Here is a 72,089-nt window from a genome sequence, read left to right on the forward strand (position 1 = left end):
ATTGACGGATTCGGCGCTCCGAGAAGTGAAGGCATGGGAAGACAGCGAGAAGAAGACCGTCGAATGCATCTTCAAGAAGCTGGTCACCATCTTTGACTGCCAGACCATAGCGGAATTAAAGAGCCGCCTTTATGCGAGGAAACAAAGACCCGATGAATCATTGCGCGATTTTGCGCTGGCCCTACAAGAAGCTGCAAAGACTATACGGGCTCTAGATGAGCGAGAGATTGAAGGGATAGACAAAACATTAATAGACCTGTTTGTGGAAGGGGCGAGAGGAGAGACGATCCGTTCCCAAATGCGCATGGAGAGGCGACGACAACCAGAAAGCTCCTTCTCCGAATTCAAAGAAACGATGCTGCAGATCCTGGGGAGGAATCAGAGTAATAATGTAGAGAAAGACGCGTCTTTGGAGTGGAGTGAAGAGGATAACCATAGAGAAACCACACCGCTCAGGAAATCCGATGGACCAATCCAAGGAGGAACGGTCCTCCAACAAGCACAAGCCTCGCCAAGTCCAGAGTCTATAGAAACGTTCAACCAAAAGCTGGCGGAGGTGACGGCGACTCTCTCCCGAATGAACCGAAGGATGGACGAGATCGACAGGGACCAAGGGAGAAACAGGCGCCAAGAATGGCGGCAGGAACGAAGTGGGCGGAGCCGGCCTCGCTGGGATGTGGTCAAGGAATATGGCCGAAGACCCACCGATCAGTTCGACTCGCAGGGGAGCCCGATATGCAGAAGGTGTCGGCAAAGTGGCCATATCGAAAGGAACTGCCCTGCGGATGCTTTAAACGAGGAACTCCCGAGGCAGCGGACCGACCTTCGGGAGAGGAACCAGTAAGTGGGCCACTGCCCCAAGAATGGTCCAGATATGTCGGGGAGTGCCCGCACCTGAAGATCTGTATCGATGGAATCGAAATCCCAGCTCTGTTGGATACGGGGTCACAAGTCTCCACCATCCGAATCACCGAGTTCCTTCAGTGCTGGGACGAAGCCGCTATTGTATCCCCACCAACCACCTGGCTCCATCTGCTGGCAAGCAATGGACAACCCATAACGTATCAGGGTTACTGGGAAGCAGACACAAAAATTGGGAATGCGACATTACCCCGGCAAGGGTATCTTATCACCACAGCCCCTAACAACCACCTACCTCCCGTCATCCTGGGGATGAATGTCTTAAAAAACTGCCCGGATGAGCTAGTGGAAGCCCTTCGACAAGAGATGCAGATAGCCGCCCCAGTAGAGTGGAGGGCCTTGCAGCAGACGGTGCATCTGCTGGAGAAGGAGAAGAAATTCACCAACCAGCAAGGGGAGGTGGGGAAGGCCAGGATCGCCGACCAGCGGTCCACCCTCTTAAGGCCGAACGCTGAACATGTAGTCTGGTGTAGAGCAAGAATCGGTCCAGGAGGAAGAGACTATGAAGCCTTGGTGGAACCCTGTGACTCGGAGGGCCAACAACCCTTCGCGGTGGCCAGAACGCTAGCAAAGGTGAAACACGGAAGAGTGCCAGTACGCATATTGAACCCGCACCCCTATGCTATCAGACTACACAAACGCTGCCTGGTGGCGAAAATAAGCTCAATCGACTTCCAAGACATCGTAGGTCAAGAGGTAATCACAGCGGCCCAGGAGACGGCGGCCGAGGGGCCGTCAACGACGGGTCAAGAACCCCCGTGGTGGGCGGATATTCAGATCGGCAACGCTGATACCCCCAATGACCAGAAAGCGGGAGTGTTACGAGTAGTGCGGCGGAATGCAGCAGCTTTTAGCCAACACCCTTCCGACTTCGGCAGAGCCGACAAAGTGTATCACCACATCTCCACAGGGACGACTCCTCCTATTAAAGAAAGACACCGACCCCTTCCCCCAGCCTTGTACCAGCCCGTGAGGAAAATGATAGCAGAAATGAAAGACGCAGGAGTTATCAAAGAAAGTCACAGTCCATGGGCAGCTCCGCTGGTGATCGTCAAGAAGAAAGACGGCAGCCTACGCTTCTGCGTCGATTACCGCAAACTCAATGCGGTTACCCATAAGGACGCATACCCGCTCCCCCGGATTGAAGAGTCCCTGACGGCCCTGAAAACTGCTGCCTACTTTTCCACCCTCGACCTCACCAGTGGATACTGGCAGATTCAGATGGCCCCGGAAGACATAGAAAAGACAGCCTTCACAACGCCAATGGGTCTGTTTGAATTCGAAAGGATGCCTTTTGGACTCTGTAACGCGCCCGCCACTTTCCAGCGCGTCATGGAACACTGTCTTGGACAACACAACTTTGAGATGGCCTTGCTGTACCTCGACGACGTAATCATTTTCTCGAAAAGTTATGAAGACCACTTACGGCATCTAGAAGAAGTGCTCCAACAACTGGCGAAGTGTGGCCTGAAACTAAAACCCACGAAATGCCACCTACTCAAACCCAAGGTTCAGTACTTAGGCCATGTCGTCAGCGCAGAAGGCGTGATGCCCGATCCCGAGAAGGTCCGAGTGGTTCGGGACTGGCCGGTGCCAAAGACTGTGAAGGACGTCCGAAGTTACCTCGGGTTCGTGGGCTACTACAGGCGTTTTGTGGAACACTTTGCCAAGGTGGCAGCCCCATTACATGAACTGCTGAGAGGCCAGTCCGGCCGTGAGAGAAGGGGATCGTCACCAGTGCAGTGGGGCGAAGAACAACAGCAGGCCTTCCACCAGTTGAAGACTTCCTTGACTGAAGCCCCGTTATTGGCTTACCCAGATTACGAGCAGCCGTTCCAAGTCTGCACAGACGCCAGCCATCATGGATTAGGAGCCGTACTGTCTCAGGTGCAGAATGGGCGCGAGAGGGTCATTGCATATGCCAGTAGAGGGTTACGCAAGACAGAACGGAATTGCGAAAATTACAGTGCTTTCAAGCTGGAACTGCTCGCCTTAGTCTGGGCTGTCACGGAAAAATTCAAACACTATCTCGCCGCGACGCCATTTGTTGTCATGACAGACAACAACCCCTTGGCGCACCTGTCCTCGGCCCGACTCGGCGCCCTTGAACAGCGATGGGTATCGCGGCTCGCCAACTTCCAGTATACTGTGTGCTACAGGAGTGGAAAGTCCAACGGCAACGCCGACGCTCTGTCCCGGTTACCCACCACCGATGTAGCGGAAGAAGAAAGGGATGTTGCGGAAGAAATAGAAACCCCTGTCTTCAAAGCCTCGAAGAAAAGATGGACAGTCACCTCGGACCCATTAGCCGTCACAGACCAACGACGGCCGGAATTGTCTGAAGCCCCTGCTGTGGATTGGGAGTCGATCCAGCAGCAGAACCCCGTACTGAAGGAACTTACAGCCCTCCTCCGAAGTAACCACCAACTGACCCGAACACAACGCGCCGAAGCGGACCCGGAGCTGGTAAAGCTATTGCGACATCGGAAACAGTTCCACCTGAAGCAGGGCATCTTGGTACGCACCAGCATTGACCCCGGCACTCACCAGACAGTGAATCAAGTGGTTGTTCCCCGGAAACAGGCAAATTTCCTACTTACCGCCTACCACGACAAGTCGGGGCATTTCGGTACGCAAAAGACAGAAGCCATCTTACGGACCAGGTATTTCTGGATAGGTCTACATGAAGACGTAGAACGATGGTGTCGGGACTGTATTCCCTGCAACCTGAAAAGACGCCCGGATGCACACCAGAAAGACTATTTGCATCCCATCAAGAGCCATCATCCATTACAAATAGTCGCTCTCGATCATGTGAAACTAGAGCCCAGCACCAGTGGATACAACTATGCTTTAACCATGACCGACCACTATAGCAAACTCCTAGTGGCGGTCCCTGCAAAAGATCTAACTGCTAAGACTACGGCCGATCTATTCCTGAAACACTTCGCCAGACCCTATGGGTATCCCGAGTGCATACTAACTGACCAAGGGCCCGCCTTTGAGTCGCAGCTATTCTACGAACTATGTTCCTATTATGGCTGTCAGAAAGCAAGAACGACGGCATACCACCCCCAGGGAAATGGTTTGTGCGAGAGAGCTAACCAGACCCTCGTTGGAATGCTCAGAAGCCTACCAGCTGGAGACCGCGCCCGATGGCCGGCCTTGCTGCCCGAACTCGTCTATCTCTACAATAATGCGGAACATTCTTCCACCGGTTTTACACCATACTATCTTATGTTCGGTCGGCGAGGCAAATTGCCTCAAGATTTAGAGCTTGCCCCCAGGTCGACACCGCCCGCCACTCCGCAAACCGACTGGGTCCGTGAGCATCAGCGGAGAATGGAAGCAGCCAGAGGACTGGTGGAAATGCGGATGGGAACCGTCCGACGCCGCCAAGAGAAGAATTATAATGCAACTCTCCGTCCTACGCCCCTGTATGTGGGCGACCTTGTTTGGAAAAAACGGAACCACCGCACCAGTAAGTTGGACACTATGTGGGAAAACGTACCCTATGTTGTCATCAGCATTCCGGAGGGAGAACGATTCACCTATAAGATCCGCCGAGGTCAAGAGGGGCCCATCAGTGTTGTGTCCAGGGAACAACTCAAGCTCTACACCTCCGAAGTAGCACCCAGAGTAGCACACCCACCTGCGGCAGAGGGACGGGGATCCCCGGGCGACATACCCTTACTTGATCCCATGGAGCTCTTACTCTTCATGTGCGGCCCGCCCGCATTGAGCTCAGCATCCCATGACACTTTAGACCATGTGGTCAATGGACCCTTAGCAGGTCAGGGTCAACCCAGCTCAGTCACTACCCATAGTGAGCCCCAGGCCTCCGTGGTAGAAATTAGAAGGTCGGGACGTAGCACAAAGGGCGTCCCGCCCTCTAGGTACAGAGAATAGATTAATCTTCGATTCATAGATACGTTGTTCAAGAATGTATATTTATATGCCTGTACCCAATTTGATTATATTCACCTGTTATTCTCGTTCGCATTTTAAAAGACTGTGACGTTAACAATTGAGCATGTTGTCTAATGCGTGGGGACACGCAATATTCCAGAGGGGGAAAATGTGATACCTAGCCCTCTGACCCCGTCTGACTACTATAGCAGTGCTGGCCCGCAGAGTTTAATGGGCGGCCGGTTGCTAGGCAACGGAGCGAGAGCCGACAATTACCTGTAGGACTCTAGGACCCAGGGAGGAACAATATGCCGGCTGGCGGGGATTGGCGGCCCAGAGAGCGGGAAAGTGGTAGGCGGGACTGGCGCGAAAGAGAGAACGGAGGCGGGAGTGAGGAGCGTGCGCAGAGACAGAGGCGGGAGAAGACGGACGAGAGACGCGGCGGCTGACAAGACAGCGAGAGTCCTGCTGCCGGAGAGTGAGAGGGAGACGGACCAGACTGGAGGACGGGCACCTGCAAGAGCTGCTGACAGGAGAGCGGAGGACATCGCCGCCCCAGAACAGCAGCGTAGGGGAAGAACAGGCGTTGCCGCTGACCGCGTCCCTGAGAGGCGATGAGCTGTAGAGCGGAGAAAGCCACGCCGGGATACAAGGTACATTGAACCCCCACTGTCTGCCCACTCTCGCTGCATTGAAAGAGAGACACTCCACAGCGTTATAGATGCTGTCAGCCCGGTTTACTCACAGCCTTGACAAGAGAGCAAGAAAGCACAGCCACGTCCCCGCAGAGTGAGTCTCCTTAGCACGTACACTTATCATTATACCACTGCAGTGTGAGTTCTCTGAGCCACAGTAAAGACTGAATACATAAACCCAAATAAGGAACAAAGTGTCACCTACCACTCATCCCCGTGGCTTTATCAAAGAAACGGGCCGGCCCTAGGAAAACGACGCCGCCTAACAGTATCTTCCTTGTCCCAACATACTCAGGGGGATGTACTCAGTAAGACTACAGTTGTCGTTTGACTTGTGTCCCCAACAGGAGTACAGCTGTTCGTGCCCTCAAGGCATTCACCTCTGAGGATACTAGTTCCACGTGTTTTTGGTGCAAGACTTAACAATTCCTCTCAGTGGGGACTAGGGATAACTCCAGTGACATTACCGTGCTTATACCCGGCAGGATTTTCCAGGATCATATATGGACATTGGGTTGGGGACCCCGTTATCGAGTTCATAGTGCCACCTAGTGGTTTATTTAGCGTATTACTTGGGTACTCATGGGACTTGTCTTTTAAAACCCCATACAGGATGCTAACGTTTAGAAATGTAATTGTGTCATCACCTTGTGACGTTTATACTGCTGTTGTGAATGATATGTGAGTAACAGTATTGTTATTGATTTAAATGTGCTAGGTCTACGTTTTCTCAGAACCGGCTTTCCCTCGACAGGGACTAGTCTCAACCGTAATAAACACTTGTTACTGTTCCCAGGCATAATTATTTGTGTGTGTTAGAGAAAGGGGGGGGCTCTTGTCGCATTGGGGTATCTCTGTCCATCTGCCCAGGTGTCAAGCAGCCGTGGTACCCGGACTCGACCAAAGCCGTGAGAGCAAGAACTGGACAGGTGTGAGACAGCAGGTACGCTATACCATTTGTTACAGACTACTGTGTGATGTAACGTGAATAAGGGACACTACACAGTAGCATGATAAAATGTGAATAAAGTTGCACTACTGTGTGGCGTAATTTGAATTGGGGGTACTATTGTATGGCCATTCCCCTTCCCAGCAAGAACGCGCCGCTTTTGAGCTGTGTGTCGAATGTGAGCACTGTTCCTATTTAAAATATAGTGAGTAGGAGCGCCAAAATGAGCAAGGGGGGGGGGGGGCACCAGCCAAAATCTTGCCTAGGGCATCATATTGGTTAGGGCCAGCCCTGCCTGTAGCTGTTATCTATCCCGGCCTTCTGGTTGCCTCCTGATCACACTTGCTTCTGGACTCCCTACGTGGTTAGGCAGAGATGGAGACCCCTAGACAAGTCACTACACATATGGACAGTGACTAAGAATTTATTTAACGGAAGCAAGATGTCACTGCTGTTCAGGGTAGTAAAGGTTAATTTTGCCAAAATTCAAACACAGCAAGGCATATGCAAACAGTAAGTGTCACAGCAGGGCCGTAACTAGGTGTGTGTGGAGGGGGCATCGCACATAGCGCTGCAGAGTAGGGGTCGCTGTTGGGGGCACTTGTCAATTTTCTGGTTTAATTACTTTCACTTGCAGCTTTTCCCCTTTTTGAAGCTCAGCATCTCCTGACCGCCACTGTCTCCTACCCAGAACCCTTCTGTTGCTAATACCTTTACAACATTCATGAACTCAATTTGAGATTTCTTTGTTACTCAGTCACGCTGTCCTTTATTACATTTATAGTGTGGGAAGGGGCCTCATAGCTTGGGCTTTCTCTGGGATGAATCTTGTCATGCCCCTTCCCCACGAGGCATGCACCTTAGGTCCCTATTGGAAAACATGTGTGTGGGGGGATGGGGGCCCCGCAGGGCACCAAGAAGTCTAGCTAAGGCTCTTTGTCACAGAACTTTCAGTCACGTACAGTTACAGTATAATGCAATTCAGTATTAAGAAAACATCTCATCAATACCGTAATAATGGATTACTAGTAGTAGGAAGGTATTAAGCTCTGTCTCTATTTCTTTCTTATAATGTCTGTAAGTGAAGTCTCTCTTACAGCACCGTATTGTGGGGCTGATTCAGACCTGATTGCTGCTGTGTGTTTTCGCACAGCGGGCGATTAGGTCATAACTGCGCATGCATATGCACCACAAAGCGCACGCGCCTCGGACAACAACAATGGGAATCGCCGGCCAGCGATGGGATGGTGCAAAAAATCCGAACGCACGGGCGTTCACAAGGTGATTGACAGGAAGAGGCCGTTTGTGGGTGGCAACTGACCGTTTACAGGGAGTGTCTGGAAAAATGCAGGTGTGCTCAAGGGTTTTCAGGGAGGGTATCTGACATCAGCTCTGGCCATGATCAGCCTCTTTACATAGCACTGGAGGAGTAAGTCCTGGCAGAGACTGCACATGGTGGATTTTTGCAGCTCTGCGTACACATGGGATCGCACAATTTCACAGCAAATTTACACTCCCCCTGGAGGCGTCAACTATCCGAACGCAGGACAGCAAACTTTGCAGCCCAGCGATCAGGTCTGAATCAGCCCCTGTATTAGAGTCCTGGGGGTATATTTACTAAAATTTGATTTTGGAATCATCTTTACGAATCTTCAAAATTGATTGAAATTGATTCTTTTTGATTTTCTAGAATCCTTAAAAAAAATCCTCATTTACTAAAATTCGATTTTGCATTTGATTTTCAAATGGAATTCGATGTGGATTCATGATTGGAAGGAATTTTGAGTTGAATTTACTAAATCCCGTCCAAAACGAAAGCAAAATCAAACAGAACGTCTTCATTACTTCCTATTAAACAGAACTTCCTCAATGCTTCCTAATTAACACTGTTTTATACATGAAAACCTACCTGATAATTACATTTTTTTTGTTAAATACTTACAGTTCAAATAGTTGGTAATAAGCATAGCTCTAATCTGCCTTCATGGCGGCCTTTCACTTTCTGTGCACAAAAAGTCAATTGTTGTTAAAAAAAAAAAAATCTGTCTGCTCCCAGTTTATTGCATATTCTGGGGGAGTGGTTTATTCAATGCGCGATTATACAATAGATGGCAGCAAAGCACAATATCAAACACTTTTGCCAAATGATATAATAATGTCTTCCAAATTTTTTTTTAAATAAACCAAAGGCATATTCAGTCATGGGTTGGGTGGCCATATGTGGCTCTTTATACTTATGCTCAGCAAGAGTTTGTGGATTTGACAATGGAGTCAGAAGCCAGGAGCAACAGCCATAGACTAAATAACCTGTTTTGGTAGAAGGGGAACAAATTAGAACAATATAGTAGCGATTACAAAAAGCTGCTTAATTAGCACATACTGGTATCTTACACAACAACCATCCCTCTGGCATTTTTCCCACAAGAATTTTTGCAGACAGGGATGAATTGCTGAGGATGTAGGCATCATGGGATGAACCAGCATAGGCATTTCTATAATTGGTGCAGTGTGTGTGGTGCACATGAGCCCCTGGGTCCAGGGGGGCCCACACTGCACCCATATATTATACTTACCCCTCCAGAGTCCTTCCACGATGGCCCTGCTGTGCGGGCACAGAACACTCGGAAAATGGCCACTGCTGCCATTTCCGAGTGATTTGCACATGCACACTGCACAGGCACCATGTTCCAGGAGACCTGCGCATGCGCAGTAGACTCTGGCATTGTGCCAGAGTCTACTGCTGCCAGAGAGGAGGGGCCTGCAACGGAGGCTGCATGCAGGTCCCCTCCTCTCTTAAAACACTCCTGTGAATCAGGGTAGCCAGTTACAACACTCACGATTTTAAAATTCATTATAACATCCAGCCATATTTCCCAATATTGTGCTCTGGTGCTATCTATTGCATATATATATATATATATATATATATATATATAATAAGTATGATATCTATGGGTATAAATAAAAGTACTATTCAACTCATGAAGCTGTGATGGTGCTCTGATTGATCCTCCAGGTTTCTCTCAGTCAGGTGGTGATTTGCATTGTGCAGGTAGGTGCACAACATACCATAACCATAAACATCCATTATTATTACTTCAACACTGCCCTACATGCTTTTTGGGTACGTAAAAAGTAATCACTATCAATTTCCTACAATTAGAATGGTGTTTAGAAGCCAAAATCGAATGTCTAATATCATTCTAAACATTTGGGGATTTAAGGTTCGATTTTGAGTTCAATTTCAAATCGATTTGCAAATTGAATTTTAGTAAATGAGGGGATTTTATTTTGGGCTATGGGAAAACATTGATGTTTTTCTGAAATTTGATTTATATTGGGATGTGAGTTGAATTTGGCTTAGAATCGATTTGACATTCAATTTGGTCTTTAGTAAATACCTTCAATCCAAATTGAAAGAAAATCAAATGCCAAATCCCTTGAAACTCCAAAATCAAATTTTAGTACATATACCCTGGTGGGCAAAAGGCAGATAGATCCTTATAATGTACTTTTTAATTCAGCGTCACTGCAATGTCTCTGCTGTCCACAAGGTGTTGGGTTGAAGCTAGAGCAGGTTTGCTGATCCTATAACTCACAGTGATGAATAGCCTATTGTACAGTTTAATTGATGCAAAACTCCTCTCTCTGATGACTGTAAGCAGTGGTGCTGAGGGGGGGGGGGTACTAATTACACAGGTCCAGGTCTGATGGAGGGGCCCAGGTCCTCCCCCTTACCTGGCAGCAGCAGCTGTAGCTCTTATCCTCAGCCCAGCACATGCTGCTGTGTGCTGGGCTTCAGTGTGGCCAGGGTGGCACTAAAAATAAAAACATTTCTGTATTTTTTTCATAATGATGCATGGTCACACCTCCTCTTACAGGGGCGAAGGGGGCAGCAATGGCGCCGCAGCAGGATAAGGAGGAGGGGTGCCGGGCGGCCCGAAGGCGTGAACGCCGGGGGGAGGGGGGGTTGGCTGCAGGGAGGCAGGACCCCCTCCCCTTTGCATCACCTGCAGGGAGCCCTGGGCCAGTAAAAGGTGCGGCCCAGAGGCGGGGGGGGGGGGAGGAGGGAGAGGCAGATAAAGCAGCAGCCGGGGGGGAGGGAGTTAATAGCTCCATTTTCCCCACACAGGAAAGGAAGTACCTGTGTCTGTCCGGTGGCTGCTGCAATTCCAGGGATCCAGGTATGGCTTCCACAGTGACCGGAGGCAGGTCACCATCACAGCAGGGAGCAAGGGTCGGGCAGCGCTTGGCAGAGCGGCCAGAGAGGAGAAGGGAGCTTCCAGCACGATACAGAGGCCGGGAGGTCAGCATTTCTGGCCAGCAGCTGCAGGGCCCATCCGTTCGTTCCTCTTCAGAAAGGCAGCACAGGAGCAGTGAAAATGGTGCTGTGGCGCCATCTGGTGGCCGGAGGACACATAAGAAGAAACAACCAGGGGAAAAAAGAAAGAAAGCAGGAAAAGCAACTGCTAGATCTGGAAGGCAGCAGCGACCAGCAGCCCTGCGAAAGGAGCAAGGGCAAGAGGGGGGTGAGTACCAGCCGGGGCAAGAAGGCATAGGAGAAAGGGGGAATGGGGCAGCCATTTTAGGCCCAAGGGGGGAGGGGCAGAGCGGCTATGGCCTACTACAGTCCAGGGGAACCCCTATTAACGTTGCAGCACAACGGTTGCAGAATACCCCAACACAGGCTAGGAACGTAGGAGCAGCATGCCAGGAAGGGGGAGTTATTCTCACCGACACAGCTAGCGGGGCAGGGTCACCCGAAGTGAGGGGGAGATGGGTATTCCTGGCAGAGACACAGCAATATAATAGCCCGGCTAGGCAGCCAGAGGGCACTCCTAGGCAAGGGGGTAACTGGGGACAGGGCGCAGGGAGCGCACAGGACAGGGACATTACGCTAGGGTTGCGAAACCAGCTTGCCCGCTCCCCTGCGTTTATATCCCCGCCCAGGAGAATGTACCAGCAGACACCAACGCCAGTCACAGGACAGAGCAGGGGCCACGAAACGCCGCAAGCAAGCAATCGGGAGCAAGGAGCCACATCGCAAGATTTCACATCACAATCGCAAAATTTCACATCACAAGCGCAAAATTTTACATCACAAGCACAAGATTTCGCATCACAATCGCAAGATTTCACATCACAACCACAAGCGAGAATCCAAGACAATTACAGCAGTTACAGAGACAGTGCGGTCCTCGCCATGCCCAGCGGCCCGTCAGGGCAGCATCTTGCCGCTGCAAGAGCGGCGGAGAAGAATACAGCGGAGGCCGGTGCCGTGACCAGCCCGGCCAGAGAAGACGTCTCCACAGCATCACTCAGGAACGGTGAGATGAACCATGTGTTTAATATGCAGAATGTGAATGTTATGCCGTTGTTTAATAGCAATACACAAAGTGTGAGGGGTGGTACTGAAAAGGGGCAGAGGCAGGGGTTGCACCAAAACAGCGCAAATGGCAGGGGGGCCACCTTAAACGATGTAGCGAACACACAATGGGAGGGTAACAGCGCCGCAGATAATCAGGCGGGCAAGCGGGGCAATAGCAGCGCGTCCGAGTCAGACGACGACGAGTCATGCAAGGTATTGAAAGAGCAACTGCGGTTGGCCAGGGCCAATCACAAGAAGAAGAAGTTGTCAGCCCCAGGGGCAGATACAGCGTGGAGTAAGCTAGGTCAGACCGGAGCAGCTAAGCCAGTTTTCTTACAGCAGGGAGGCGCATTGGATCACGAGCTAGGCGCATTGGCAGGGCATTTGCCTAAAGAAATTAGGAAGGAAATTGTGAAGGGGGATTTCATCGATATATGCTCCCTTACAGAGGAGGGTCTCAAGGACAAGGAGAGGGGCAGCGAGAAGGGAGTAGGGCGAGGGGAATCCTACAAGACAATTGACAATTGGATGACCGGGATGTTCGCATACTCTGGTTGCTACATAGAAGCTTACCCAAATATGGCAATGAACATGATGAAATACATCAATCTTGTTTATTCAGTGTACAAGGATTATGGGGGAACTGCGTGGCGCAGATACGACGAGTCCTTTAGGTTAAGAGCGCAAGGGCAGCAACCCATCAAGTTTGGGACAAAGGATATCGAGCTGTGGCTCAAGGCGCAGGCAAGAGGGGCTAGCGATAAAGAAGCGACAGCGCAAAGGCAGGGGACAGGGAGGCCTGGCACGCATAGACAAGATATGCTCAAATGCTACGCCTTCAATGACACCCGGTGCACACGGGCGTTCTGCAAATTCAAGCACGCATGCACGCACTGCAGCGGAAGTCACCCGGCAAAAGACTGCTTTCGGAAAAAAGGCCGCCAGGGAGAGAGAGGGGAGAAGGTATCCGGAGCGCTTGTGCCTGTCAAAGGCAAGTAGCCCAGTGAGGCTGGAGGGTATGCAGGCATGGCTAGCCAGGTACCCCAAGCGTTTAGAAGCCCAGCGGTTGCAGGAGGGTTTTAGAGTAGGGTTCAAGATCCCAGTAAGACGGGAAGTCCTTCCGGGCGACCGCAATAGGAACCTTCATTCCATCAGGGAGCAGCCGCAGGTGGCGCGACAGAAAATTGGAAAAGAATTGGAGTTGGGCAGGATGGCCGGGCCATTCGCGGCCCCCCCAATTGAAAATTTGGTAGTGTCACCGCTGGGGTTAGTTCCCAAGAAAGCACCGGGAAAGTTCAGACTTATTCAACACCTATCTTTCCCGGAGGGGGCATCGGTTAATGATGCCCTGGACGTGGAACAGTGCTCGGTGCAATATCAGTCGTTTGACCATGCGATAAAAATGGTTAGGAGGCAAGGGAAAGGGGCCTTGTTGGCGAAGCTGGACATCGAGTCAGCGTTCAGGCTACTCCCCCTGCATCCGGACAGTTTTTACCTTATGGGTTTCCAGTTTGAGGGCCAATATTTCGTGGACAAATGTTTGCCTATGGGATGCGCAATATCTTGCGCGTTATTCGAAATTTTCAGCTCCTTCTTGCACTGGTGCTTGGAAGCACGGACAGGCTGTAGGGCAGTAGCGCACTACCTGGACGATTTCTTGCTGGCAGGCCCAGCTCAGTCTGGGCAGTGCGCGCAGTTGCTGCAAGAGCTCACAAAGATGCTGAACGAGTTCGGAGTCCCCATTGCGGGGGAGAAAACTGAGGGCCCAAAACAGGTTATCTCTTACCTAGGTATAGAGATCGACACAGAGAAGATGGAGTGCCGGTTGCCAACAGAAAAAATCGAAAAGTTGGAGCGAGAAATCAGTGCATGCGCCCAAGCGAAGTCAGTTACCTTGGGCCAGTTGCATTCATTGCTAGGGTCGCTGAATTTTGCTTGTCGCGTAATCCCTATGGGGCGGATTTTCAAGCGACGTATGGAAAGGGCAACAGCGGGAGTGAGGAAGAAACATCACTTCATCCGCATCAGCGGGGAATTGAAGGAAGATTTGTTAGTATGGCAGGATTTCTTGAAACAGTTTAACGGGGTACGCATGTGGCCGAGCAAGATATCGCCAAACCATGCACTGCAGCTGTTCACAGACGCAGCAGGAGCCATAGGCTCCGGAGCGTACTTGCAGGGAGAGTGGTGCGCAGAAGAATGGCCGCAAAGGTGGAAGGACAGCGGTTTGACTAAGAACTTGGCAGCTTTGGAGTTGTTTCCTATAGTGGTAGCCGTAGAGGTTTGGGGCCGCAGGCTAGAGAATAAGTTCATACAGTTTTGGTGCGACAATATGGGTGTGGTACAGGCCATAAACAGCCAATCTGCCTCGTCCGCACCGGTGATTAGGTTGCTGAGGTGGTTGGTAGCGGCATGCTTGAGGCACAACATCACATTCAGGGCAAAGCATGTGCCAGGAGTCGAGAACGTTATCGCGGACGCGCTGTCACGTCAGAAATGGGAGGTGTTTAGGGCGGCAGCGCCGTTCGCGCGGGGCCAAGGTTTAACATGCCCTTCTCATCTTTGGCAGATAGCCGAGCCTGTTTGAACGAGCTGGTGGAAAGGTCCCTGGCGCCCAAGACCTGGAAAGCGTACGTGGCAGCATGGGAGAAATGGCAGCAGTTCCAGGGGAACGTAAGCTCAGAGGGCCAGGCGCCCCTGCAGCAATTGTTGGAATTCTTAGGCAAGAGTAGGGAGGAGGGAGCATCAAGGGCAGTGGCAAACACCAGGCTGGCAGGGGTATCTTTCTTTTCAAAGTTGCTAGGGAAAGAGGACCTAACTAAGGCATTCGTAGTGCGCACAGTGATGAAGGGATGGGCCAGAGCGGAGATACGGAGACCGGACTCCCGGGAGCCAGTAACCATAGAGAGGCTTAAGAGCATTATTCACATAGTGGCGAAAGTATGTAGCGGAGAGTACGAGGAAACACTGTTTAAAGCAGCGTTTATCATGGCGTTTAGCAGAGCATTTAGGGTCGGGGAGCTGGTAGCGCAGTCAAAAACGGCCACAGGAACAGGCCTGTTGGTAAAAAACGTAGCGGCCTCGCAGGGCGCGGTCTTGTGCAAAATTCACAAGTCAAAAACGGACCAGATAGGGAAGGGAAGATGGGTCCAGTTGGGCAGGCACCAGGACACAACAGTCTGTCCAATCGAGGCGGTACAAAAAATTTTGGAGGTCAGCGGTGTTGGATCTTTGGCCATTCATACATATTCTGGGCAGCGGCACGGGCCGCAAAAAGACCATACGAGCGCCAGCTGGGGATGAGGCGAGAAGAGGCAGCAGTTTTTTGGCTGGGCAACAGGGGCATGGTATGGGAGCAGGCCAGGGAGGCCTGGCTCAAAGCCGAGCGGGCATTGGGAAAGCCCGACGTGTTGGTGTTGCACCTTGGGGGAAACGATATTGGGAAAACAAAGTCGCTAGACCTGATCAGGCAGGCCAGGGAGGACATTGCCTGGATAAAAGGGCGGTGGAGCAACGTGCGCATAGTCTGGTCAAAAATTATCCCGCGACTAGCCTGGAGGGGGGCTAGGTCAGGGCACGGAATAGACAGAGCTAGGAAGAAAGTCAATGCGGCCATCGGTAAAGTGGTCACAGCCAACGGGGGAAGCGTTATACACCACAATGACCTTGCAGGGAGATGTGAGGGTTTTTACAGGCACGATGGGGTGCACCTGTCGGACATAGGCCTTGATATCTTCAACAATGCGTTGCAGGATGCGTTGGAGGGTTTGCGGTGGTAGCGCAGGGTGGGGCTTCGGTCCGCAGGTCGCTGGGACCTCGTGTGGCGGGGAAGGAGCGGTGCACAAGGCATGGTAAGGGGGGATTGTCAGAATGCCTCGCATAAGTCACCAATTAGTAGGCCGTACGCCTGGTTCCAGCTAAATGCGGCAGGGGCCATACGGGTTGCGCGCCGTGGTAGGGTGTTATGCGCATGGTAGCTGGTCCCCCAGCGCAGGGGGCGTGGTCCGTCGGCCCGCAAGGGCGGGCCGGGTACGCCTCAGGCGGGGAGGGGGCGTGGCCGTTGCCGGTAAGGCACGCCCTAGGCGTTTCTCTAAACAGCGGGAGAGCCGTGCACCGCTTCCTCTCCTTTTTACCCTGCAATGGTGTGTTTTTGGTATTAGGTGGAAATAAAGCTGTGACCATTTATTCTTTGCACAAAATTACAAGTCTCGTCTCCAGTTATTTGATTAGAGCAAGCCGGCGGGGCACCAGAAGGTCACCCTCTCCATCCTTACAGGGGCGAAGGGGGCAGCAATGGCGCCGCAGCAGGATAAGGAGGAGGGGTGCCGGGCGGCCCGAAGGCGTGAACGCCGGGGGGAGGGGGGGTTGGCTGCAGGGAGGCAGGACCCCCTCCCCTTTGCATCACCTGCAGGGAGCCCTGGGCCAGTAAAAGGTGCGGCCCAGAGGCGGGGGGGGGGGGGGGGAGGAGGGAGAGGCAGATAAAGCAGCAGCCGGGGGGGAGGGAGTTAATAGCTCCATTTTCCCCACACAGGAAAGGAAGCCCACCCACCCGCCCTGAGTTGGCAAGGAACAGGGTTGGTAGTAGCTAGGACAGGGGTATGGGCCAAGGGAGCGCAGGACTTAGGCAGTTTTTTGTTTTTTTTTCATCACTTGCTTACAAATGACACGTTGTGAAAAGTTATTACGGTGTTTTGTTTTATCGCAATAAACATGGTTTGGTGTAAATCGTTTGTATTTTCTTGTCACAGCGGGTTGCGGGGAAGGAGCGGTGCACAAGGCATGGTAAGGGGGGATTGTCAGAATGCCTCGCATAAGTCACCAATTAGTAGGCCGTACGCCTGGTTCCAGCTAAATGCGGCAGGGGCCATACGGGTTGCGCGCCGTGGTAGGGTGTTATGCGCATGGTAGCTGGTCCCCCAGCGCAGGGGGCGTGGTCCGTCGGCCCGCAAGGGCGGGCCGGGTACGCCTCAGGCGGGGAGGGGGCGTGGCCGTTGCCGGTAAGGCACGCCCCAGGCGTTTCTCTAAACAGCGGGAGAGCCATGCACCGCTTCCTCTCCTTTTTACCCTGCAATGGTGTGTTTTTGGTATTAGGTGGAAATAAAGCTGTGACCATTTATTCTTTGCACAAAATTACAAGTCTCGTCTCCAGTTATTTGATTAGAGCAAGCCGGCGGGGCACCAGAAGGTCACCCTCTCCATCCTTATAAGGACACACACCCTGAAAAGTACCTGGGCCCAGCCAGGCTCTCTACTGCCCTGACTGTAAGCTAGCTGCAGAGGGAATTAGACACAGATTGCAGGTATTAGATACAGAGCAATCACTGGCTGCTGCTCACGTGATGAGTGAGTAGCTGTCCCGCACGGTTCCGGTATGAATGGTCGACCATGTTATGGTCGACAGTCATTAGGTCGACCACTATTGGTCGACATTGACATGGTCGACATGGACACATGGTCGACACATGAAAATGGTCGACACATGAAAGGTCGACATATGAAAAGGTCGACATGAGTTTTTTAACTTTTTTTGGTGTCGTTTTTTGCGTAAAGTGACTGGGAACCCCAATTAGTGCACCGCGTCCCCTCGCATGGCTCGCTTCGCTCGCCATGCTTCGGGCATGGTGCCTTCGCTTCGCTCGGCACACTTTACCGTTCCAATCGTAGTCCATGTGGATCGTAAAGTATGGAAGAGTTCCCCAAAAGAAAAAAAAGTTAAAAAACTCATGTCGACCTTTTCATGTGTCGACCTGTCATGTGTCGACCATTTTCATGTGTCGACCATGTGTCCATGTCGACCAATAGTGGTCGACCTAATGACTGTCGACCATAACATGGTCGACCATGTGAATATAACTGGTCCCGCACTGTCTATCTGCAGTGTTGCTCTCTAGAGCTGTAACTCCCCGATACTGGCTACAGTTCAACCTTGGGCTCCTGATATTATTACAATGTCCCGGTATCCGGTCTCAGTGTGCTGCCAAACTGTGTACAGTGTACTCATCAATGTCCCTGTGCTTTAGAGGAAATAAACACTCTTACAGTACAAGGGCTGACAGGCTGGTGAAAGTTAATACATCACTGTCCCCACTACGGCTGGCTGGCACAATACTGTCTAGCTATTACAGGAGGATGTAGTTATGTGACCGGCAGTCAGGAGACCGCCGGTCACATTACAGACTGCTAAATCCCACAGCCCTTGAAATCCTGACAGTCGGCATGCTGACCAGCAGGGACTATTCCCACAGAGTGGGAACAGAACCTGTGGCGAGTGCAGTTCGCCACCGAGCCCGCAGCATGACGAGCGCAGTGAGCCCACAAGGGGCTTGTTGCACTCGCCCCCTCCGCCGGTCAGTATGCTGACTGCCAGGATCCCCAGCAGTGGTAATGCATACCCAACCCATTACAGGTCTCTCACTGCGAGCTGCTAAGGGAATGTGTGGGGGCTGTATGCTCCTCTCTGATGTACTGTAGAGTCTAATGGGGATATCCAGTTAGCCCCGGCGCTAATTGTCCCGCTTGGGGCTATCCTGTTACTCTCGATAAGCCAGCACGAGCGGTGGCTTATCTGGGATTACTTGATGCTGCATTGGGTGCCGGCTGCTGTCAGCTCACAGTGCAGTTCTGCTCCTCCAGCTCCCCCCAGTCACATGGGTGCTCCCCCGTCAAGTGACCGCTGTAAGAGGCGGGAGAGAGGGGTTGATGCAGTCACGGCGATGCCCCGGCTTTCCCGCCGGGGTTCACCACGGTGCCATGCCTGCAGTCCCAGCCTGCTGCAGCGGGCATGGGTTGCTGCAGGTTGTCCGCGCTCATCAGTGATTTTGTTTCGCAGGCAAAACCAAATCCCCAGAAACAGCCCTGTTTTTGTTTGAAAATGGGGATGTTTCTACCGAAAACATGCAGGTTTCACTGACCCTGTGTGTTTTCGCGAGACTGGGCATTTTTTTTTACAGGTAATCAATCTCGATAGCCTGTAAAATAAAATCGGTGAATCATACAGTATGTTTTTCCCACCCGATATTTTACCGGGGCTAATAGGGTATCCCCCTTTGTCACACTGCACCTGTCACAGCTGCACTTACTCTTCTCACATGCTGGGATGTTTGTCTCCCACACAGGGTGGCTGATGTTGATGAAAGATGGTGCTCTATAGCTAACTGGCTTTCCAGTTTTCACTACAGCTTACCCTGGGTCATGATGCCACTCTCAGGGGACGCCTGTTGTGTCTCCAGGCCACGCTTTCTCCCTCTCTCTGATCACTTGTTACAAGGCAGTACCTCCTACATGGTCGGCATTCAGCCACCTACCGCCCTTCTCCTCGCGGCACACTGATGGAGCAGCTCAGCCTTTCCCTCACAGTGTGGCTCCTGTCACAGCCACTCCAGCACCCGCCCTCACAGGATGGCTCCCCTCAGAGCTTTCACTCCCCCTCTCAACAGGCTCCGTCTCTATCAATTCACAGGTGTGTGCTCTACATACCCCTTCTCCTCCCCCACCCCAGACTGGGCTGCACCGCTCACAGGCGTTACTACGTGGACTCGGAGTGTCGCCCGGCAGCAGCTGATCTTGGGGGAGGAGGCAGAGCATGCTCTTCACCAATTCCTTCTCCCCACAGCTGCGCTCCTCAACGCCGGGTGTGACGTCAGATCGTGTGTGCCCACACAGTGTTTGGTGCTTGACATGGGAACTGCAGCCGCTGAAGAGTGAAAACAAAGGATGGAGCAGGGACCTGTGCACCAGCGCCTGTCAGCGCTGCACTCCTCACTCCAGTAGTCGGATTCACAGAAGTGCACACCACCACAGGGTAGGGAAATACAACCCCCCCATACCCCCCTCCCTGGTGGGCCTCTCTTCCTAGCCCTCCCCCCATGTTACTGTCACCTGCACTCTCCCTATCCCTCCACCTGCATTCCTCTCACCTGCTCTCTCCCTAGCCCTCCCCCATGTTACTCTCACCTGCTCTCTCACTAGCCCTCCCCCCGCGTTCCTCTCACCTGCTCTCTCCCTAGCCCTCCCCCCATGTTACTCTCACTTGCTCTCTCCCTAGCCTTTCCCCTGCATTCCTTTCACCTGCTCTCTCCCTAGCCCTCTCCCCGTGTTCCTCTCACCTGCTCTCTCCTTAGCCCTCCCCTAGCGTTCCCCTCACCTGCTCTCTCCCTAGCTCTTCCCTTGCGTTCCCCATCACCTGCTGTCTCCCTAGCCTGGACCAAGTCCCTGACTACTGCTCTTTACCGATGGTTTTCCTGAAAGAGGGACGACGCACACCGTGGACTCTTGGAATTACCACCACTGAATAAGGGACTGCCATCTGCGGACGCTGCTCTGCTTAAACGCCTTTACAATACGGTGGTAAATATGTATTCACGGTTGTGACTGTTTTTGGCCTCGCAGGATCCATAAGGGACTTTTTATAAATGGAACAGGTTCTTTGAACATTTCGTTACTGACCTCCATCACTCATAGGAGTAGCTTCATATTTGTTTTTATTATTGGCTTTTAAATATGTGCACTATTAATGGTTTATAAATAAATCTTGTGGTATTAATGACTGTTCTCACTCATTGACGACCTTAGGCGCTACATTTTGTTTTGTGTACCCATGTTACTCTCACCTGCTCTCTCCCTAGCCCTCTCCCCGCGTTCCTCTCACCTGCTGTCTCCCTAGCTCTCCCCCCGCATTCCTCTCACTTGCTCTCTCCCTAGCCATCCCCCCGCGTTTCTCTCACTTGCTCTCTCCCTAGCCTTTCCCCTGCATTCCTTTCACCTGCTTTCTCCCTAGCCCTCCCCCCGTGTTCCTCTCACCTGCTCTCTCCTTAGCCCTCCCCTAGCGTTCCCCTCACCTGCTCTCTCCCTAGCTCTTCCCTTGCGTTCCCCATCACCTGCTGTCTCCCTAGCCCTTTCCCTGCATACCTCTCACCTGCTATCTCCCTAGCCCTCCCCCCGCGTTGCTCTCACCTGCTCTCTCCCTAGCCCTCCCCCTGCGTTCCTCTCACCTGCTCTCTCCCTAGCCCTCCCCCTGCGTTCCTCTCACCTGCTCTCTCCCTAGCCCTCCCCCCGCGTTCCTCTCACCTGCTCTCTCCCTAGCCCTTCCCCCGCGTTTCTCTCACTTGCTCTCTCCCTAGCCCTCCCCCCGCGTTCCTCTCACCTGCTTTCTCCCAATCCCTCCCCCCGTGTTCCTCTCACCTGCTCTCTCCTTAGCCCTCCCCTAGCGTTCCCCTCACCTGCTCTCTCCCTAGCTCTTCCCCTGCGTTCCCCATCACCTGCTTTCTCCCTTGCCCTTCCCCTGCGTTTCTCTCACCTGCTCTCTCCCTAGCCCTCCTCCCGTGTTGCTCTCACCTGCTCTCTCCCTAGCCCTCCCCCTGTCTTCCTCTCACCTGTTCTCTCCCTAGCCCCCCCCGTGTTCCTCTCACCTGCTCTCTCCCTAGCCCTCCCCCCGCGTTCCTCTCACCTGCTCTCTCCCTAGCCCTTCCCCCACGTCCCCCTCACCTGCTCTAACCCTAGATCTCCCCCCATTGTTCCTCTCACCTGCTTTCTCCCTAGCCCTCCCCCCGTATTCCTCTCACCTGCTCTCTCCTTAGCCCTCCCCTAGCGTTCCCCTCAACTGCTCTCTCCCTAGCTCTTCCCCTGCGTTCCCCATCACCTGCTGTCTCCCTAGCCCTTCCCCTGCGTTCCCCATCACCTGCTGTCTCCCTAGCCCTCCCCCTGCGTTCCTCTCACCTGCTCTCTCCCTAGCCCACCCCCTGCCCCCCTGCGTTCCTCTCACCTGCTCTCTCCCTAGCCCCTCCCTGTTCCTCTCACCTGCTCTCTCCCTAGCCCTCCCCCCGCGTTCCTCTCACCTGCTCTCTCCCTAGCCCTCCCCCTGCGTTCCTCTCACCTGCTCTCTCCCAAGCCCTCCCCCTGCGTTCCTCTCACCTGCTCTCTCCCTAGCCCCTCCGTGTTCTTCTCACCTGCTCTCTCCCTAGCCCTCCCCCCGCGTTCCTCTCACCTGCTCTCTCCCTAGCCCTCCCCCCGCGTTCCTCTCACCTGCTCTCTCCCTAGCCCTCCCCCCGCGTTCCTCTCACCTGCTCTCTCCCTAGCCATCCCCCCGCATTTCTCTCACTTGCTCTCTCCCTAGCCCTCCCCCTGCATTCCTTTCACCTACTTTCTCCCTAGCCCTCCCCCGTGTTCCTCTCACCTGCTCTCTCCTTAGCCCTCCCCTAGCGTTACCCTCACCTGCTCTCACCCTAGCTCTTCCCCTGCGTTCCCCATCACCTGCTGTCTCCCTAGCCCTTCCCCTGCGTTCCCCATCACCTGCTGTCTCCCTAGCCCTTCCCCCACGTTCCTCTCACCTGCTCTCTCCCTAGCCATCCCCCCGCGTTTCTCTCACTTGCTCTCTCCCTAGCCCTCCCCCCGCGTACCTCTCACCTGCTTTCTCCCAATCCCTCCCCCCGTGTTCCTCTCACCTGCTCTCTCCTTAGCCCTCCCCTAGCGTTCCCCTCACCTGCTCTCTCCCTAGCTCTTCCCCAGCGTTCCCCATCACCTGCTCTCTCCCTAGCCCTTCCCCTGCGTTTCTCTCACCTGCTCTCTCCCTAGCCCTCCCCCCGTGTTGCTCTCACCTGCTCTCTCCCTAGCCCTTCGCCTGCGTTCCTCTCACCTGTTCTCTCTCTAGCCCCCCCCGTGTTCCTCTCACCTGCTCTCTCCCTAGCCCTCCCCCCGCGTTCCTCTCACCTGCTCTCTCCCTAGCACTTCCCCCACGTCCCCCTGACCTGCTCTAACCCTAGACCCCCCCCATTGTTCCTCTCACCTGCTCTCTCCCTAGCCCTCCCCTAGCGTTCCCCTCACCTGCTCTCTCCCTAGCTCTTCCCCTGCGTTCCCCATCACCTGCTCTCTCCCTAGCCCTCCCCCGTGTTCCTCTCACCTGCTCTCTCCTTAGCCCTCTCCTAGCGTTCCCCTCACCTGCTCTCACCCTAGCTCTTCCCCTGCGTTCCCCATCACCTGCTGTCTCCCTAGCCCTTCCCCTGCATTCCCCATCACCTGCTGTCTCCCTAGCCCTTCCCCCGCGTTCCTCTCACCTGCTCTCTCCCTAGCCATCCCCCCGCGTTTCTCTCACTTGCTCTCTCCCTAGCCCTCCCCCCGCGTTCCTCTCACCTGCTTTCTCCCAATCCCTCCCCCCGTGTTCCTCTCACCTGCTCTCTCCTTAGCCCTCCCCTAGCGTTCCCCTCAACTGCTCTCTCCCTAGCTCTTCCCCTACGTTCCCCATCACCTGCTGTCTCCCTAGCCCTTCCCCTGCGTTCCCCATCACCTGCTGTCTCCCTAGCCCTTCCCCTGCATTCCTCTCACCTGCTCTCTCCCCAGCCCTCCCCCTGCGTTCCTCTCACCTGCTCTCTCCTTAGCCCTCCCCCCGCGTTCCTCTCACCTGCTCTCTCCCTAGCCATCCCACCGCGTTTCTCTCACTTGCTCTCTCCCTAGCCCTCCCCCTGCATTCCTTTCACCTGCTTTCTCCCTAGCCCTCCCCCGTGTTCCTCTCACCTGCTCTCTCCTTAGCCCTCCCCTAGCGTTCCCCTCACCTGCTCTCACCCTAGCTCTTCCCCTGCGTTCCCCATCACCTGCTGTCTCCCTAGCCCTTACCCTGCGTTCCCCATCACCTGCTGTCTCCCTAGCCCTTCCCCTGCGTTCCTCTCACCTGCTCTCTCCCTAGCCCTCCCCCTGCGTTCCTCTCACCTGCTCTCTCCCTAGCCCCTCCGTGTTCCTCTCACCTGCTCTCTCCCTAGCCCTCCCCCCGCGTTCCTCTCACCTGCTCTCTCCCTAGCCCTCCCCCCGCGTTCCTCTAACCTGCTCTCTCCCTAGCCATCCCCCCGCGTTTCTCTCACTTGCTCTCTCCCTAGCCCTCCCCCTGCATTCCTTTCACCTGCTTTCTCCCTAGCCCTCCCCCTTGTTCCTCTCACCTGCTCTCTCCTTAGCCCTCCCCTAGCGTTCCCCTCCCCTGCTCTCACCCTAGCTCTTCCCCTGCATTCCCCATCACCTGCTCTCTCCCTAGCCCTTCCCCTGCGCTTCTCTCACCTGCTTTCTCCCTAGCCCTCCTCCCGCGTTGCTCTCACATGCTCTCTCCCTAGCCCCCCCGTGTTCCTCTCACCTGCTCTCTCCCTAGCCCTCCCCCCGCGTTCCTCTCACCTGCTCTCTCCCTAGCCCTCCTCTCGCGTTGCTCTCACCTGCTCTCTCCCTAGCCCCCCCGTGTTCCTCTCACCTGCTCTCTCCCTAGCCCTCCCCCCGTGTTCCTCTCACCTGCTCTCTCCCTAGCCCTCCCCCCGCGTTCCTCTCACCTGCTCTCTCCCTAGCCCTTCCCCCACGTCCCCCTCACCTGCTCTAACCCTAGATCTCCCCCCATTGTTCCTCTCACCTGCTTTCTCCCTAGCTCTCCCCCAGTGTTCCTCTCACCTGCTTTCTCCCTAGCTCTCCCCCAGTGTTCCTCTCACCTGCTGTCTCCCTAGCTCTCCCCTAGTGTGCTTCTAACCTGCTCTTTCCCTAGCCCTCCCCCCGCGTGCCCCTCACCTGCCCTAACCCTAGCTTTCCCCCGTGTGCTGCTCACCTGCTCTTTCCCTAGCTCTCCCCAATGTTCCTCTCACCTGCTTTCTCCCTAGCTCTCCCCCAGTATGCCACTCTGCTGCTGCAATGTGTTAAAAGGGGGATTCTACTGACGCAATGTGTAAAAAGGGGCTGCCTGCCTAATTTGTAAAAAAAGGTTGACTCTGCCTGCTGTTATGTGTAAAAAGGGGACTCTGCCTGCTGTTATGTGTAAAAAGGGGACTCTGCCTGCTGTAATGTGTAAAAAGGGGACTCTGCCTGCTGTAATGTGTAAAAAGGAAAACTCTGCAGCCATAATTTGTAAAAAGGGGACTCTGCTGCCATAATGTGTAAAAATGGGACTCTGACTGCCGTAATGTGTAAAAAGGAGACTCTACCTGCCGTAATATGTAAAAGGGAGCTCTACCTGCCGTACTGTGTAAAAGAGGACTCTACCTGCTGTAATGTTTAAAAGGGAGCCCTGCCTACCATAATGTGTAAAAGCGAGCTCTGCCTGCCTTAATGTGTGAAAGAGAGCTCTGTGGCCACGCCCCTTCCCCATAAAGCCACGCCTGCGGTGCGCGCTGACCCTGTTTTATGTATTGGGGGGGGGGTGGTGCTGTTTCTTGCACACAGCGCTAAAATGTCTAGTTACGGCACTGCACCAAGCAATGCCTGCCACAAATGCTGGATGCCATTACCAGACGCCATCCATGAACTTGCGCTCGTGGTGCCCTTCTCCATCACGACAATGCCCACAAGTCCAAGAAAATGGTGGGTTTTCTGGCCCATGAATGCATCCAGGAGCTTGGTCATCCACAGTACACTTCAGACCTGTTCCCCTATGACTTCTTATGTTCCTACAAATCAAGCGCAAGATGTGTGGGATTAGTTTTGAGCCACCGGAAGCTGCAGTGGAGACCTTCATCCAGCATGTAGAAGACATACCTGCTTCGTACTGGTGTAGATGCTTCACCATGTATTTTGAGCGCATGCAACTTTGCATAGATTATTCTGGTGAATACTTTGAAAAAATTTAATGTTCACTTTGGGGGTCATTCCGAGTTGTTAGCTCGTTATTTTTTTCTCGCAACGGAGCGATTAGTCGCTAATGCGCATGCGCAATGTCCGCAGTGTGACTGCGCCAAGTAAATTTGCTATGCAGTTAGGTATTTTACTCACGGCATTACAAGGTTTTTTCTTCGTTCTGGTGATCGGAGTGTGATTGACAGGAAGTGGGTGTTTCTGGGCGGAAACTGGCCGTTTTATGGGTGTGTGCGAAAAAACGCTACCGTTTCTGGGAAAAACGCGGGAGTGGCTGGAGAAACGGAGGAGTGTCTGGGCGAACGCTGGGTGTGTTTGTGACGTCAAACCAGGAACGACACTGACTGAACTGATCGCACTGGCAGAGTAAGTCTCGAGCTACTCAGAAACTGCACAGAGAAGTCTTTTCGCAATATTGCGAATCTTTCGTTCGCAATTTTGTTAAGCTAAGATTCACTCCCAGTAGGCGGCGGCTTAGCGTGTGCAAAGCTGCTAAAAGCAGCTTGCGAGCGAACAACTCGGAATGACCCCCTTTGTCTGTAAACATAATACTTTTTTTGCCTCTAGAAACTTATTGCACACCCTGTAAGTTGGCATCTTACTTATTTTGATCTATGCTGCTTTGGAGTACAGCACCATTTTAGTGTTGTTTTTTTTTAATATTGAAGGTACATCCCAACTGACACATCCCTACTGACAAACACAGTGGAAGCTGTTCAGATCAATCTGGCAGTACTCTTCAGATGCATGAAAGGGGATTTGTTCCCGAGGTGTCCCACAGCACACTAAATAGTACCTGCAACAATACTTGAAAACTTTATCGTAATAGAAATTCAGAAATATTTGTTGCATGCATTTGTTGCATACATCCCTATTGACACAAACTATATAAATTATATTTTTGTCTGGAACACAAGAATAATAGTTCCCTCTGGGATACAGTTAGGCAGTCGTGATCCCGGCGGTCATGATACCGACGCCGTAATCCCAACAGTTGACAATACCGCCAGCCGGAATCCCGGCTAACAGGGGCTATTCCCACTCGTGGGTGTCCACAACACCCATAGAGTGGGAATAGAAACTATCTTCATGCAGATACCTCAGATATACAGCTGGCATAAAAAGTGTCCAAAATGGAAATAATCCTGTTTTATTGCACAAGGAGAAGGAGACTACTTTAGCTGGTTGTCCTTAATGAATATTTATTGTGCCTTCACTGTCATTGTGCCTGGTCTAGTTGTATATTAAGAACCAGGTAAGCCAATTTACATTCAAAAAAACACTTTGGGTGCCTAATTTTTGGAGACATTTCTATTGCAATCGAAGAATCAACATCTTCATTGATCCTAAAAGATCCCGCTGGTTTCTAGATTTCAAGAATTGTTTACTGAATTCAACAGCAGATTTTGTCCAAACAAATATTTTCCCCCCATCTTGCTACTGTATGTCAGGGGCTCAGGGCAGTGGTAGAACTGCTGTATTTTACTTAAAACAACATGCTAAATTTAAGGTGAGTATGTGATCTCACCGTGTTTTGGCATTGCACGAATGTTTCCTTGTAATTTTATGTCACTTTCCTGTCAAGATGCGGTCAAGATGCCAGCTGTCGGCATACCGACACCCTTTGGAATCCTGATGCCACACATCCAAAACGGCCAGGAGACCAACGCCGGAATACCGACCTCCAGCATTCCGACTGTTGGCATCCTGACTGTAAACGCACAGCAGCGATCAGGTCTGAATCACCCCCTGTGTGTGTTATTTCACTGCAGTCTGAGTGAGTGGGTGTGTGAAGGGGGCAATCTGTGTGTAATCTACAGTCTGGGTGGGTGTGTGGGGGGTGATGAGGCCGTCAGTGTGTGTAATCTACAGTCTGTGTGCATGTGCTTGTGTGTGTCTGTAAGGGGGTGGGCAGTCTGTGTGTGTGTGTGTGTGTGTGTGTGTGTGTGTGTGTGTGTGTGTGTGTGTGTGTGTGTGTGTTTCATATTGGCAATACACCTATAAAAAGGCATGTGGGTGGTCATTTTATTTTTATATATATATATATATATATATATATCATTACAGCCGCACGTACATCAATATGGTATACAGCCCTGGTGCCCTCTGTATGTAACCCCCAGCCTGGGTCCGACAATATGCTGAAAGTACAGCGGCACTCAGGTAATAAACAATTCTCAGAAAAGCTCAGGTCATATCAATCTTTCACTAGTTTATTCTAATGTCATCAGGACATCACCTGAAGATGTTAGAATAAATGAACAAAACGTTGATATGACCTGAGCTTTTCTGAGAATTGTCTATTACCTGAGTGCCGCCGTACTTTCTGCATTAATATAAATATAAATGTTATATATATATATATGTATATAGACAGGAATCACGGCGGCACTCAGGAGACTGTTATACTTGCAGTAAGGTTTATTGCCAAATGTGCATCCAACACATGTTTCGGGACACAGCCCGTCGTCATCCCTGACGACGGGCTGTGTCCCGAAACATGTGTTGGATGCACATTTGGCAATAAACCTTACTGCAAGTATAACAGTCTCCTGAGTGCCGCCGTGATTCCTGTCTATTTGCAGTCATGCTGACTGAGGGAGGGCACCGGAGCAGGTAATGGACTGATGCTTTTGGAGTGCCGGCTGTAACTGTTTGCTATATATGTATATATATATATACACACACACACACACACACACATACACACACATACACACACACACACACACACACATGGGCACGGAAATCTCCCCTCAGAAATCCTGCGTTTGCCCCTGGGAGAGGGGGGAAAACAACCTACACTCACCCCTGTCGGTCGTTCACTCATCGGGATCCCAGCGTCAGTATTATGATCCATTTTGCCATCTGCAAATGCGAAATCACATGGATCCAGAAACTTTACCGTATCCGTGAGTATTTCATGCAAAAATGGATCAGCATACCCACGAAAAAATTAGATGCAATTGAATTTCTGGATACCACCATCGGGCAATAAATCATGGTAAAGTCCCATTTTTCCCTAGGAGACTTTACCGCATTCATTTGAATTCCTCCCCAAGTAGGAGACCACGACAGTGTATTCCCACTGCTATACTGGAATGGGGCACATTGTTTTGATTTTTATCAGGTCTCTTCCCAACCATTTATCCAGCAATGTTTTCTAATGTTGGCATCATGATAGTCTGGTCATGATGTGAAGTTTCTTATGAATCTCAGCTTTGATGTGTTTTTTGTAGACAATTTGTAAAAAATTATTTCAATATATATCTACTACACCAGTGATTTTCAACCTTTTTTACTCGCGGCACACCGAACTATTTTTTAAAATTGCCAAGGCACACCATAAGTTCCCCACAGAAAAAAAAAAAAACACACACATTGGCTCTCACAGTAAAAAAAAATCCACACGTACATTGGCCTACACAGAAAAAACAATCAAATTGCTCCCCACATAAATCATGTTGCTCAGTACATAAATCCTATTGCTCTCCACAAAAATCAATCACACTGCTCCCCACATATATTCTATTGCTCCCCACATGAAGTATTCACATTGTGTGTCGTCGTCCGTCCCCCCCCCCCCAATATATCCTTATTCTCCCCACATAAGTCCTATTGTTCCCCACAGGAGAAATAAAATAACAAATATTAGCCCCTACCGGTCAGCTGTCCTCCTCCCTGTCCCTCAGTGGTGGAGGTTGTTCATAGTGGAGTGCTGTGAATACTGAGCAGTGGGCGATCGGGCAGGTGTGGATGTGGGTGGGCAAGGTAATCTATGTATGCAGCCAGGCAGGAACTGGAAGATGTGTATGCAGGCGGGTGGGTTGGCTGGGTGGTGAGACGCGGTGGCCGTGACCTATGATATCACACCGCCGCCTCTTCAAGGCATAGGTCACGGCCGGAGCACGACTAATACTCTAAGAAGAGCCCGGGCCAACAGATCACTCTGAAGGTGCAGGAAGCTGCTCTTGCTCCGCGGCACACCTTGCAGCTGGTCGCGGCACACTAGTGTGCCATGGGGGTGTAGTACGGTATGCCGGCGCTCGGGCTCCCGGCGACCAGCATACCGGCGCCGGGAGCCCGACCGCCGGCATACCGACAGCGTGGCGAGCGCTAAGGAGCCCCTTGCGGGCTCGGTGGCGCGCTAAGCGCGCCACACTATTTTATTCTCCCTCCAGGGGGGTCGTGGACCCCCACGAGGGAGAATAGGTGTCGGTATGCCGGGTGTCGGGATTCCGACGCCGGTATAATGTGCGCCGGGATCCCGACATTCGGCATACTGAAGACCACCCTGCCATGGCACACTGGTTGAAAAAGCCTGATCTACACGTTTCTGGGATTTTGGTATATTTGACATTAAACATCAAAACATCACGATGGTTTACCGGAGACTTATCTGGTACGGCGGCTCCAGCGGCACCAAACAGCTTTTATTAGAGTTATTTCCTTTGGAATAAAATAGCTACAATAAATACATTGAAACATTGAAATAGACATTTGGTTATGGAGTCTTGGCTTCAAATCCAGGGTGCCACCTACCTGTGCTTGGATGTGTGTTGCAGAAGCTGCTGTTACTAAGGGAGGCACCCAGAAAAGCAAGAAACTGGTCAGTAGAATCATTAAGTTTCAGAGTATTTGCTGTTTATATACTGTATCTATATATCTGAAGTGGTAAGGAAATCCATGACAGACAGCACAGGAAACAGCTTGGAGGATCAGGGCCATAAGCAGACAGGAACAGCCGAGAGATTAGCGGGTCACAGAATTGACCAAGTTGCCTGTTGCACAGGAACTGAGCAAACTTTTAAAACTGTTACCTGCTGACATCAAGACAAGTGAACTTGGCCTATGGCCTTAAATCCGGGGTGGGGAACCTTTTTTCTACCGAGGGCCATTTGGATATTTATAAAATCCTTCGGGGGCCATACAAAAATTCTCAACGCAAAAAATTACCCTGCCCTCAGTAGGTCTGCCCCTTAGAGGTACTGTGTGTGCGCGCCGGAGGCGCGCACGCGCAAAAAAAATGGGTGTGGCCAGTTAAAATGGGACGTGATACACATATGCCCCCAATAGTGCGGTGCCAGATCCATAATTGCCCCCACAGTGCCAGGTATACAAATGCCCCCACAGTGCCAGGTATACAAATGCCCCTCATAGTGCCAGGTATACAAATGCCCCTCACAGTGCCAGGTATACAGATGTCCCCACAGTGCCAGGTATACAGATGCCCCCACAGTGCCAGGTATACAAATGCCCCTCACAGTGCCAGGTATACAGATGTCCCCACAGTGCCAGGTATACAGATGCCCCCACAGTGCCAGGTATACAGATGTCCCCACAGTGCCAGGTATACAGATGCCCCCACAGTGCCAGGTATACAAATGCCCCTCACAGTGCCAGTTATACAGATGCCCCCACAGTGCCAGGTATACAAATGCCCCCCACAGTGCCAGGTATACAAATGCCCCTCACAGAGCCAGGTATACAAATGCCCCTCACAGTGCCAGGTATACAGATGTCCCCACAGTGCCAGGTATACAGATGCCCCCACAGTGCCAGGTATACAAATGCCCCTCACAATGCCAGGTATACAGATGTCCCCACAGTGCCAGGTATACAGATGACCCCACAGTGCCAGGTATACAAATGCCCCTCACAATGCCAGGTATACAGATGTCCCCACAGTGCCAGGTATACAGATGCCCCCACAGTGCCAGGTATACAGATGTCCCCACAGTGCCAGGTATACAGATGCCCCCACAGTGCCAGGTATACAAATGCCCCTCACAGTAACAGTTATACAGATGCCCCCACAGTGCCAGGTATACAAATGCCCCCCACAGTGCCAGGTATACAAATGCCCCCCACAGTGCCAGGTATACAGATGCCCCCACAGTGCCAGGTATACAGATGCCCCCCACAGTGCCAGGTATACAGATGCCCCCACAGTGCCAGGTATACAGATGCCCCCACAGTGCCAGGTATACAGATGCCCTCCCCCCTCCCCTCCCCTCTCCCCTCCGTGCTGCTTACCGTGGGACACGGAGGAGAGCGCGGCTGTCGGGTGGGAGCGGCGGCGTGTAGTACTTCAAACCAGCCGCGGCTCCTGATTGGCTGCCGGTCCGCGAGCTCTGATTGGCTCACGGACCAGCGGCTGGTTTTAAGTACTACACGCCGCCGCTCCCACTCGACAGCCGCGCTCTCCTCCCTGTTCTGACAACTGAGACACGCTGCCGCCGGACTGAGCGGCAGCGTGTCTCACTGACACAAGCTGGTGGGCCGGACCAAACGGCTTTGCGGGCCGTATACGGCCCGCGGGCCGGAGGTTCCCCACCCCTGCCTTAAATTATGCACTACAGGGAAAAGGACAGAGGCATGTACTGTGCCCAGACAGAAGAAAAGTGTGTTAGAAGAAGAACTACTTTCTAGTCTGGTGGCATGCAGCCTAAGAGACCCATTTATTAACATTATTTTTACTAAAATAATGTGGAAAAAGGGTGTTTTCACACCCTTTTCACATTATTTTAGTATCACCTGAATGTATCAAAGGGCGTTTGGAGCAGTTTTCATGAAAAACTGCTCCAAACCCTTTAATTCACTTTTTTTTTTTAGAAAGCCACATCGCATTCCCCATACTTATAATGTGAAATGTGACGTGGCCAAATTTACTAAAAAAAAAATATGTGAAAATATACCACAGTGTGCCCTGTGATAATCTCGACAGGTCAGGCTGGCGAGATCACAGGGCAGCACTGCGATGTGCACCCTTTTGCCCAGCTTTCTCTAGCCCTGGCAGAGAAAGCTGTGCGGGTACATACCTCCGATGGACACACAAGCTGATCAAAGTGTTAAAAAAAAGAAAAGTCAAAACAAAAAAAATCATACTCACCTCTCCAGGGAGCCGTTGTCCTTTGCTCCGGTGAGGGCTGCCGGGCGCCGGGTCCCCCATGTGCTGCATTGTGACCCTGGTGCAGTAAAGTGACGCTGCAAAGCGGCAGCGCACGTTACAGCACCAGGGGTCATCGCAGCACACAGGATCCGGCGCCCGGCAGCCCTGCAGGAGCAGAGTGGACCGGCTCCCTGGACAGGTGAATATATTGACCTGCTGGGGGGCGGTCCACAGCGCGCAGGGGGTAGTCGCGACGGGGGGTTGACCAGGCAGCGGCAGTAGCGGCAATGTCACCAGGTGTGGCGCAAGCGCAGCAGGACATCTGAGTATTCTTTTACGAAAAATACCCCAATGATGCTGCGGAGTGTCATTGCAGGAACAGAGCATGCGAGCAAGCACTGTCCTTGCATGCGATAATTGATACCTTCCTGCTATGTATTCAATTATCGCAGTGCGATTTTGGGGTGATTTTATCACATGACATCTACATCCAAGGATGCGGATGGTGATAAATAGGCCCCTAAATGTGTTTATTCTCAAAAGTTAATTATGATGCATTAATTACAGGGCAAGAAGGAAGGTGAGTAAGGGGAAGATGTAGCAAACCTTCTAAAGGGGACAGGACAGGGCCGGATTAAGGGTCACATGGGCCAGGGGCTGAAAATGTTCAAGGGTCTATACTGAGAAGGGGAGGAGTTGTGACCTGTGATGTGTGGTCAGTGCTGTGTGGGTGTGGTCAGTGCTATGTGGGTGTGGTCAGTGCCATGTGGATGTGTACACCCCACTCTATCAGCCCCACTGTCTCCGTAAAAACATAAAAATAAAATTTTTAGAGTAATTCTGTAACTTTGTTACAAACCTAGAAATACAATTTTAATACTTATGATTTATGACATACTGTGTGCCAGCAATGCAGCTGGTCATCATTATGCTGCCATGATGATAGGCCTTTTGTAACGCCATCCTCCCCATTGTTAATCTGGACCTGGGCAGGAGACATTCTATAAAATTATAGATAGTAGTTGGTTTATTTCTCCACTTTAAAAGATTTTAAGCAACTCCCTTCAAATTTCTAAATGATCTGATGGTAATTCTACATTTCTTAGCTGCATTAGAGATGGTTATACATTTTCTTGACTTAGTAAAACAACATGGTCCAAGACACCAATAACATATATGAAAAAGAAAGACACAACGGCATCATTCCCCTTTAACAAAATGCCTTTCCAATGTGGGTTAGAATGTGGCAGACAAAAATAGACTCTGCCTAACTGCTGTCAGATAGGATAAACAGAGCATGTCTGACGGCCAGACTCCAGTGTCACAGAAATCAACTAGCACCAATGTATTCAATAATTAGTTCAAGAAGACACATGACTTAATATCAAAATGCTACAATCCTGTGTTAGCCAAAGTCAAGCATGACTTCCAGGGGACGTCTTAATTTAATATGCCATCTCTATGTGGTGAGTGTTGGAGCATAGTAAGAACAGTGAATGTATAAGCCAACTATTTTATCAAAACTCATAGATAGGGATGGCCATCGGTACAATTCCCACTGATGGCTGCCATCGATGGATATTTTAGCATGAACCGTCGATGGTTAAAAAGTATTCTACCATCTACTATCGATGGTTCAGGCTATCGAATACCTGCGCATGCGCAGTACAGACTTTGCTGCAGAAAGTCAGCGCCTGGCAAACCTTCCTCTGCGCATGCGCAGGGCGACTCCCCTGGCAGCCAATTGTATTATATGCACTGCACTGTTGCGATGGATGCTGCGCCGATGCTTACACATGTGAACCACGCTTGTCAGCAGCAGAGTACTGTACTACAGCGGGGCAGGCATAGCTAGCAAGCAAATAATCCATACATCCACTCATCATCTTAGCAGCACCACCAATAACCATCCCGCCACCACCACCGGGACAGCAGCTGACAAAGGTGGGTCGGGAGGCTCAGAGGATAGACAGACCAGTCAATGTCAATAACGAGTCTCCAAGTCCCACCTAAATGCTGCTGCTGAGACCACATGCCCCTACACATTACATTTTATGCAGGACAAGATGATACAATGCAAGTACAGAGCCTCCGTGCCTGCCTATGAACTTAAGGAGATATACAGTGGGCGGGGAGAGGCAGAACAGAGCGGGTCTTTTCATCTCTGACTGACAGCTTGCATGGATGGCAGCAGCTGCAGTTACTTGACTCAACACACACAGAGTATGGTAAAACGATCAAATACTTGGTCCCAACCATCGATGATCCAGGAACATCGATGGTCGATGGCCATCCCTACTCATAGAGCAGCCAAAGTAATATAGCAACACACATCTAATTAAGACTGCTCAGAAGAGCCATGACAATAGATGTAGTTATAGTGCATATTAGCTTATCCATAGGAGAAAAAAAGTATATTTAATATATAATATATTATATTTAATAATATATTTAGACCATACCCCGGGGTTGGCGGGTATGTTTAAGCGGTTGAGAGAGGTGTCGCAGGTGTAGGGTGGCTATGTGACAGACCTTTCCCCTGAAATGTTGCTCCCCATACCTTCTTCTGTAGTACCTTGCTCAGAGAGGTAGGATAGATTGATACGAAACAGGAGCGAGTCAGCAATTCCAACAGGATGTCTTTTTATTGAGCCCAGGGCTGCCATTAAAAATGATGGGGCCCGGTACTGACAAATTTAGCAGGGCCCCACCACCACACACACTGCCCTATAGCTCCCCCATGGGCCCAGCATCCTCCAAAGCGTATCAATTTGAAAGAACCAGGAATGGCAGCTCCTGATTGGCTGCCGGTTCATGAGCTCCGATTGGCTCACGGCCAGCTCTGTAGTAAGAATACTGCCACTGCTATGTCCCTCCATGGCTGCCTGCCCTACCAGTGCGCAGGTAGCTGGCCTGGACCCTTGATCCTCACTGCTACCACCTGGACCCCATCTTACTCAGGACCCAGGACTGGAGTCCCCACCATCCACCCTTCATGGCGGGCCTGATTGAGCCGCAATTAACTGTGGATAGAGGATGATGATTGGTTAGTTGGCACAAAATATAAAATAATCACAAGAGGAACTGGGCATAAAAAGAAGATAAAGAGAAGACAATAGGTGACAAAAATGCAAAAGACAATCAATTGAATCACAGATATTGGCATATTATAATAACAATCACAATCTATTATGTGGTAATGAAAATAGTAATGAAAAACATACTTTTCAATAACAGTTACTAAATTTCTCTCTTTCCCTAACCAAAGTATTGTTAAGCAACGGTCCCGGTGCGTCACGGCCGCCGCACCTCCTCCTGGTCCCCGCACGGCGCCTGGCAACGCCAGGACGCCGTGCGTGCTGAGCCGCCGGGTCCATGGCAACGCCGGGACGCCATGCGCGCTGAGCCGCCGGGTCCATGGCAACGCCGGGACGCCGTGCGCGCTGAGCCGCCAGGTCCATAGCAACGGGGACGCCACAGGCGGACCGCATTTCCCGTTGCTATCCAATTAATCAAGCACCTGTCAGCGTGTGGTCGTGCAGCAGGGCAGCTGCACGACATTTTCTAATTAAGTTCACTGCAGCCATTGGTACAGAGACCTGTTATATTCTCCCTCAGTGCTTTACACAGACGCCGGTGATAGCTTCCTGTGAGCTGTTCCTGCTCTGGTGAAATTCCCTGTCCAGTGTTCTGTGGTCTGGTCTACCTCGTTCCTGTGGTGCTGACTCCTGGGGTCCTTCCAGTCTACCTGTTGGTAGAAACCTGTGTCTTCAGATCTCGAGGTTCCTGCTCACCTGCGGTTGTTCCCCGGTGTTGTGAGTAGCGGCCTTTGCCGCGTCTTGTGGCCTAGGCCGTAGAGTTTCCATTATATTCTTTTGCTGGTGCTTTTGCGGAGGTGCTCTGCCACAGCTGTCCTCCCCGGTACATGACGGTGCCGTGTAGGGGTGGACAGTGTTAACTTTGTTGCCTTTTCCATTGGCGGCCGTGCCGCACATACGTTTAGTTTTTTTAGTTCTGCAGTAACCCCTAGCTCTGCGTTTTGTTTAGTTAGAGGTCCCCTTGTTTCCATCCAGTCTCAGTTTACGCCTTGTCTCATACTAAGACCGGGGGGCATCGGAGTTGGGCAGACCTAAACCTCCCTTCAAACGTGGCTGCCGTGGGCCCAAGAACACATAGTCTCGCAGGCGTAGACTGACCACGTGGGTGGAACAACGGAGTTAGGGTCCTAGGGGTACTGCTTTACTTTGTCCTGAATATCAGCGTCACGTTCCTGTGCTCGGGACTTACCCACTCAATATCTTACTTTCGGAGCACAGAGAACGTAACATTATCACCGGTCACAACAACAAAAAAACAAAAAACAAATCTGTTGTTTTTTACCAGGGTGGCCTTGAAATTCGGTCCTCATGAATCCGGCAGTGCTAGGACAGAATCCCAGCCAGCTTTTGGCCAATCAGATTCAGGAACTCACTCAGATGGTTCAGGATCTTACCCTTCGGGTGAGCTCGCAGGAAGATCTTTTACGAGCCTCCCCGGGTATGATTCCTGAACCAAAGATGCACCTTCCTGACCGCTTTTCAGGTAACCGAAAAGATTTCTTTAATTTTAAGGAAGCCTGTAAACTTTATTTTCATTTAAGGCCCCGGTCCTCAGGTACTGAGTCTCAGCGGGTGGGCATTGTGATGTCTTTGCTTCAAGGCGATCCACAAACCTGGGCTTTTGGGTTGAAATCCAATGATGCAGCCTTGCAAACAGTAGATGCCTTCTTTAAGTCATTAGGCCTTTTGTATGATGACCCAGATCGGGAAGCGTCGGCTGAGTGCCACCTGCGTGCACTTAAACAGGGTAAAAATCCTGCAGAGGCATATTGTACAGAATTTCGCCGTTGGTCGAACGACTGTGGCTGGAATGATCCTGCCCTGCGCAGTCAGTTTTCGCCTCGGTCTGTCTGAAGTAATCAAGGATAGTCTCCTTCAGTATCCAGCTCCGGAGATGTTAGATAAGCTCATGGAGCTTGCTATTAAGATTGATCGTCGTCTCCGAGAGCAGAGGGCTGAAAGAGGAGCTAATTTCAGGTCTAGTCCATGTGTGTATGCTTTCCCTGAGGACACCAAGGAGCCCATGCAAGTGGGTCTCTCCCGGCTGTCTCCAGAAGAAAGGGCCAGAAGGCTAAATTCAGGGCTCTGGTTATATTGTGGTGGCAAGGTACATGTTGCGCGCAACTGCCCAAATAAACAGGGAAACGCTCTGAACAAGTGAATTGTGAGGGGGTTCACTTGGGTCTGCAGTTAATCTCCTCAAATGATTCCTTGTTAATTCCTGTTAACATTTCTTTTGGAAGTCTCAGTTCATTTGTTTCAGCCTTCATTGACAGCGGAGCTGCCGGGAACTTTATGGATCTTGCTTGGGCTCAAGCTTTGGGAGTTCCGCAGCTCCAACTAGATAGATCTATCACTATGCACGGACTAGATGGAGGTCCACTCTCAAATGGGGTAATTACTCACCGGACCCCTCCAGTACAACTGACAGTGGGGGCCTTACATTCTGAAAAAATCGAGTTCTATCTCACCCATTGTCCGGCTGTGCCTGTCGTCTTAGGTCACCCCTGGCTTGCCCTCCATAATCCCACCATAGATTGGCGGTCTGAGGAAATTTCCCGGAGGGATTCTTTCTGTGTTAAAGGATGTATTTCTCGTCCAGTCCGGGTCGCGGCTGCTACTCCGGAACTCATACCTTCAGTATATCAGGATTTTGCTGATGTTTTCTCTAAAGGTAACGCGGATATCCTGCCACCCCACCGGTCATATGACTGTGCCATTGACCTTGTCCCTGGTGCCACTCTGCCAAAAGGGAGACTTTATGCTCTATCTGGTCCCGAGACTAAGGCCATGGATGACTATGTACAGGAAAGCCTGAAGAAGGGGTTTATTAGGCCCTCGAAATCTCCGTTAAGTGCAGGGGGTTTTTTTGTTGAGAAAAAAGACGGATCTCTAAGACCGTGCATAGATTATCGGGCCTTGAATAAGATTTCTATTAAAAACACCTACCCCTTGCCGTTGATTTCGGTGTTATTTGATCAGCTCCGCACTGCGGTTATTTTCTCCAAAACCGATCTCAGAGGAGTCTACAACCTCATTCGAATAAGATCTGGGGATGAGTGGAAGGCGGCTCTCAGTACTCAGTCCGGACACTACGAATATCTTGTGATGCCGTTTGGGCTGTCTAACGCTCCTGCGGTATTTCAGGATCTTATTAACAACGTCCTCCGCGACTTTTTAGGGAAGTTCGTGGTCGTTTATTTGGACAACATTTTAATTTACTCTGAGTCTTCTGAACAGCATGTTGTCCATGTGCGGCAAGTGCTTCAAAAGTTGCGGGAGAACCATTTGTACGCGAAATTGGAGAAGTGTGATTTCCACATCACTGAAGTGTCCTTTTTAGGGTATATTATTTCTCCAAAGGGGTTTTTTATGGAACCTAAGAAACTCCAGGCTATTCTAAACTGGACGCAACCCACCAACTTGAAAGCTATCCAGCGATTTTTGGGTTTTGCAAATTATTACAGGCGTTTTATTCATGCCTTTTCAGATTTAGTTGCTCCTATTGTGGCGTTAACAAGGAAAGGAGCTGATCCTTCCAACTGGTTGCCTCAAGCCGAGTCTGCCTTCCGGGCCCTAAAACAGGCCTTTGTCTCAGCTCCAGTTCTCAGACACCCCAACCCTGATCTTCCCTTTATTGTCGAGGTGGAGACCTCAGAGGTTGGAGTGGGAGCCATTCTTTCTCAGGAAGACCCCAAGTCTCTGGTGTTACACACTTGTGCCTTCATGTCCAGGAAATTCTCCTCAGCTGAATCCAACTTTGATGTTGGTAATCGAGAGTTGCTGGCAGGGAAATGGGCTTTTGAGGAATAGAGGCACTGGCTTGAAGGAGCGAAGCATACCATTATGGTGTTCACTGACCACAATAATCTACAGTATATTGATCAGCAAAATGGCTAAATGCTCGGCAGGCGCGTTGGGCACTGTTTTTTACACGATTCAAGTTCATCATCACCTACAGGCCCGGTTCTAAGAATACCAAGGCCGATGCCCTGTCTCATTGTTTTCTTCCTGCTCACAATAACCACTCTTCCGCAACCCCCATTGTCTCAACGTCCATCATCTGGGCCGGTCTCACACAGGATTTGTTCACACAACTTGTCCAGGTTCAGCAGCAGGCTCCCAGTGATACTCCTGTTGGTCGTCTCTTCGTTCCTGAGCGCTTGAGAGGCAGTGTCCTCGCAGAGTTTCATGATAGTGAGGTTGCTGGTCATCCTGGTATTGCTAAAACCTTAGAGTTAATTTTTCGCTCGGTGTGGTGGCCTAATCTTTCCAAGGATGTTAGGGAATTTGTCCTTTCCTGTCAGGATTGTGCTAAGCACAAAGTGTCCCGATCCTTGCCGGTCGGGCAACTCATGCCACTTGCAATTCCACTCAAGCCATGGTCACACATTTCCATGGATTTCGTGGTGGATCTTCCTCTTTCATCCGGGTTCCGGGTAATTTGGGTAGTTGTGGACTGTTTTAGCAAAATGGCCCACTTCATTGCTTTACCCCAATTACCCTCTGCTCAAGTTCCGACAGTTCTGTTTCTCCGCCATGTCTTCAGGCTTCATGGTTTACCCGTGGATATAGTCTCTGACCGGGGACCACAGTTTATTGCCCATTTTTGGAAGCGTTTTTGTGCCTCATTAAACATGAAACTCTGTTTAACGTCTGGATACCATCCACAGTGTAACGTGCAGACTGAACGGGTGAATCAGTCACTTAAACAATATTTACGTCTTTATACTGCCAAACTTCAAAACGATTGGTCAGATTTTCTTCCTCTGGCTGAGTTCGCCTACAATAACGCTTGCCATTCATCCACCAAGGAGTCTCCGTTCTATTCGGTCCTGGGCTTTCACCCTAGAGCCAATTCCTTTACTCCCCATTATCCGGCTTCTTTTTTGTCCTTAACCTCCCGTCTCAGAGTTATTTGGAGAAAAGTACAGCTTGCCCTTAAGAAGGCTGCTTTTTGGGAGAACATTTTTTCTGATAGGTTCTGACGCCCATGCACATTTAAGGTAGGGGATAAGGTATGGTTGTCAACCCGCAACGTCAAGCTCCGACAACCCTCGGCCAGATTGGGACCCAGATTTATTGGACCGTTCCTTATTGTCAAAAAAAGTAAATCCGGTGGCTTTTTGGCTACGGTTGCCAAAGTCACTTAAAATCGGCAACACTTTCCATTGTTCTCTATTGAAGCCATATATCCTTTCCAGGAGATTTCCTCCGAAAATTTTCCAGGGTAAACCTCCGGTGGATGTTCAGGGTCAACAAGAATTCCTAGTGGAGAAGGTCTTAGATTCTAAATTTTCTCGTGGTTGGCTCTATTTTTTGGTACACTGGAAAGGGTACGGTCCAGAGGAAAGGTCTTGGGTCCTGGACAAGGATTTACATGCCCCTAGACTTAAGAGATTGTTCTTTCAGGAATTTCCTCATAAACCCGGATATAGGGGTTTCTTAACCCCTCCTTAAGGGGGGTACTGTTAGGCGTGGCGGCTCCCGCCAGCACCCAACCGTTGCTAAGCAATGGTCCCGGCGCATCCCGGCCGCCGCTCCTCCTCCTGGTCCCCTCAAGGCACCTGGCAACTCAGGACCCCATGCGTGCTGAGCCGCCGGGTCCATGGCAACGCCGGGACGCCGTGCGCACTGAGCCGCCGGGTCCATGGCAATGCCGGGACGCCATGCGCGCTGAGCCGCCGGGTCCATAGCAATGGGGACGCCACAGGCGGACCGCATTCCCCGCTGCTATCCAATTAATCAAGCACCTGTCAGCATGTGGTCGTGCAGCAGGGCAGCTGCACGACATTTTCTAATTAGGTTCTCTGCAGCCATTGGTACAAAGACCTGTTATATTCTCCCTCAGTGCTTTACACAGACACCGGTGATAGCTTCCTGTGAGCTATTCCTGCTCTGAAGAAATTCCCTGTCCGGTGTTCTGTGGTCTGGTCTACCTTGTTCCTGTGGTGCTGACTCCTGGGGTCCTTCCAGTCTTCCTGTTGGTAGAAACCTGTGTCTTCAGATCTCAAGGTTCACCTGTGGTTGTTCCCCGGTGTTGTGAGTAGCGGCCTTTGCCGCGTCTTGCGGCCTAGGCCGTAGAGTTTCCGTTATACTCTTTTGCTGGTGCTTTTGCGGAGGTGCTCTGCCACAGCTGTCCTCCCCGGTACACGATGGTGCCATGTAGGGGTGGACAGTGTTACCTTTGTTGCCTTTTCCATTGGCGGCCGTGCCGCACATATGTTTAGTTTTTAGTTCTGCAGTAACCCCTAGTGTTTTGTTTAGTTAGAGGTCCCCTTGTTTCCATCCAGTCTCAGTTTACTCATACTAAGACCAGGGGGCATCGGAGTTGGGCAGACCTTATCCGCCCTTCAAGCACGGCTGCCGTGGGCCCAAGAACACATAGTCTCGCAGGCGTAGACTGACCACGTGGGTGGAACAACGGAGTTAGGGTCCTAGGGGTACTGCTTTACTTTGTCCTGAATATCAGCATCATGTTCCTGTGCTCGGGACTTACCCACTCAATATCTTACGTTCGGAGCACAGAGAACGTAACAGGTATGATGATCTTCACTGGCAAATAACGTTGAAGCTCTTTTAGAATCCTGTGGTGCCACAGCATTGCAATGGGGCAATTGGCACACAGATATATAAATAATTCTTGGTTGTAATAATGTAAATGTATCTCAGTCTAACTCCAAAATAAGATGTACCTAGCGCAGGGGTGCCGACAGCTTTTCCGGACCCCGGCAATGAGAGGGAACATGGCCAATGAGGGGGAGGCGTGGCCGGACAGGTCAGTTTAAAATAAAATAAAAAATAGGTGTGGCTACAGAGCAGGTATACGTGCTGCAGGGGAGCACCGGTTTCGGACCTGGTGGGCAGCATTCGGTAGCTCACAGCCAGTGGCGTGGTGGGCGGGAGTGTAGGAGGACAGGCTCAATTGTTCCACTTCATTTTATCCCACAGAAGGGAGAGAGGACTGGCTGCTGGTGCAGCTGCCTCTCTTCCCAGTGTGTGTGGGCTGGGAGAGAAGCTTTTGCAGCAGTCTCCCAACCCGACAAGCGGCTGCAGCAATGGGGCAGGGGTAGGGCAGCAGGACCCGGACCTCCTCTGGGCCCCTCCAATGGGCTCTGGTAAAGAGTAGCCACCTACCCCCTCTTGATGCCAATGAGCTAGCGAAGAGATGGTAGTGTCTCTGAACAAATGTAGCTTACTCGGTAATAAGAGTTTCCTGGGCAATTAAACTCAGTCTCTGTCTCCAGATAAAGCAACTCACTTTCACTTGCATAAGTATCTCTGTCTTTTCCTCATAAAGTAACTTGCTTTCTCTTGCATAAATAACTCAGTCTCTTATTTCTAGAGGTGAGCAGGTCCGGTTCTCGGAGAATTGGACCCACCCGAACTTCTCGATCCGAGCCGGGATCTTAGTCTGGCTCAGGGTTTCCTGTCTAACTCAGATTCCAAAAAGAGCAAAACATCATCATCGTGCGGTCAGATTTTTGCATGGTTTTGGATTCTATAAAGGTCCCGGTGATCTGCGCTATTTTTACTCTGGCTGTGGAGAGTGTACTGAACGGACGTGTCCATCTCAGTGCTGGTTTGTGTGGCATGGGGTGTGGGGCTGCTGTAGGGCTGGTGTATCAGTCCAGTGGTGCTCTGTCTGTCATTGAGTGGTGTAGATGACAAGGTGGGATCTGTTCATAATCCATATACAACCAGGGGCTCTGCCCCAATGTTAAAAAAAAAAACCAGTATACTGTGTGTAAATCCAGGGGCTGGTGTGACCGACTCCTATCAGTATCAGACCAGGGGTGCTCTGTCTGTCATCTGGTGTATCTGATAAGGGGTGCTCTGTCTGTCATCTGGTGTATCTGATAAGGGGTGCTCTGTCTGAGGAAGCCCAAAAGGCGAAACGCGTTGAGAGACTGACCTACCTATCCACTGCCTGTATCACTGAGCTAAGACCTTTATTATATATTTTTTATTTATTTACTATGTTTTATTTGGTTTATTAAAAAACTTTGTATCACTATATAAGGCAGTGGGTCGAAATTGAATGAACAAGCACACCATACAGGACCTGCTTGGGTCATCTGGATAAAAGCTTATCCTATATGCTTGATTGAAACATTGATTTGGTACGCATGACATATAGGGGAGGGTACCCCAAGATATAGGTACTACACTATATGGCGATGATCTTTGTCTCCTGACATACAGGTGGGGAGCAGCCACTGAGAAAAGAGAGACCGATAGGCCTGATTCCAAGACTTTATCCGGTACTTACAGTACATTCACGTGTCCATAATTTACCCATTTATTTGAATTACTACACCATATGGCGCTTGTTCTTCTCCCCTACCTCCACAGAATCGCATGACTGAACCTACCCAGGTCATTTCTTGAGGAACTGAGCTGCCACCAAAGAAGTTTGGAAGGTGTCTATAGAGCACGGGAAAATTTGCTAGATGGCTTTGGATGCGGATCCAATACGACTAATTAAGTCTCAGCATAGTGACATCAGGCGACCTTTTTGGAAGGAACTTTCGAACGTTGGATAAGCGCACTGATCTATAAAAACACTTTTTGCATATATATATATATATATATATATATATATATAAGGAACCCAGTTGCACTAAGATATAATTTTTAAGCAGCACCTCTAGATGAATCTCCTGTTAGCAAAGATTCTTATATAACAAATAGCAGACTGATCTGAGGGTGCTAATAATGGTGTTCCTTATTTAAACCATCCACAGTAAACTGTTTAACAATGCCAATATATTTAGCAATAAAACATCACTTATTAAAAATGTATTCACAATAAAATTGTTTAAAATATACAAAAATCCATTAAAAAAATCTGTATAATTTTTCAGAGTTTTAATGTATATTTATCCAGCAGGATTTCAGTGAAACAGAGTCTTTTGATGATATTTAATCATGATGGAAGGAACAGACGTTGACAAGAATATACAATCCAACGCGTTTTGTCCTGTAGGACTTCTTCAGGAGTATATAGTCAATTGCCCAAATTGTAGGTGATAAAAGTGAAAAGGAGATAAACCACTGGACATGCCAGCTAGGGCTATTCAATCTGGATTTAATGGGTATACAGTTGCAATATCGTAGATGAATTTTCAAATATATAAAGGTGAACATTAGTACTCTCCAGTGGGAGCAGATTACTTTAAGGATAGATACCCATATAAAGGCCAACAGCTTTTGTTGGTCCGCTGTAGTACACCAGATATATATTACTGGACTTTTTGCTAGATAACACAAAACCTTCCGCGTAGAAACAGGCAATGGAAGCAGCCACACTAGAATTGGTGTGACTCTTTATCTGACTCTACACGTATTGTGACACTGTAGGTTGTACATTTGTTTTACACATTTGTGGTGTGTGCTGTACCCCACTTGGTTTATGTTTATTCATAGATATGGAGGACGAACAATTGAGAGAAGAGGCATAGACGGTTTAAGTCAGGGCATTTAGAATTAAAGAAAAAGTTGAAGTCGGATTGGTGCAATAATAACCAATAAAAATTGTTGTATATGCAATAAAGACTGTCACCAATGCCCCCAATGATTGATTTCAATTTTTAAAATCAAACAAATTAAATTAAATTACTAATCAATCAATCCTTCCTTCCACTACATACATACTCTACCTTCCTTGGGCCCCTGATCTACTTATTGATAAAGATCTGTGTCAGACCATTTTTACTGATTTTGTTTTCATATTTAAAAAAAAACGTTATTAAAACAGCTAAAATCACATGATTTAGCCTTTTTTTTTGCTCCTAGAGTATTATTAACCCCAATAACATTAATTTCCATGCAATTTTGACCACATTACAAACAATGAAAATTATATATTGTAGAATATATATTTTTAGATGCTGTAATAATCTGTACAGATTACTGTCAGCCTCAATGCAGGATCAGTTCCTGAAAGTTATGTTTGACCTGGAGAAGTTTGGCAACAACGGGTGGAGTGCCCTGCTTCAGCTAGCTTTGCACAAGGTATGTAGTACCATGTAAATAAATAAGTGTGTTTTTGACCAGTATACACAACTATTTTTTGTATTAATTCAACAAATTTCCACTTTATTGCAGACACTGTGGTAGAAGGGAGTGAAATTACAGTGAGTCCCGGCTGCGGCGGAATCCAAAACTTGCAAGATCCAATGCTAGATGAAAACAATATTGTATTGTGGATAATGGGGGAGCGCCAATATGTAATTTTTTTGGCGCTCTTCACCCCCCCCCCCCCTTCCCCCCTCAACCTGAAACCATCCTGGTGCCCCCAATTGTATTATTGTCAGGTGTCTGTGCTATGGAGAAACAGCCGTAACACAGTCATCTGAGCTGAAGCACACATAGGGGTCGATTCTATTCGGCAACTTAAGAATAGCGCCGGGAATTAGCTCCCGACGCTATTCAATTCAGCTGCTAGTGACCCGCAATTGTCGGGAATTCTTCTCTCATCCCCGGGGGATGAGAGAAGAAACCCGACAAAAGTGCTGCCTCGCGGCCGGCGCAAGGCTGATTCTGTCGGGAATCAGCATCGCCGCGGGTAGTTAAGTCGGAGATTGCCCGTTCTCCCGACAAAACTACCTGTTAAGTCGGCGAGAACGGGACATCGCCGACTTAACTGGAGCTGAATTGAATAGCGTCGGGAGCTAATTCCCGGCGCTATTCTTAAGTTGCCGAATAGAATCGACCCCATAGAGGGATATGCATCAGGACACTTTTGAAAAAAAATATGTTGCAGTGGAAATCCATTACTTATTCACTATAAATAAGTATCATCAGAATGTAAGAAACAGTTTTGCTTTTATTTTCTAATTTTTTACCTGTAATCAGGGACTTTCATCTATCTTATCAAAATTATTTTTTTTGTTTTGGAAGTGAGTAGGAATTATATGTATCATTCTCACATTGTGAAATGTACACAATGTAAAGTAAGATATTAAGTAACGCCCATAATATACCAATAACCACGTGCCGTCCCGGCAATTTGTAAAAGTAATGTGATCGCTAATGTGACCACTTTACATTCTGTAAGGTAGCCCATAGGCTACAGTGGCTAATACATTGTTCCAGTGTTGCAGAAACCTATGCTTTCTAGAGCTTGGTAAATTTCACTATTTAACAGCTCCTATAGAAACCTTTAGAGGCTTCTTTTGGAATGAAAATGGAGGGACCACAGCAGACCTCCCTCTTACTTGTGTGGTGTGTGTGTGTGTGTGTGTGTGTGTGTGTGTGTGTGTGTGTGTGTGTGTGTGTGTGTGTGTGTGTGTGTGTGTGTGTGTGTGTGTGTGTGTGTGTGTACTGTATGTAGCCCATTTGCCCTTCTGGCATTTGCCAGAACTGCTAAATGGCCAGTCCAGTCCATAGGCTACAGCATTACTTGTGGAACCCTTTTATATGTTGATGTAATTCCGTTTCTGTGCCTGGTCCTGATTATTCTTTAAAAAAATAAAAAGTATAAGTAAGTGTATTAATTGTATAAAGTTCATGTCGGCTTACATGTCTGCTGACATTAGCCCTTGCATTCCAGTAGAGCATTAGAAGTGCCAACATGCATATCTTTTATCACTGGGTATGTGTCACTCTGGGTGTGAGAATTCCAGCTGATTAACAAACTGTACAAAGGGGGAATCATGACATGGAGACGCATATAACCTAGAACACAAACCTCCATATGACTTTAGTTCCAGTACAAATTACTTTTTATGCTACAGTTGATGCTTTATTTGCAAATCAAATTTATCTATTTCTTTTTCGTTTACATTCAGGTTTTTATGTTCATTTAATGTGTTCATTAAGATAAATAATGAGAAGTCATTTAGTATTATTCACTATTCTGATGAACACCCTATGGTCAGCTTTTTCATTCTGAAACTTCACATTATCTAATGATTGCAGAAAGAAAGAAGGGACAGTTGGTCAGTGACTAAAGGACCCCATACATATAAACTATATTTCCCCAATTCCGCAACCCGACCAACACGGAGGTCATCAATGACCTGTCAGATAATTCGTGAAATTCTTCATTTTTATAATCCCAGATTTGCTGATCCTGACCACTTTCGATCAGGATAGGGTAATCCAGATTTTTAAATATGTTTAATATTCCCGATCCCATGACAGCCAATATGTCACTGATGTTAGCGCCGGTGTCCCAACGCGCCGCATTTCAGGGAAGAAGATGCACTCATTAAACTACAGCTCCCAGCAGCCCTTAGCCCCGGAATTCTTTGGTGCTAAGGGCTGCTGGGAGCTGTAGTTTATTTAGTGCGTCTACTTCCCTGTAATGCGGCGCATTGGGACACCGGCGCTAACAATAGTGACTGGCTGGCAGAACTGAGTGACTCGCTGAATCAATGTAAAAGGTGAGAGTGCTGTGCAGTGTCAGTGACACTGCACACCCACTGCACTGCACAGCACTGTCACCTTTTACATTGGTTCAGCGTCCAGACATTAGCCTCTGCGATATCACCCCCTCTATCCGTTACATTAGACATCTCAGGGCTTCCAGACCGGCAGCTCAGGTGCTGTGTTGCAGAGTCAGGGTCTCTGGGGATCTGAGCGTGGCTGTGGCGGGGAGGCACTTCTGTGACAGCATGCGCAGAGGAGGTTCCGGGGCTCAGAGAGTATGCGGCACAGGGAGGGCTATGAAAGACTTCTGCTGTGCAGCTTTCATACACATCTATGCCGGTGGCTGCAGCAGCTTTTGTTCCACCCGCGCCGCGGCTGGGGAGTAGGGATTGTTGATGCCGGAGAGGGCAGGCGGACTGGCAGCAGGACATAGGACGCTGCAGTAATAGGAATTTTATTTCCCTATCTACAGTGCAGAGACTTGCTGCAGATGCAGTGGCATACCCTCCAACTGTACCTTTTTGGCAGGTACAGTACCTTTTTTTATGGTCTGTACTGATTTTTGGCTCTCCAAACTTCCACTGAAAGTATAGGAAAAGGGGCGTGGCCACACCACTGTACCCGTGGCCACACCCCTTTTGTGAATTTGTACCGATTTTTATGTGTAAATTGCTGGAGGGTGTGTTGGTGCAGATGCAGTGGGCCTATTTTGGGGTGTGGACCTGGAGCTACAGCTCCATCAGCCCCATTGTTAATCCTGCTCTGGGAACACACAGCAGCCAAAGGGCAGAGCCTCTCATTGGATGTAACCTGTGAGTCGCTCAATCAGCTGTGGACTGGGTGTGATAGACCTGCCACTAACCCAATGAGAGCTCCTAGCCACGCCCAGCATTATCCACACAGTCAGTCAGAGTCACAGATCTGGGATATTATATAGGAGATAGTTTGCCCAGGACTGCCGGGGAGCTGCCGGTGGAATTCAAGGGAAATCTATAATGAGAATGCATTGTTTACAGGTCGTCTAGTGTATGGGCACCTTTAGGGGTGAGGGCGCCCCTAGACATAGCAGTAACACCCCCCGTCTGCCTAATTGTATTACTTTTATTGATTATATAAGCCCTCATTTGATGATAGCCAATTTAATAGAATAATAAAATAGCCACTAATTAGGACATTTTAATTATGTATACATATTTACTAAGTAGGACAGCTTACAGGGGCAGTATGTGCATGTCCTACCCATTTATACTCCATTCAAGATGGCATATGGTACAGTGCAGTGGAAATATTTTGCAGTTACTGGTACTATTTGGGCTGACAGTACCAACACAAGCATTCAAGTGCCGCCCCCAAACAAGTGCCGCCCCTAGGCACGTGCCTCATGTACCTAATGGGAAATTTGCCACTGTGCAGGGTCAATTGCCCTTCTTAACAGCAAGTAATAGGGTCTCCACCTCCCATACCAATACACCATGTAACCAGTAGGGTAAAATCGGCCTACCCAGTGTATTGAACTGGAGCTCACCCAGATGTAATTGCAACAAAATAGCCACTGCACTGCCATTCTCTCCCACTGTACCATACAAAAGGGGAAAAAGGTGAGGGAAATAATAGATATAAATAAAAACAGCTTTATACAGTCCCCCAAACACTGCTTTTTACCAAAAACACAACATGTTAACCCATGCCCAACAGACCTCACAATCTGTCACTATCTAGGGTTTACATACATTCATGCACATAGGGCCTAATTCAGCATGCGTTGTAATTATGTGATAAATAGCACAACTACAACCCTTTACACTAGCTCCCCCCCCCCCCCCCCCCGCACTATCATGCTCAGCAGCGATGCACTCACATGATAAGGGTAGCCCCCTGCCTGCGCTGCCTAGCTGTGACAGCAGACGGCTGCCCTCCATCTTTTGGGTGGCAGCGGCTGCATGTTACGCCCCTCAATGCCACCCCCAAAATGCCAAAAGCGACACCCCCCTCCCGCCTCTGCCTGTCAATCAGGCAGAGGCATTCGCATATGTGAGATGCCGTCGCATCTCACTGTGTGCACACATGCAGTGTGGCTTCTGCGCATGCACACACTGTAAAAGGGCTTCAGCATACGTAACGCTTCACAGTTGCTTTCCATGCTGAATCGGGCCCATAAAGCGCAGTCTCTCTTCATTACAATTTAAAGAGGCATCCTGAAGTGGCATGCAGTCCAGATGGTTTTATTCTTGCGCTCATCTATTCAAATCACACTTTCCTTATAAATTCCATCCCAGACATACTGCATTTGTCATTTCTACAGTTATAATAACATGCAGAAAGAATGTATGAGATAGCAGTCCAGCCATTCATAACTTTAATGAGCTGTTCTCTGCCAGTGTCAGCTGTAGGGCTTGGTATGTATGTAAACTTGATCTGTGTAGGAATTCAGTTTCCTGTATAATGTATTTATGAGCAGGGAGCCTAATCTTAACATATCTTTATTGCCTTTAGCAGACAATTTTATGCACCAGAGACATTTTTTTTAATAGAGTAGTTTTATTCAACAAAATAGTTAAAGATACAGACAATTCAGTGTACGCTGGGAAACACAGTTGGCATTATACAATATATTAAACCATATACCTGCCCATTCAGTATACATACGTAGTAAGCATTCCAGGTAGATACAGTTCCAAGTACTTTCAACCCACAGTATACAGATTTTCTGAAGTCCGTAAAACAAATCGTGATCCACATACTTAACATTTTCAATTTTCTCCCCGAAATATTGTTGTAAACACCCCAACTAGCAGGACAAATATAGCCCACATCCCCCCTGAAGAAAAAAAAACCTAAACAAACAACACAAAACCAGCAAGCCTAAAGCTACACAATTATGGGGGTCATTCCGAGTTGTTCGCTCGTTGCCGGTTTTCGCAACGGAGCGATTAAGGCGAAAATGCGCATGCGCATGGTACGCAGTGCGCATGCGCTAAGTATTTTAGCACAAAACTTAGTAGATTTACTCACGTCCGAACTAAGAATTTCCATCGTTGAAGTGATCGGAGTGTGATTGACAGGAAGTGGGTGTTTCTGGGCGGAAACTGACCGTTTTCTGGGAGTGTGCGGAAAAACGCAGGCGTGTCAGGTAAAAACGCAGGAGTGTCTGGAGAAATGGGGGAGTGGCTGGCCGAACGCAGGGCGTGTATGTGACGTCAAACCAGGAACGAAATGGGCTGAGCTGATCGCAGTGTAGGAGTAAGTCTCGAGCTACTCAGAAACTGCTAAGAATTTTCTATTCGCAATTCTGCTAATCTTTCGTTCGCAATTCTGCTAAAATCTGCTAGCGAGCGAACAACTCGGAATGACCCCCTATGTGAGGTGAGGTACAATAGCAATATAAATAGAATAAGGGAGAGGGATCCGGCTCGGGACCGCAAGGCCCAGAGAACACACTACCGTTAGGGCCAATGCCCCCTAAATCTGAAGGGCAAGGGATGAGTATGTAGAGTTGATCCAAGAGGACCATATTTTCTCGTATTTAGTAAGGGCATTATTTTTCATATATATATAGCGGTCCTTCAGTAGAGTGTCATTCACCTGAGCTTTAAATGCAGATACCATAGGAGAATGTGGAGCCAACCAAGTCCGCGCAATACACACCTTGGCAAGGGCGCACATACTGCGGGCATACATGCCCTCCCACCTAGACCCAGATTCAGGACCGCCCACCCCCAAAATACAAAATCTCGGAGTCAGCATGTCTCTCAATATCCCCGTATGTTCCAGAATCAACCCGACCCCAGCCCAGAACGCCTGCAATGATGGACATTCCCATAAAAGGTGCCAGAAGGATCCTCCAGCAGCCCCACATTTGGGACAAACGGCAACACTACCAAACCCAAATCTGGCCAGCCTATTTGGCATCATATATGATCTGTGCAAAATAAAGAGTTGTATCTGTTGGAACCGTAGTGATTTGGTGACCTGGCTTGAGTTCCCCAGTGCAACCTCCCAATCCTCCACATCTATGGGGCCCAAGTAACACTCCCAGTGCTCCCGAAGGTTCGAGAGCGGGCCTGCATGAATTGTTTTAAGAAGGTACGAGTAAGTGAAGGAGATCACCTTGACTCGACCCAGTGACTGCAAAAAGGTCTTTATGGGGAAGGGGAGGAGCACTGGGGGAGAATCCCCGAACTGTGATTGCAAGGCGTGCCTGAGCTGTAGAAATCTATAATAGTAAGAGTTCGGGAGACCAAACTCCTCCTTTAGTTGCTGAAACTATTTCATTGTACCATCGATATACAGCTGGGATATTAAAGTTATGGAATACGGAGCCCACACTGCCCCACCCTCCAAAGGGGAGTATCCGGGTCTACACTATCATACCCGAGCAGACCCTTCAAAGCTAGCCAGATCTTCATGGCCTGAAAAACAATAGGAGGCGAGAATCTAGAAGGACTCCCTCCCACCATAACCTGCGCTGGGGAGAGATCCGGATAGTAACACCTAAGAAACGCCCAGTATAAAGCAGCATCCTCCCCTCCTCTGAGCCAAATACTGATATATGACAACTGAGCCACATAGTAATATAGTTGGAAGTGAGGCAAGGCCAAGCCTCCATCAACTTTTTGTCTGGTGAGGGTAGTTAATTTTATTCTAGGCCTTTTATTGGCCCAGATCAGGGACGTTAATATGCTATTTAATTTCCTAAAGAAGGCCGGAAAGATGTACACAGGGGATTGCGAGAGAACATACAATAGTTTGGGCAAAACTACCATTTTAATAAGGCTAACCCTACCCGTCAATGTCAGCGGGAGTTTACACCAAGCTCTTGACTTGCGTACAATCAGCTGTATAAGTGGGTCAAAATTCAAGGGTATAAAGTCCGAAGGATCGTTAGTAACTTGGACCCCAAGGTACTTAAACTGGCCTGTCCAGTATAGCGGCAGGGAGAGCCTCGGGACCTGGGGAGGAGAGCCCATAATGGGCATTATAAATGATTTGGACCAGTTTATGCGAAGACCAGAAAAGCCACCAAATTTCTCTATGACCTGCAACACAATAGGCATATCCCCCACGTAATCATGGAGGAATAACAACAGGTCATCTGCATAAAGGGCTATTTTGTCGGTGCATGAACCCGTATCAACTCCCCCAATGTCTGGGTGCGATCTAACCAAGCAAGCCAGAGGCTCGATGGCTATGGCAAACAAGGCAGGAGAAAGGGGGACAACCCTGTCTGGTGCCCGTGTCAAATTAAAGGAGGAAGAAATGTAGCCGTTGCCCAAGACCCTGGCGAGTGGACTTTGATATAGCAATTTGATCCATTGTATAAAATTAGGGCCGAAGCCCATACATTTCATGACTCCCCACAGGTAGGACCATTCGACGCTGTCGAATGCCTTAGCCGCATCCAGTGAGACCACAACCGCGTCCGAGGGGAAGTCATGAGGAGCCTGCAAAATAGTGTACAGCCTGCGCAAATTAATGGACGTGGAATTCCCCAGCATGAAGCCGGATTGATCCGGATGTATTATAGGACTTCAAGAGATTGGGGTCCCTACCGGGCTTTGGGAGCACTATAATAATGGCCTCGGACATTGAGGGAGGAAGTTGATTAGTGGTAAATATATCAGCATACATCTCATGCAACTTAGAGCCAAAGAACTGTATGTACTGTTTGTACAGCTCAGTGGGAATTCCGTCACTTCCCGGAGACTTGCCACTGGGAGACCCCTCCACTGCCGCCGTCACCTCCTCCAAAGTCAAAGGCGCATCCAAAACGTCCCTAGCCTCGGGGGGAAAGTTTGGGAAGGGGTATATTTGTCAGGTACAGGTCTAAGTCCTCCATGTAGCATGTCAGCTGAGTATCATAAACCTCTTTAAAGTATGAGAGGAACATCTGCGCAATGTCAGGGGTGTTATCTACTGTGGAGCCATCCGGACCAGACATCTGCACTATCGTAGTCCCAGATCGGTCATAATGCACCAAATGGGCCAGTAAACTACCTGGTCTGTCCGCCTGCATATAGATATTAGTAGCCCTAAACAAAAGGGAGCGTGCATTTTTATACGAAAGGTGAGCCAACCAGGCCTCCTGAGCTAACAGCCAACGAGCCTTTAGTGCAGAGGTGCCCTCAGCCAGATAGCGGGTCTCCAGATCCCTGCACTCAGATTCAAGCTGTCTCTCCGTCGCCCTACACGCCATCTTGCAGGCAGCAATTTTGCCAATCAGTGTACCACGTAAATAAGCTTTGAATGTATCCCATACAACCGGTGCCGGGGCCGAGCCCACATTATCCGCAAAAAAACCCTCCCAAAGGGACATTAAATCCGGGCAGACGCCCAGCTGGGCCAACCAAGACAGATGCAACCTCCAGTATGACTGTCCCCTCCGGCACTCCCCATCCAGAGACAGCATCAGGGGCGAGTGGTCAGACACCCACTGTGCCTCGTAGTGAACATCCGTTATACTAGGTAAGAGCTCAGGTGAGACCAAGGCCAGGTCAATTCTGGAGAAGGAGCCATACGTACTGGAGAAGCAGGAGTATTGCCGAAGCGTAGGATACCGAGCCCTCCAGACATCCACCCATTGCATACTATCTAGAAATCTGCAAACTTAGATTTAGATGTAGACGGGCCGCCCCCCGCCCCTGAATCCCGAGAAGACCTCCATCTGTCCAGAGAGACATCCAACACATTATTAAAGTCCCCCAGACAAATGACAGGAGTATGAGGGGAAGAAGCAATAAATGAGGCGGCCTTCTGCAGGACATCATACGAGAATGGGGGAGGAACATATACAGACAACAGGAAGAAATTACGGGAGTTCAATTTACATTCTAGAAACACAAACCTACCATATGGGTCCGTATTTACCGTGACCAATTCAAACTGTACAGTCCTCTTTATCATGACCGACACCCCTCGGGAAGAGGAGGAGTGAGAGGAATGATATGCCCAGCCCACCCAAGGCCTGCGGAGCAACAGCAGTCTATTTCCCTCTAAATGAGTTTCACTCAGGCAAATAATGTTCGGGCCATATTTCTTAATCATTTTAAATACTAGGGATCGCTTTACTTTATTATTAATGCCCCGGACATTCCACGCCAAGATTTTTAAGGGAGACATGACGACCAGTGTACCATCCGGGACACATTACTCATAGATTCTATAAGGTGAAAAAGAAGTCCCATTATCAACACTATCCGGGCGTCTACCCGCCCGTACAGCGCTCCACCCCTGAAACCATATCGTCCGCAGGCCCCAGGTCCCAAGCCAAACCCCATGAAATAGCACAACATCACCTCACAGTTTGACAAACAAATATATAGAAAACAAAAATCGGAAAAAAAAAAAAAAAATTACACAGAAACAAACAGCAGCTCCATAACATCCCCCCTCCCCGTATACCTCCCCGAACTGTGGCATACACATATCCCTACCAGAACTCTACCCCTGGAGATCCGAAAGCCTACGGCAATGCTATGCGCGGCATACAGATCCAAAACAACCCCAACACAAAAAACCTATGCGTACATATAACTCTACACAGCAAAGTCCAGAACCACTAAACAAGAGGAAGCTCCCCGGACTTATACTTGCATACTGCAGGTCCATGTAGGAAGGAGACTGGGTGTCAGTCCGGAGCCAGCTGGCGGACACCTGGAGCATATCTGTCCAGCCAGGCAGCCACCTCCCTCGGAGAGCTGAAGAACTTGGTCTCTCCATCCGCCACCACACACAGCCTGGAGGGCAACAGCATCGAATAGGGGAGATTCAGGTCGCGAAGACGTCGCTTGATGGGCAGAAACTGGGCCCGGTCTTTTTGGACGTCTGCTGCAAAATCTGGAAATGCCGACACTCGGACCCCGTTCCGAAGCAGGGGGCCCTTTGCGCGGCCCAGGCGCAAGACAGAGTCCCGGTCTTTATAGTGCAAAAATTTGGCAATAAATGTTCATGGCGGGGTGCCTGGGGGCAAAGGCCGGAAAGGTACCCGGTGAGCCCGCTCCACTGCAAACTGGGAGGTAAAGGTGTCGAAGTCAAAAATATTACATAAAAAGAACATACAAACTACACACATTATGAGTCGCTATACTTGCAAATACGCACAGAGAGCACAGCAAAATATGGTAACACAAGCATTTACATGGACATGCCACAGAGATGGATTCGACACTTATTTCATGCAGTACATAATTATAATAATATCAAGCGCCAGACATCATGATGATTTAAAATTATATAATGAAGTAAGATACACCTGTCATATTTGGTATTTAAACCACCAGATTAATGTGTAGATTCATTTGATACTTGTTATTAAGTTGTAGGACATTGCAACAAATAGTTATGATTAAATGTATGAAAGCTAAAAATAACTTTTATTAGGTAGCGGACAGGAAACTCAGGCCAGCCCCTTTGGACGTCCCCAAGGCTGAACCTGTTCAGCACACGAATAGACTAGTGACTCATCATGAATGAGAAAGTCCCCTCCCCCAAAAACTAGATAACACATTGCTGATCACACAGGAGGTCAGTTGCTGTTTTGTCTCAGAGGATGATGGAGTTGCTTCTACACCAGTTCCTGCATGATTTTACAGAGAGAGAGAGTGATATGGAGAGACGAATTTATATAACTTAAGGATAATGGTATTGTATGCTGGCCTGTAACTGTATGTTTTAACTGCTTACTGTGTGAGTTGTAACCATGTAACTATAGGTATACTGTACATTGTAATATATTGAATCCATATCCTTTTAATAACAAATACATACATCAATGAGCTTTGGAACTCAGATAATGTGTGGGTGTATTGTTTTCTCTTATGGGATGCAGTGTTTTGCGATGTACAGCGCACATTCATGGCAAATGGTAATAAGATGTGCAGGCGTCTACAATATATATTAGAGCGGGCATTTTAAATATTTGTAAGGAAACAATTTAGCATTCACAAAGGATTCAGCGCCATATGCCTCTTTCAGCCAGGACTCCAGGAAATCGTCAGGATGTGCCCCCTCCTCCTTTTCAGGCAAGCCCATGAATCTCACATTATTTCTGCGAAGTCAACCCTCCATATCCAGGAGTTTAGTTTGCAGTGTCGAGACTTGCTGTGTAACCGCAGATACAGACCGCTGCAGAGGGCCGCTGAGGTCCTCCAGATTAGAGACCCATGTCTCCACCAGAGACATTTTTAACACCAACCAAAGATCACTCATTAACATGGAAAATAAAAATTGTGGCTAGTATTTACTAATTAGAGTCTGACATTTTACTATTGCAGTTTAGAAAATGAAAGCAAACCACTGGGTGCTATGGACAATACTACCTTATTCCTTTGCACCAGTTTTCATAACTGTACCACCTGCCATCAATTGTAGGTTTCAGGGGTTTTTCTACACATACTGGGCCTTTTTCTAAATCGGATGTACAGTAAGTCCAAAAGTGAGCGCTTCTTGTGATTATCAGCTGACTGTGCCTGCTCCACAAGAAGCAATTGCAGTCCCCAGGCGCTGCACCATGCATGTGCACCTTAATGGAGGATACGAGAGCGACCATATTGCTCTTTGCGTGGCTCTGTGAAATGAACGCTTCCGGTTGGCAACTGGGCCGGTAAGATGCAGCTCATGGGTGTCCCATGGGCATGTAGCCAGAATTCCATGCTTGGTTGATGCGTGAATGTGGAGATGGGATACATTTTTCTAGTGCCAGTGCTAATCATGAATTTTTTGTACCAAGCATACGCTGGGTGTAAGTGCCAATACTAATAATGACCTTTTGTGCCAAGCATGGGCTGGGTGTAAGTGGCAATACTAATAATTATTACCTTTTGTGCAAAGCATGGGGGTGTAAGTGGCAATACTAATAATTACCTTTTGTGCAAAGCATGGGGGGTGTAAGTGGCAATACTAATAATTACCTTTTGTACAAAACATGGGGGTGTAAATGGCAATACTAATAATTACCTTTTGTGCAAAGCATGGGGGTGTAAGTGGCAATACTAATAATTACCTTTTGTGCAAAGCATGGGGGGTGTAAGTGGCAATACTAATAATTACCTTTTGTACAAAACATGGGGGTGTAAGTGGCAATACTAATAATTACCTTTTGTGCAAAGCATGGGGGTGTAAGTGGCAATACAGGTTGAGTATCCCTTATCCAAAATGCTTGGGACCAGAGGTATTTTGGATATCGGATTTTTCCGTATTTTGGAATAATTGCATACCATAATGAGATATCATGGTGATGGGACCCAAGTCTAAGCACAGAATGCATTTATGTTACATATACACCTTATACACACAGCCTGAAGGTCATTTTAGCTAATATTTTTTATAACTTTGTGCATTAAATAAAGTGTGTCTACAGTCACACAATTCATTTATGTTTCACACACACCTTATACACACAGCCTGAAGGTCATTTAATAAAATATTTTTAATAACTTTGTGTATTAAACAAAGTTTATGTACATTGAGCCATCAAAAAACAAAGGTTTCACTATCTCACTCTCACTCAAAAAAGTCCGTATTTCGGAGTATTCCGTATTTCGGAATATTTGGATATGGGATACTCAACCTGTACTAATAATTACCTTTTGTACAAAACATGGGGGTGTAAGTGGCAATACTAATAATTACCTTTTGTGCAAAGCATGGGGGTGTAAGTGGCAATACTAATAATTACCTTTTGTATAAAACATGGAGGTGTAAGTGGCAATACTAATAATTACCTTTTGTACAAAACATGGGGGTGTAAGTGGCAATACTAATAATTACCTTTTGTGCAAAGCATGGGTGTGTAAGTGGCAATACTAATAATTACCTTTTGTATAAAACATGGAGGTGTAAGTGGCAATACTAATAATTACCTTTTGTACAAAACATGGGGGTGTAAGTGGCAATACTAATAATTACCTTTTGTGCAAAGCATGGGTGTGTAAGTGGCAATACTAATAATTACCTTTTGTATAAAACATGGAGGTGTAAGTGGCAATACTAATAATTACCTTTTGTGCAAAGCATGGGGGTGTAAGTGGCAATACAGGTTGAGTCTCCCTTATCCAAAATGCTTGGGACCAGAGGTATTTTGGATATGGGATTTTTCCGTATTTTGGAATAATTGCATACCATAATGAGATATCATGGTGATGGGACCTAAATCTAAGCACAGAATGCATTTATGTTTCATATACACCTTATACACACAGCCTGAAGGTCATTTTAGCCAATATTTTTTTATAACTTTGTACATTAAACAAAGTGTGTCTACATTCACACAATTCATTTGTGTTTCATATACACCTTATACACACAGCCTGAAGGTCATTTAATAAAATATTTTTAATAACTTTGTGTATTAAACAAAGTTTGTGTACATTGAGTCATCAAAAAACAAAGGTTTCACTATCTCACTCTCACTCCAAAAAGTCCGTATTTCGGAATATTCCGTATTTCGGAATATTTGGATATGGGATACTCAACCTGTACTAATAATTACCTTTTGTGCAAAGCATGGGGGTGTAAGTGGCAATACTAATAATTACCTTTTGTGCAAAGCATGGGGGTGTAAGTGGCAATACTAATAATTACCTTTTGTGCAAAGCATGGGGGTGTAAGTGGCAATACTAATAATTACCTTTTGTGCAAAGCATGGGGGTGTAAGTGGCAATACTAATAATTACCTTTTGTGCAAAGCATGGGGGGTGTAAGTAGCAATACTAATAATTACCTTTTGGGCCAAACACGGGGAGGGAGGAAGTGTAAGTGCTATGGGTGATCTATTCTACAAAGCATGGGCTGGGTATTAATGTCAATGCCAATAATGAAATTTTGTACCAAGCATGGGGTGGGGAAGGGGTGGGGGTAAGTTCTAGTGCTAAAAATGATCTTATCTACCAAGCATGGGCTGGGAGTAAGTGCCAATACTAGTGATGATACATTGTACCAAGCATGGGGAGTGTAAGTGCCAATACTAGTGATGATATATTGTGCCAAGCATGGGGGGTGTAAGTGACAATACTAGTGATGATATATTGTGCCAAGCATGGGGGGTGTAAGTGACAATACTAGTGATGGTATATTGTGCTAAGCATGGGGGGTGTAAGTGACAATGCTAATGATGATACATAGGGGGTTATTCCGAGTTGATCGCTAGCTGCCGTTGTTCGCAGCGCAGCGATCAGGCTGAAAATCGGCAATTCTGCGCATGCGTATGGTGCGCACTGCGCACACGCGACGTACAAAAGCCAATGCAGTTTTACACAAGGTCTAGCGACGCTTTTCAGTCGCACTGCTGGCCGCAGAGTGATTGACAGGAAGTGGGTGTTTCTGGGTGGTAACTGACCGTTTTCGGGGAGTGTGTGTAAAAACGCAGGCATGCCAGACAAAAACGCAGGAGTGGCTGGGGAAACGGAGGAGTGGCTGGCCGAATGCAGGGCGTGTTTGTGACGCCAAAACAGGAACTAAACAGACTGAAGTGATCGCAAGGTAGGAGTAGGTCTGCAGCTACTCTGAAACCGCACATTTTTTTTGTAGCAGCGCTGCGATCCTTTCGTTCGCACTTCTGCTAAGCTTAGATACACTCCCAGAGGGCGGCGGCCCAGCGTCTGCACTGCTGCTAAAAGCAGCTAGCGAGCGAACAACTCGGAATGAGGGCCATTGTACCAAGCATGGGCTGGGTGAAAGTGCCAATACTAATAATGACCTTGTGTGCCAAGCATGTGGAGAGGGTGTAGGTGCCAATACTAATAATGACCATGTGTGCCAAACATGTGAGGATGGTGTAAGTGGCAATACTAATAATGACCTTGTATGACAAGCATGTGGAGTGTAAGTGTCAATACAAATAATGGCCTTTCGTACCAAGTATGGGGAAGGGGGGGGGGGGTGTAAGTGGCAATACTAATAATGACCTTTTGTACCAAGCATGGGCTGGGTATTAGTTCTCTGACCCTACCTGCCTGCTGTCTGCAATGGGTAATTTGGAAAGGGAGAGGCAGCGGGGTAAAGAGTACCCCCCCCCCCCCCCCCTATCTCAGCGACACTGGGTAGGTGACCAGTGTTTAGCCAGTGACAGGATTACGGGAATGTTTGACTGAGGTGACTGCTGGGACCACAATTGCCACTGTTTTGTGCCATCCTGACAATTTGATGAATAAATTACAGCCCAGTGGTTCAGCAAAAACCTAAGTGGATATTCAATCATTACCGTATGTGCCACAGTAGTAAATCCGACAGCCACGGACCTCCGCTTATGTTGGCACTTAGCGTCTGTCTCCTACACCCTCCCCCTCAACACACAAAACTGCAGACCTGTCTAACACTGGTCGCCTTGGGAAGCAGAGAGCGCCAAGCTGATGATTCTATGGGCAGCTGGGATAGCCTGAGGGAACCGGAACCACAAACATAAGTATTATCCCACTGCCCCCAGGCCATTGTTTTTTGAATCCCGCTATACCCAGGATTTAGTCATTGCAATCCCAAGTATTTTTGGGACTCAAAAACATCCAGGATCCCTAACTGTGTGAGATAGGCACAACTGTGTCTGTAAAAGTATGCTGAGTATTTGTGTGTTATATCCCTGCAGTGCAGAGTGCATAATCTAAGTTTTGGTGCCTCATATATTCATAAATATCTGGGCCTGTGGTGGTAAAGCATGCGTACATTTTTCAGAAGTAATGTGCTTGGGAAAATATGTACTTTCGCACTTATACAGAGGTGTGTGCATCTCGAGATGCTCCCGCCGCTTGGTATTCTACAAGTCATCATCATTAACTTTTATTACACCCGCCCTAGACTAGGTACAATTTATACAGGTGGTAGCCATATATGCTGCATACAACTCTGTAACAGCCCCAATATCAGTACGCTAAGCACCTGTCATCTGAATTTGACTGAGCCACTAAAAAGTGTCATTGCTGATTATGTTCTGAGCCAGATTATTTTTTATGCCTATTAATAACACATAAATCGAGCGAGGAAGAAGGGAAGAGGGGCTGCTGTTTGCCTCTGAGCAGCACGTTTCATATGAAGTTTTATTTAGAACGCCAGTAATAGCTGTCACAGCGGTCGGGCACTCATAGGCGCCTGTTAAACCTCCATAACAACTCTGCCAGTTTCTGGCAATTGTCAATACGTCCATTCCAATTTTCATAGCTGCTGCCTCATTGAAATCACAGCACATACTGTACCTTGAAGGCATGTTCTTGTCTGCTTAACTTGACAGCTATCGACAGTCAGATGCAGTGGGCAGCAGGGACGCTGGACCAAACAATGCACTTGCAGTTAGCACCCTTTAGGCTGTGTGACTTTGGAATCAATGTAATGGAAAGATTAAAAGACCTCTCCCAGCCCCTCTGATAAATAGATTACAAGGGATTGGCTTATATAAAGACTGTGGCTAGAACTGCTGCTTTGTTGTTTTTTTTTCCCCCCCTCCTTAAAGTCAGCTTAAGAGGGGGCTGGTTTGAAATAATCTAAACCTTTTGCTAGCTAGCAGCTCTGTAGTTGTCAGGGACAAACTACAAGTTATCCTGGCCTTTCACGGTGCTGGTGGGAGATTCCCCGCTTTGGGACAGTCCTACATGGATTACGAGGAGGACGATGATGACATCCTCTTCGCCAAATGGATGAGTAGTTATTGGGGTCACAAAGGGATTGGTGAGAATGAAAAAGATGGCAGGAGCCACAAGAAGCGCCAGTCTAGTGCCCTTTCGGAAAGGAGAGCATCCCTTCCTTGCCCGGTATGTGCAGCCTATGCTTTCTTAAATAGAAATATCACACCACAATGTCCAGGGAGTTAGCACTTTAAATCTTTATGTGAAAAAGTTACTGACAAACTAGATATGTAACTCATTACTTATGAGGCAAGGCAGGCAAGGCTTTTACTACACATCTAACAAGCCCCAACATCTGATCATTGTACTTAGATCTCCCTTCACTTTAAATTAGGACATGCAAGTTACCTAAAGTTTTCTCAGGCCATTAAATCCACCCCATACCTCCTTTCGGGTCACAAATTAAATAAAACGGTTATACTGTAGGAACCTATAGCAAATTATCCTGTTGAAGCCTGAGGAAGATATGTATTATGTGAGTTTAGGTGGTGAATAATGAGATTGTTTTAGGAAGACCAGTCTACATGGTTAATTGTATTTCATTTGATATCTTATCTATCACATGCATATTGGAATTCCTAATCTTCTACCACAATTGCAGGGAAGATATAACATGTATATATAATAATATTGTCTTATTTTTCATTCAATTTCCATCTCAGACTATGTTCTGAATATTTTATTCTCAATCCCTCTCCTGAACTGTAAATCCCTCGTTGCCACACTTCTATCACAACAAGCTACATACAGCAGCCTCGGCTGAAAAGCACTGTATTTACATTTTGAACGTTTTCTTTGATGTGTGTTTTATTTCATCTAAGATACAACCACACAAAACAGTAAGACCCCAATTATCGATAGTCGATGTACCAAGGACAAGAAAGAAAGACCCTTTGTTGGCGCACTCGTTAAGAACCATATGTTAATTAAAACCTAACTTTTAATTGCAACCATATAAAAACCTTTTTAACAAAACTATTTAATAAGCCCTTTGTTCACTATACCATGCAAAATTACAGATTCATTTCGTTTACATGTACGTGAAAAACAGACAATCTGAAAATATAGATTAACTAGGGCAAATATGACCTGATATGCAGCAGGATACCAGTCACACCCTACATTAGGGAATTTAAAATGCAGCGCCCTCAAAAAATATATATATTATATATACAGTACTCAGTAGATTGAAAAATACTTGCAAGTTCACAATTCAGACCAACAAATTCTAATGGTAATAAATATGAGAGTAGAAAAAGACAGAAGTAAGAAAATGTATGAATCTGCTGTCGTTAAGTTTTTATATGGTTGCAATTAAAAGTTAGGTTTTAATTTACATATGGTTCTTAACGAGTGCGCCAACAAAGGGTCTTTCTTTCTTGTCCTTGGTACATCGACTATCAGTAGTATTTTACTGTACCCTGGTGCACCACCAACTAAGTATAACTGGCAATATTAGCATTTAGAATATTTACAGTTGGTTTCATTAATATAACACTAATCTTTGCTCTGATTGTTTATTGGTGCGGAAACATACTGTACTATAATGAGACCCCAATTATCATAAGATGTGTAGTATAAATATCATTGGCATGCAGTGCTTTTTTTTTCTTTTCATTTATCATGGAAGCAATGAATATCACTGCGCTATGGCAAAAAATAAATATGAATAGCACCCGTTTCACTTTTTTGAGATCATCTTTCTCTATGAGGCGTTTGCAAAGAGCTCATTATCACTTGCAGCAGGCATGAAATATTTATTTATCTCTTCAACTGAGCGCTCGTCTTATTTGGGGTGCTGGGAATTTCACACCTCCACTATCATGGGGATGGTATCGGGATTTCACACCTCCACTATCATGGGGATGGTATCGGGAGGCCGGCGTTTGGGATCCCGGAGGTCACCATACAGACCCCAGGATCCCAACCGCCAAAATGTCATCAGGAGGAGGGGGGGGGGGGGGGCAGTGGGCTTGGTGGCTCACTGTGCTCTCCGCAGGTTGGGTGGACACCCACGAGTGTCAATAGTCCCTGTTAGTCAGCATGCATTTGTGGCACTTATGTACAGTTGAACGCAAATCAGTTTTGCAGATGGACTTTGTGTGTTTGTGAATTGCATATGCCACAGAGCATAGGGGACGTAACTGCAGGTGTTGCTGAGTCGTACTCAGCTCAGTAGTATGTCCACTTGCGGCGGGAAGGAGTGTGACTACTAGTAATGGGGCATATGCATGTTCAGAGAACGCATGTCAAGCATGCTATCGGAAATGTGGGCTACGCATGTCGGTTTTTAGACAGATTTCTTGCACCAGAGATAGGGCTGGTGCAAGGGCACAGGGATAATGATGATAATGAAACAAGCAAATAAATAAATAAAAAATAAATAGAGGCAGTGCGGTCACATAGATGTATACAACTCATGTATTTGTGTTCTACTCTGCATTGTTCCTCCCTGTGTGTCCCCGTGCTGGTTATTTATATTGCACATTGCCATTGTCATTTCATTGATTTTAGTGCAAATATGAGGTAGCCAAGTTTTGTGCTCCTTTGCACTTTTCCTGTAATGAATAAATGAATCAATTATTTTGCAAAATGTATTATTGTATAAAAGTAAACTTAATTTACACTCAAGATGATTAAATGAAGTGTATATATATATATATATATACAGGTTGAGTGTCCCCAGTGGCGGTTCTTGCCACGGGCAAGCGGTACTTTTGCCCGGGGCGCCGCCTTCCGGAGGGCACTGGCGCCATCTGGAGGGCGCCGCACCAGGGCAAGAACCGCCACTGTGCCCCCCGCAGTGCCCTGCTGTGCCCCCCGCTTGGAAGGGAACCAGACGCGTAGCGTCTAGTTTCCCTTCATTGAGAGGACCTTAGTTGTGCGGTGCGCGATGACGTCATCGCGCACCGCACAACAAAGGTCCTCTCCATGAAGGGAAACTAGACGCTACGGTCTAGTTTCCCTTCGTCTAGAGGACCTTTGCTGTGCGATGCGCGATGACATCATCGCGCACCGCACAGCACAGTGGCACAGACACTAGGGGTCATAATTGACCTCTAGTGTCTACGCTGTTCTATGGGAGAGACGTAATAACGTCTCTCCCATAGATCGAAGAGGAGAGCAGAAGAGCGGCGCCGCCGGCGGAGGGGGTCTGGATCAGGAACGGGGATGGTAAGTATACTTTTTATTTCTTTTTCTTTTTTCTTTCAGCGCGTTGACCACGCCCCCTATTGAAGCCACGCCCCCCATATTTTGCCCGGGGCGCCACAAAACATAGAACCGGCCCTGAGTGTCCCTTATCCAAAATGCTTGGGACCAGAGGTATTTTGGATATGGGATTTTTCCGTATTTTGGAATAATTGCATACCATAATGAGATATTATGGCAATGGGACCCAAGTCTAAGCATAGAGTGTATTTATGTTTCACATAAACCTTATACACACAGCCTGAAGGTAATTTTAGCCAATATTTTTAATAACTTTGTGTATTAACCAAAGTTTGTGTACATTGAGCCATCAGAAAACAAAGGTTTCAATATCTCACTCTCACTCAAAAAAGTCCGTATTTCGGAATATTCCGTATTTCGGAATATTTGGATATGGGATACTCAACCTGTATATAGTGATGTGCACCGGAAATTTTTCGGGTTTTGTGTTTTGGTTTTGGATTCGGTTCCGCGGCCGTGTTTTGGATTCGGACGCGTTTTGGCAAAACCTCAACGAAAATTTTTTGTCGGATTCGGGGTGTTTTGGATTCGGGTGTTTTTTGGATTCGGGTGTTTTTTTCAAAAACCCCTAAAAAACAGCTTAAATCATAGAATTCGGGGGTCATTTTGATCCCATAGTATTATTAACCTCAATTACCATAATTTCCACTCATTTCCAGTCTATTCTGAACACCTCACAATATTATTTTTAGTCCTAAAATTTGCACCGAGGTCGCTGGATGACTAAGCTAAGCGACCCAAGTGGCCGACACAAACACCTGGCCCCTCTAGGAGTGGCACCGCAGTGTCAGACAGGATGGCCGATTTAAAAAATAGTCCCCAAACAGCACATGATGCAAAGAAAAAAAGAGGCGCACCAAGCTGGCTGACTAAGCTAAGCGACACAATTGGCCGACACAAACGCCTGGCCCATCTAGGAGTGGCACTGCAGTGTCAATCAAGACAGGATGGCACTTCCAAAAAATTGTCCCCAAACAGCACACGATGCAAAGAAAAAAAGAGGCGCACCAAGGTGGCTGTGTGACTAAGCTAAGCGACACAAGTGGCCGACACAAACACCTGGCCCATGTAGGAGTGGCACTGCAGTGTCAATCAAGACTGGATGGCACTTCCAAAAAATTGTCCCCAAACAGCACATGATGCAAAGAAAAAAAGAGGCGCACCAAGGTGGCTGTGTGACTAAGCTAAGCGACACAAGTGGCCGACACAAACACCTGGCCCATCTAGGAGTGGCACTGCAGTGTCAGACAGGATGGCCGATTTAAAAAATAGTCCCCAAACAGCACATGATGCAAAGAAAAAAAGAGGCGCACCAAGGTGGCTGTGTGACTAAGCTAAGCGACACAAGTGGCCGACACAAACACCTGGCCCATCTAGGAGTGGCACTGCAGTGTCAATCAAGACTGGATGGCACTTCCAAAAAATTGTCCCCAAACAGCACATGATGCAAAGAAAAAAAGAGGCGCACCAAGGTGGCTGTGTGACTAAGCTAAGCGACACAAGTGGCCGACACAAACACCTGGCCCATCTAGGAGTGGCACTGCAGTGTCAATCAAGACAGGATGGCACTTCCAAAAAATTGTCCCCAAACAGCACATGATGCAAAGAAAAATGAAAGAAAAAAGAGGTGCAAGATGGAATTGTCCTTGGGCCCTCCCACCCACCCTTATGTTGTATAAACAGGACATGCACACTTTAACGAACCCATCATTTCAGCGACAGGGTCTGCCACACGACTGTGACTGAAATGACTGGTTGGTTTGTGCCCCCACCAAAAAAGAAGCAATCAATCTCTCCTTGCACAAACTGGCTCTACAGAGGCAAGATATCCACCTCATCATCATCCTCCGATTCCTCACCCCTTTCACTGTGTACATCCCCCTCCTCACAGATTATTAATTCGTCCCCACTGGAATCCACCATCTCAGGTACCGTGTACTTTCTGGAGGCAATTGCTGCTGGTGAATGTCTCCACGGAGGAATTGATTATAATTCATTTTGATGAACATCATCTTCTCCACATTTTCTGGAAGTAACCTCGTACGCCGATTGCTGACAAGGTGAGCGGCTGCACTAAACACTCTTTCGGAGTACACACTGGAGGGAGGGCAACTTAGGTAGAATAAAGCCAGTTTGTGCAAGGGCCTCCAAATTGCCTCTTTTTCCTGCCAGTATACGTGCGGACTGTCTGACGTGCCTACTTGGATGCGGTCACTCATATAATCCTCCACCATTCTTTCCATGGTGAGAGAATCATATGCAGTGACAGTAGACGACATGTCAGTAATCATTGGCAGGTCCTTCAGTCCGGACCAGATGTCAGCACTCGCTCCAGACTACCCTGCATCACCGCCAGCGGGTGGGCTCGGAATTCTTAGCCTTTTCCTCGCACCCCCAGTTGCGGGAGAATGTGAAGGAGGAGCTGTTGACGGGTCACGTTCCGCTTGACTTGACAATTTTCTCACCAGCAGGTCTTTGAACCCCTGCAGACTTGTGTCTGCCGGAAAGAGAGATACAACGTAGGTTTTAAATCTAGGATCGAGCACGGTGGCCAAAATGTAGTGCTCTGATTTCAACAGATTGACCACCCGTGAATCCTGGTTAAGTGAATTAAGGGCTCCATCCACAAGTCCCACATGCCTAGCGGAATTGCTCTGTTTTAGCTCCTCCTTCAATGTCTCCAGCTTCTTCTGCAAAAGCCTGATGAGGGGAATGACCTGACTCAGGCTGGCAGTGTCTGAACTGACTTCACGTGTGGCAAGTTCAAAGGGTTGCAGAACCTTGTACAACGTTGAAATCATTCTCCACTGCGCTTGAGTCAGGTGCATTCCCCCTCCTTTGCCTATATCGTGGGCAGATGTATAGGCTTGAATGGCCTTTTGCTGCTCCTCCATCCTCTGAAGCATATAGAGGGTTGAATTCCACCTCGTTACCACCTCTTGCTTCAGATGATGGCAGGGCAGGTTCAGGAATGTTTGGTGGTGCTCCAGTCTTCTGTACGCGGTGCCTGAATGCCGAAAGTGGCCCGCAATTCTTCGGGCCACCGACAGCATCTCTTGCACGCCCCTGTCGTTTTTTAAATAATTGTGCACCACCAAATTCAATGTATGTGCAAAACATGGGACGTGCTGGAATTTGCCCAGATGTAATGCACGCACAATATTGCTGGCGTTGTCCGATGTCACAAATCCCCAGGAGAGTCCAATTGGGGTAAGCCATTCTGCGATGATCTTCCTCAGTTGCTGTAAGAGGTTGTCAGCTGTGTGCCTATTCTGGAAAGCGGTGATACAAAGCGTAGCCTGCCTAGGAACGAGTTGGCATTTGCGAGATGCTGCTACTGGTGCCGCCGCTGCTGTTCTTGCTGCGGGAGGCAATACATCTACCCAGTGGGCTGTCACAGTCATATAGTCCTGAGTCTGCCCTGCTCCACTTGTCCACATGTCCGTGGTTAAGTGGACATTGGGTACAACTGCATTTTTTAGGACACTGGTGAGTCTTTTTCTAAGGTCTGTGTACATTTTTGGTATCGCCTGCCTAGAGAAATGGAACCTAGATGGTATTTGGTACCGGGGACACAGTACCTCAATCAAGTCTATAGTTGCCTCTGAATTAACGATGGATACCGGAACCACGTTTCTCACCGCCCAGGCTGCCAAGGCCTGAGTTATCTGCTTTGCAGCAGGATGACTGCTGTGATATTTCATCTTCCTCGCAAAGGACTGTTGGACAGTCAATTGCTTACTGGAAGTAGTACAAGTGGTCTTCCGACCTCCCCTCTTGGATGACGATCGACTCCCAGCAGCAACAGCAGCAGCGCCAGCAGCAGTAGGCGTTACACTCAAGGATGCATCGGAGGAATCCCAGGCAGGAGAGGACTCGTCAGACTTGACAGTGACATGGCCTGCAGGACTATTGGCTTTCCTGGGGAAGGAGGAAATTGACACTGAGGGAGTTGGTGGTGTGGTTTGCAGGAGCTTGGTTACAAGAGGAAGGGATTTAGTGGTCAGTGGACTGCTTCCGCTGTCACCCAAAGTTTTTGAACTTGTCACTGACTTATGATGAATGCGCTGCAGGTGACGTATAAGGGAGGATGTTCCGAGGTGGTTAACGTCCTTACCCCTACTTATTACAGCTTGACAAAGGCAACACACGGCTTGACACCTGTTGTCCGCATTTGTGTTGAAATAATTCCACACCGAAGAGCTGATTTTTTTTGTATTTTGACCAGGCATGTCAATGGCCATATTCCTCCCACGGACAACAGGTGTCTCCCCGGGTGCCTGACTTAAACAAACCACCTCACCGTCAGAATCCTCCTTGTCAATTTCCTCCCCAGCGCCAGCAACACCCATATCCTCATCCTGGTGTACTTCAACAGTGACATCTTCAATTTGACTATCAGGAACTGGACTGCGGGTGCTCCTTCCAGCACTTGCAGGGGGCGTGCAAATGGTGGAAGGCGCAAGCTCTTCCCGTCCAGTGTTGGGAAGGTCAGGCATCGCAACCGACACAATTGGACTCCTCTTGGGGATTTGTGATTTTGAAGAACGCACAGTTCTTTGCTGTGCTTTTGCCAGCTTAAGTCTTTTCTTTTTTCTAGCGAGAGGATGAGTGCTTCCATCCTCATGTGAAGCTGAACCACTAGCCATGAACATAGGCCAGGGCCTCAGCCGTTCCTTGCCACTCCGTGCAGGGCCGGCGCTACCATTAGGCAGCTTTAGGCAGCTGCCTAGAGCGCCGGCCGCTGGAGGGCGGCACTTAGCAGCACAACTAGGAATGAGTGACCGCCACTTTCCCCGCAACCCACAGCACCGATTTGTTTAAAAAATTTTAATCAGAGGCAGAAGCCGCCCGCTCCTCGACAGAAGCAACCGCCCGCCCCGCGCCATCTGCAGCGCACTATGGACTCGGAGCCGGCGGCAGCAGCAGGAGCAGTGGCAGTGCCTCCCCGCCAGCAGCAGCCGCCCGCCCCTCACCAGCAACAGCCGTCCCTCCTCATCAGCTGCTGTGCACTATGGAGCCGGCAGCAGCAGCAGTGTCTCTCTGCTAGCAGCAGCGCTAACCGGGCGGCACCATAAGCCGGAAAATGGTGGCAGCAGCGGGAACAGTAACGCCTCCACAGCATCCTGGCCAGCGGTAAGATTCCGCCCCTTTGGTGTGATCGTGGGGCACCCGGAGTAGTGGATGCCTAGAGTCACACCCTGGGGAAGTGGTAGTGGGTAAAGTATGCTCGGGGGGGGGGGGGGGGGAGGGGGGGGATTGGATTTATGAACAGTATGTATGGAGCCATTATGTATATGGATTTTTGTATGGAGACAGTGTACATATGTGCGTATGCATGGAGGCAGTGTATGGATGTATGTATGGAGGCAGTGTATGTATATATATATGTACATATGGAGGCAGTGTGTGTATGTGTATGTATATATATATATATATGTGTACGTATGGAGGCAGTGTATGTACGTACGTACGTACGTACGTACGTACGTACGTAGGCAGTGTATGTATGTATGCAGGCAGTGTATGGATGTATGTATGTATGCGAGTCAGTGTATGTATGTATGTATGTATGAGAGAGTCAGTGTATGTATGTATGTATGTATGTATGAGAGAGGCAGTGTATGTATGTATGTATGTATGTATGAGAGAGGCAGTGTATGTATGTATGTATGTATGTATGTATGAGAGAGGCAGTGTATGTATGTATGTATGTATGTATGTATGAGAGAGGCAGTGTATGTATGTATGTATGTATGTATGAGAGAGGCAGTGTATGTATGAGAGAGTCACTGAATGTATGTATGTATGAGAGAGGCAGTGTATGTATATACTGTATGTATGTATGTATGTATGTATGTGTGTGTGTATGTATGAGAGAGTCAGTGTATGTATGTATGTATGTATGTATGTATGAGAGGCAGTGTATGTATATACTGTATGTATGTATGTATGTATGAGTCAGTGTATGTATGTATGTATGTATGTATGTATGTGTGTATGTATGAGAGAGTCAGTGTATGTATGTATGTATGTATGTATGTATGAGTCAGTGTATGTATGTATGTATGTATGTATGTATGTGTGTATGTATGAGAGAGTCAGTGTATGTATGTATGTATGTATGTATGTATGAGAGGCAGTGTATGTATATACTGTATGTATGTATGTATGTATGAGTCAGTGTATGTATGTATGTATGTATGTATGAGAGAGGTAATGTACTGTATGTATGTATGTATGTATGTATGAAAGTCACTGAATGCATGTATGTATGTATGTATGTATGTATGAGAGAGTCAGTGTATGTATGCATGTATGTATGTATGAGAGAGGCAGTGTATGTATGAGAGAGTCACTGAATGTATGTATGAGAGAGGCAGTGTATGTATATACTGTATGTATGTATGTATGTATGTATGAGAGAGTCAGTGTATGTATGTATGTATGTATGAGAGAGGCAG

The 72,089-nt window shown here is 48.5% G+C and overlaps 1 protein-coding gene and 1 long non-coding RNA gene across 3 annotated transcripts in view; both read left to right on the top strand.

Annotated features, from left to right (window-relative positions):
* Positions 1-19,032: 19,032 nt before the first annotated feature.
* LOC134986780 (uncharacterized) lies at positions 19,033-45,156 on the top strand. Of its 2 annotated transcripts, none has more exons than XR_010192596.1 (3): positions 19,033-19,643; positions 20,001-20,188; positions 43,619-45,156. It is a non-coding gene; the product is annotated as an uncharacterized LOC134986780 (long non-coding RNA). The 2 variants fall into 2 exon arrangements; XR_010192595.1 differs by having other exon boundaries at positions 20,040-20,188.
* A 17,199-nt stretch (positions 45,157-62,355) lies between these two features.
* LNP1 (leukemia NUP98 fusion partner 1) overlaps positions 62,356-72,089 on the top strand; it is a 308,875-nt gene continuing 299,141 nt past the window's right edge. The window contains exon 1 of the mRNA XM_063956236.1: positions 62,356-62,520. Coding sequence (XP_063812306.1) covers positions 62,362-62,520 — 159 coding nt within the window. The 5' untranslated portion in view covers positions 62,356-62,361. The remainder of the gene's footprint in view (positions 62,521-72,089) is intronic.

This window comes from Pseudophryne corroboree, chromosome 2, assembly GCF_028390025.1.
Source record: "Pseudophryne corroboree isolate aPseCor3 chromosome 2, aPseCor3.hap2, whole genome shotgun sequence".
Lineage (NCBI taxonomy): Eukaryota > Metazoa > Chordata > Amphibia > Anura > Myobatrachidae > Pseudophryne > Pseudophryne corroboree.